Source organism: Notamacropus eugenii, chromosome 3, assembly GCF_028372415.1.
Source record: "Notamacropus eugenii isolate mMacEug1 chromosome 3, mMacEug1.pri_v2, whole genome shotgun sequence".
NCBI lineage: Eukaryota > Metazoa > Chordata > Mammalia > Diprotodontia > Macropodidae > Notamacropus > Notamacropus eugenii.
Genome location: NC_092874.1, coordinates 242,610,630 through 242,682,718, shown reverse-complemented (window position 1 = coordinate 242,682,718; position 72,089 = coordinate 242,610,630). Strand labels below are relative to the sequence as shown.

At 37.0% G+C, this 72,089-nt stretch overlaps 2 pseudogenes; one reads left to right on the top strand and one right to left on the bottom strand.

The window, feature by feature from the left end:
* Positions 1-37,922: 37,922 nt before the first annotated feature.
* Positions 37,923-39,058, bottom strand: LOC140531486 (5-aminolevulinate synthase, non-specific, mitochondrial pseudogene; annotated as a pseudogene).
* Positions 39,059-39,417: 359 nt separating this feature from the next.
* LOC140532017 (pyruvate kinase PKM pseudogene) lies at positions 39,418-54,365 on the top strand (annotated as a pseudogene).
* Positions 54,366-72,089: the final 17,724 nt, after the last annotated feature.

Genomic DNA, 72,089 nt, shown 5'->3' with positions numbered 1-72,089 from the left:
TCGTTCTGGAAGAGGACTATGACATCAGGGAGGTGAAGCCATGGCATGCAAGTGAATTGGATTTAAGTGAAGGAGGGCTGGGCAAGGTCACCAGCCTTACTTTCTCCTCAGGAGCCAGCTGGGTCCAGTGGCAAGATACAAATCAGGATGACTGGAGATGACCCTGCGTTCTTTGACACAGAGTAGGTACTTAATAAATACTTTTTTTAATGACTTCCCTAAAGGTTTTTGAATGAGGATGATTGCTCTGAGCTATCTGATGTGCAGGTGTTTGGCAATGCACCCCCTCCTGGCAATGGTGCCTTTGTTTCTTTTCTGGTTCTTTTCTCCTGATCTTGAATGAATAAGCATTCTGAGAGGAGTGGTGATTCTGTGACTGGCAGTGAGTTTGGGAGAGCTATCAAAGCCATTGGGGGTCCCACTAGAAACTAGAATGGACCATGGAAGATGCCAGAGTCGTAGTGACAAATAAAAGAGAAAACACCCTCGGATGGAGGAGAACAAAGTCCCCTAGGACAATGGCAGCTTCCAGAATTAATGTCCCTCGTGACAGAGAGGAATGTTGACTGTGAACTCTTAAAAAACACCCATTCTGAGAGCTTAATAAGGAGCCACACCAATTGGAACCTCTTGAAGACTCTAGGAATGGAGAAAAACACTCCTGGGCTGAGTCAGGAGGTATCCTTTGACCCTACATGCCTCACTAGAGCAGTATCTTAAATTCTGGAACATTTTGCAATGGGGACCATGTGTTTGTAAGGGGAAAGTATGCCCCTGGATAGGGGGAATGTTGTTATGTCACCTTAGGAAAAAATTCTTGATCTAATTAGTGTTATTGTTATTCAGTCATGTCCAACTCTTTATGGCTCCATTTGAGACTTTCTTAACAAAGATACTATAGTGGTTTGTCAATTCCTTCTCCAGCTCATTTTACAGATGAGGAAACTGAGGGCAAAAATACTGAGGTTAAGTGACTTGCCCAGGGTCACACAGTGAATAAGTGTCTGAGGCCAGATTTGAACTCATGAGGATGGATCTTCCTGACTCCAAGCCCAGCACTCTATCCACTGTACCCTCTAGCTGCCCTAATTTTATACCAGTCAGTCAACAAACAATTATTAAGCACTTAGTATGTCTGAGGCACTATGCTAGTGTTGGAGATGGAAATATAAATAAAAAGAAAGAAAATCTCTGCTCTCAAGAAGCTTACAATCTAATGAGGAAAGACAACACATAAAAGAAAGTTGAAAGGGGAGAGGGATAGAGAGAAAAAAAGTATATGAAATGGGGGAGGGTGCAGAGCATGACCAAGAAATTTAAAAAAATTCCAAAAGCAATGCAACTGGTAGGAAATGAGGAGTTGAATCCCCCTTAAAATGAGCTGTTAGAACTCATATCTCTTTCCTCCAATCAGATGGTCCAATCAGAGGACCCAGTTATCATTTGCTTAAGTAATAATGACGGGTAGCATATGGGACAAGGGGTTAGATGCCTTCAATATTATTAGAATGTTAGAATACACAATCTATCAGGTTTGTCTCCAGGAATAATATGCCTTCTGGCATCCTAACCTACCAGGGCAGTGTGACTTAAGCGAGGGGGCCCAGAGGGACTGCTACATAAGTATTAGAGGCAGAATCCAAATCTAGATTTATAGACAATGCCCTTCTTACTGAGTCATGCCACTTGTGCCTCTACCACTTACACAGGGCTTGATTAACCCAAAGATCTAACTTCGGAGACAAAAATCAACCATCTGACAAAAATTGCTGGAAAACTAGAAAACAGTTTGGCAGAAACTAGGTATAGAGCAATATCTCACACCATATACCAAGATAAGGTCAAAATGGATACATGATTTAAACATAAATGGTGATATAAGCAAATTAGGGGAGCAAGGAAATTGTTACCTGTCAGATCTACGGATAAGGGAAGAATTTATGACTGAACAAGGGATAGAGAGGAACATGGGATGTAAAATGGGTAAACATGATTAAATTAAATTTAAAATGTTTTGTGTATGGTACCTTTAAGCAAAATGTAGTTTCCCTGTATATCTCTTTTAATTATTTTTATTTTTGCTTTGACTTAGATAATGATTGCTATCTCTGCTTTTTTTTAAACTTTTGCTGAAGCATAATAGATTTTGCTCCACCCCAAATTTTTAACTTTGTTTTGAGTGCATTTCTTATAAATAACACATTGTTGGATTGTGGTTTCTAATTCATTCTGCTATCTGTTTCTGTTTTATCAGTGACTTCATCTCACTCATATTCACAGTTATGATTACTGTGTATTTCCCTCCATCCTATTTTTTTCTGTTTATCCTTCTCTCTTTGATTTATTCTATTTCTCCTTAAAAGTCTGTTTTACTTCTGACAATTGCCTCTCTTAATCTGCTTTTCCTTTTATCTCTCTCCTTTTTCTTATCTCCTTTCCCTCCTGCTTCTCTATTGGGTAAGATAGATTTCTATGCCCAACTGACTGTGTATGTTATTCTCTCTTTGAACCAATTCTTATGAAAGAATAAGGTTCAAGTGCTGCCTGCCCCACCCCATACCCTTCCATTCACATTTTCCCCTCAACTGTTAAAGCTCTTTTCGCATGCTTTTTTATGTGAAATACCTTTTCCCATTCTTCCTCTCCACATTGCATTTCTTTTTTTTCATACTTAATTTTTTTCTCTTTTTAGATATCATCCCACCATATTCAGCTTACACCCTTGGCTTCTGTCTATGCACACTCATTTTAACTGCCTTAATAATGATAAAATTCGTAGGAGTTACAAACATCATCTTCTCACATAAAAATGTAAACAGTTTAACCTTATTGAATCCCTTAAGGTTTCTCTTTAAAATTTACTTTTTTGTATTTCTCTTGTCTGGTCTTTGAATGTCAAAATTCCTATTCAGCTCTGATCTTTTCTTCTACTTGAAAACTCTCTTTTGTTAAATGTCCACCCCACCCCCTAAAGGATTATTCTCAGTTTGGAAAGTTATTCTTTGTTTTTGTGACCCAATTCCTTTATCTGCCACAATATCATATTCTGAACCTTCTTCTCCTTTAATGTGGGAGCTACTAAAACTTGTGTGATCTTGACTGTGGTGCCATGATATTTGAATTCTGTTTTTCTAGACGCTTGCAGTGTTCTTTTCTGAGGAGCTCTGGGATTCGACTATAAAATTTCTGGAAATTTTCATTTTAAGATCTCTTTTAGGAAATGATTGGTAAACTCTTTCAAGTTCTATTTTACCCTCTGGTTCTAGAATATTAGGGCAATTTTCCATGATAATTTCTTTTTTTTTTTTTTTTGAAATCAGGAAAAATTGGCCACAGGAAAACTGAAGCTTGTTCAGACCAATGCAAGCCCTTTATACTTTTCCAAGTTTGAATTTCCCACCACACTATCTATTGGTCAGGTGAAGCCTCCTGACCATGTGACTTCATGCTCTCCTCTCTGATAGGCTTTCCCTCAAATAGCTCATCCAGCCTGTTCACAAGCTCAGCCTGCTTGACTTTTTACCTGACCATGCCAGGTCACAACTCTGATTAACTGCTATCAGTTAAAACTGGGAGAAATTTTAATGCTGTAGAAACAGAACTCCTTCCTTTGTTTCCCATTCATTCCTCTCCCCTTTTTTATCCAAATTTGTTTCCACTCCTAAATCCAACAAATACCTCCTCACTTTATTTCCCATATTAATTCTTTCCTTCATCTACCTCCCCTTTAAGTAAACATGGGAAGAGAGTGAAATTGATTGAGACATTGACAAACTACATGGAAGAAGTTCCATTGTTATAAGTACAGATACAGAGACTCAAAAGAAGAAGGTAAATCAATTATTTGTCCATTTAGAAGTTTCATCTCATACAGCAATCTGGGGAGGAATACCAGGATAACTTCTTGAAAGATGATGCCTATATAGGCTCTGTTTTTATCATGACTTTTAGGTAGTCCAATAATTTTAAAATTATCTCTCCTTGATCTATTTCTCAGGTTAGCTGTTTTTCCAGTGAGATAGTTCACACTTTCTTTTATTTTTTTATTGTTTTGATTTTGTTTTATTGTTTCTTGATGACTCATGGAGTCATCAGATTCTACTCGACCCCTTCTAATTTTTAAGGATTTATTTTCTTCAGTGAGCTTTTGTATTGCTTTTTTATTTACATACATCTTGAGCATGTTTTAATATGAAAATTTCCTTTATAAATTATGGGGAGCTTAAATGTTTTTTAAAAAAGGTGTTTCAAAGCTGGAAAGACTATTTTTCCTGCATTTGTTACATTTTAAGAATCAATTACTTAAATGGGGGACAGGATAGGATGGAGGGAAATATAGTTAGTCCTATACAACACAATTAGTATGGAAATCATTTGCAAAACTACACAGATTTGGCCTATATTGAATTGCTTGTCTTCCAAGGGGAAGGGGTGGAGAGGGAGGGAGCTAAAGAAGTTGGAACTCAAAGTGTTAGGATCAACTGTAATGTTCTTACCACTAGGAAATAAGAAATACAGGTTAAGGGGTAAAGAAAGCTATCTGGCCCTACAGGACAAAAGAGAAGATGGAGACAAGGGCAGAGAGGGAGGATAGAAGAGAGAGCAGATTGGTCACAGGGGCAATTAGAATGCTTGGGTTTGGAGGGGGGAGGGGATAAAAGGGGAGAAAATTTGTAACCCAAAACTTTGTGAAAATAAATGTTAAAAGTTAAATAAATAAAAAAAAAAGAATCAATTACTTAATAGGATCTCAGATCTTTGATAAATCATTAAAATGATATCCCAAAATGACTGAACAAGTTGTGATCTATGAATGTAATGGGATAGTATTGTTCCATGAGAAATGATGAGCAGGTAGACTTCAGAAAAACCTGGAAAAATTTGCATAAATTGATGCTGAACCAGGAGAACATCATACACAGTAACAGCAACATTATGTGATAAGTAACTTTGATAGACTTCTCTCTTCTTAGCAATGTAAAGATCTAAGACAATTCCAAAAGACTCATGATGGAAAATGCTATCCATATCCAGAAAAGGAACTATGGAGTCTGAATGCAGATTAAAATATGCTATTTGCTCTTTTTTTTTTTTTAAAAAAAATCTTTCTCTTGGCTCCTCCCATTGGTTCGAATTCTTCTTTACAACATGATTAATGTAAAAATATGTTTAATATGAATGTATATGTAAAGTCTGTTTCAGATTGAGTTACTGTATTTGGGTGGGGTAGGGAAAACAGGAGGAGAAAAACTGAAACTCAAAATCTTACAGAAGAGAATGCTGAAAACTAAAAATTAATTAATTAATTGATTGATTTTAAAAAAATGATATCCCCATGCCAGCACAATTCAACCATTCAAAGTTATTTTTCTTTTCAGACAAGCTATTAAAATCTTATTGAAAAGTCATAGGCAAGAAGTAGAATGGACTTATGGTCCTCATTAAAAAAATAAATCTCTTAAGAAAATGTGATACTTCACCTTACTTTACTTTACTAAAACATGTCTCTGAGAATTGTACTCCTAGTACAGTAATGTATCTAACATCCACCGATATACTGATTGTCAATAAAGTCTATTAAATTGTAAAAGATACGCTGATTGGAAAGGTGATTAAGTGTAACTTTGGTTCAAGTCAAAACCACAACTCAAAATTTAGTGGGATCTTGATACATTTCATTAGTGTCAAAATTAATCTCCTTGACAATTCAACAGATCTAATCAATGTAGTTGCTTCCTTCTTTGATGCAAGTAGCAATCCATCCATGGCTTCTCATTCCATGTAACTCCTGTTTGTATCTTTCCATAAATTCTTAACAAAGGTCCACCCACTATGCTGAGGGTCTTCTATTTCCCATGACAATATGGACACCCACCAATGAGCTAGGAAAATCTATTTTTGAATCTCTTGTTCTCACTAAATATCTGGTCACCTTATTGTAATTAGTCAAAATTAAGCAAGCTAATTAACTTCTTTAAAATGACTATTAAGCATCTACTATGTGAGAGGACCCTGTAGTGCAAGCCTGTGATCTCTCCTAATAGGTAAGACTGAGGCTAGTGATTCCCTACAGTAGGCTAAGACTTCCTGGATGTTGCACGAAGTCCAACAACCAATATGATGAGACTTGTGTGCTAAGGAGGGAGGAACCAGTTCACATCTGAAACAGAATAGATGAGAGTCTCCTATGCCAGTGAGTAGTGAGGGCAGGCTCATGAGTGAGTGCTGTGTATCCAGCCTGGAGAGTAGTAGACCCCAATCCACACACACCGCCCCCCCCCCAGTGCCCCAAAAAAGACATGCCATGGTTCTTTGCTAAATTCCAGGGATACAAAGGGGGAAAAATCTACAGTTTACTTATGAAAACCTCAGAAATTAAAAAAAAAACCCCAAAAGAATAACAAAAAAGTTCCCAACTGATTGAAATGATTAATGGTAGGAAACCAGGACTATTAGATAGAGACCTGGTCTTGAATCCAGAAAGACCTGAATTCAAGTTCTAGCTCTGGTATTTACTGGCTATTAAGAGACCCTGAGCAACTCTCTTAATCTCTCAGTTCTTTAGACGAGGGGGGTCACATTTTTAGAAATAAAAGAAGATTAATAATTAAATAAGTATTCACTATTCTTGGCTGGGCTAAACTAAAATAATTTAAAATGACAATGTTACCTAAATAAATTTATAGAGTTACTATATAAATCAAACTTTGATTTATTTTCCTCTTCAGCAATAAGTGATGACAAAACTGGACAGCAGTTTGGCAGAAAATCAGTTTAGACTAATATTTACATTATATAATACACTAATCTACAAATTCATGGAAGACATAAACCTAAAAGAAGTACCTTCTTAAAAAACAGGGAAGAGTAGAAGGAAGTACTTTTCATAATTATGATTAAGGACAAAATTTACAAACAGACAGAGCATCAGACAAGACAAAATACATTTTTATTACATAAAATCAGGTCATAGGAACTATTGAAATCCCTTTGAATGGACTTATAGAGAGGAAGTGATATATACCTCTGACAGAATCTTGTAGGACACTTATGTTAGGAGGTGGAACATGGATAATGATTTAACAAAGGATACTCAAAAGTCATGATCAGATATTTAGGACTAGAACCCTGAAAGAAGTATAATGAAATGAGTAGGGAGAGGGCATCAAGAAAGAAGGGGTGGCCAATAATGCACACAACTACAGAGAGATCAAGAAGGATCATTTAGAAAAAGTATTTAGAAATGATCTAATCATACTAGAACTGAAATGACTGGTTTGCTGTTTTCTACTTGAATGCAAGTATATGTATTAAAACAAATGATTCTGGCTCTTGAACCAATTGATAAATTTTCAGTGTGAGTACTTACATCTTGGAAATTAACAAATGTTACAAATCAAGGCTTGATTAATTGTTTGGTTGATTTTTTTCTAGACTTAATAAAGTAATGAAGAACATGTTAATAATGAGGATTAAGTTTAAAAGTGTGTTGTGTGTACATTTTTTTTTGGAGGGGAGAGCTAATAGTTAAACATTTACCAGCACCACCTTCCTTGATGGTACGTGAACAGGGCTGTTCCCCTAACTGGTTTGATTGGATAGATGAACCACGACAAATCAAACTTGAACTGAATTTCAGTACATTTTAGATAGATCTAATGAATCATTTAGATGAAACTCCAACCTATTCAACATGGGCACACATTAAACTGTGACTCAGAGTATTGGAGTGTGTGGATACACCCTAGTGATGCTCTCTGCTTCTCTGTGGTGTTAAACAACAGCTTTGTGAGGCAAGAAGATATTATACTAATTTTACAGATAAGGAAACATATAATCATTTAAACTTCTTTTTTTAAATACCCTGCACCCAAATGACATTCCTAATTAATGGCAGATTCTCTTATCTAGAATATTTTTTTCTTTCATTAACAGAAGACAACCTGATTTTGCTTTAAATGTAAGGTTTAAAAATGCTTTCCATTTTTTTTTTTTACCATTTACATTTTAAAAGGTTTCTCCTTTTCAAGAAAGTTGAGAATCTATTTCATGCTTGAAAGGGGGAACAATTTTTCCTTAGGAAAAAAAAAACACCCTCTAATTTTTGGGAGGAGGCCACCAAGGAGAGTTTCACTTGGAAAAAAAGTTTTTGGGAAAAAAATATTCCAAGTGTCTTAAAAAGACAACTGTGATGAAAAAGATACTACAACTTTTTTTTTTCTGACAGGCTGAATATTCATCCTATGTAATTCCTTTTTTTAAAAAATGCTGACCTGAACAACATTACTTCTAAAGATTCTTTCCTTCTGAGCTTATGAAGATGTTATTGTGAACTCATGATTTAAGCATTGGAAAATGAGCAGGACTTTAGCTGTTGTGGTAGCTACAATAGCTAGAGGATCGGAAGGTATGCCAAATGCCTTTGACGGGAAGCCTTGTATGAAAACCTCTTTGGCATTTCTCTAAATATATGTCCATGAAAGCTCATGAATTCAGATTAGGATGTTTAAAGGACATTCTTGACAATTGGGAGATTTGATATTTAACAACTGGAAATACTGAGCAACAGGATGGACAGTTGTCTTTCATGCATTCAATAAATGTTTGAGCATTTGATACACTGTAAGGTGCTGTGGAGGATGATGTAGGGGGTTTGAAGTGAATAAACCATATGTCCAGATCTCAAGGAGTTTACAATCCAACAAGGGGATGAGAAGTCATTAAATAAGTGAAGTACAGGGTGTTATGTGAAACTATAGTAAGAAAAAGACAAAGTACTAAGTGGAATTCAGTAGAGGAAGATTATTTCCAGTTGCACTTTAGAATTCCCTATAATTTTAAAATGCAGATGCAGTACTGCATAATGGAAATGTTGCACATTATTGTGCTATTTTATTTTAACTTTGTAAAGCTGTAAAAATAAAAAACACTTAACATACAATCAACATAAGGTTATATTATTCACTTAATGACACTAACAGTCCAGTCAATTATCCCCAACTTTTGAGAAGGCTAGAATTGTGAATAATTTAAAACAGCTAATAATCTCCAAATCATTTCCATTTGGCTTTAAAATGTATTTGGTACTTAGATTTGAAAATGGGTGTGGCTGAGGTTCTGGAAAATTCACTTCTAATAAAATGATGAAACCATATTGTGGAAACTCAGCTCAGGAGGAGATGGGAAAACTGTCCAGTTTTCCTGCCTTTCAGTTCAACGCTTTCCTATACCACAGAGCATTACAGATCTGTTATGATCTATTTTAACTTGGACCTATATTACCTCAGAGGTTATCAAGTCCAACATCTACTTAAACTATGAATCCCCATCTACAGCATCTTTATAAGAAGAGACCCAATCACTAATTCATTTTTCTAGGAGTTCTGCTATATTGTCTGTTGCAGTAATATTTCCGACTGCCAAGTCTCAGATATTAAGCTTCTAAAAGTCTCTGATGAGTTTATTTTTCTAGAAACTAAGAATGGATAAAGTATACACATACAGAAGTTTCTAATTAGTTATGACAATTCCTTAATATTAATCTAATACATAGATGTATGTATGTATTTATGTATGTACACACACCCATACCCACAACCTAACTGATGAGCCAGTAGATTGTGAGTTTCTTTTGGGTAAGGACTGTTTTGTTTTTGATTTTGTCCCCAGTATCTATTGCAATGTCTTGTATAGAGCAGATACTAAATAAATCTTTATTGAATGAATTGAATCTTCATTATTATCATTTTATATTTGCATGGTACATATTGATTATTCAGTGTTCTACACCTACATGAAGGACAGAGTTGGTGGGAGTCTGAGAAGAGAGAGATCCTGGTCTTCTGGCTTCCAAACTTGAGAGAGAAGACACTAGTTTCCAGACTTTCTTGCAGTCCCTGAAAGGAAAGAAAGAATCTATGAATCATAGAAAAGAATTGACTCCTTGACCACATCCCTATCACCAGCTTACTACACTAGAGACCAGAAAATTTCCCCTTGGGTGAGATTGAGGAGTCTCTTAGTTGAGATCAGTTACCTCCCTCTCAATGGCTATGCTTGTTTACTCTGATTATTGTCTGGTATATATTCTCATCTCTATACCTTTTCTGATTTCTGCTTGATAGTGGCTTGGATGAATGGATTTATGTACTATTTTCTATGTGTGTTCATTGTGGCACTGACATTTGGTGGGAAGGGAATCAAGTTTAGGGAATTTTTTCCCCATTAAGGAGTAGCAATAGGAACTCAGAATGAACCTTTCCCAACATTGTGGAAGGAGGGGAAATATATATACGTGTGTGTGTGTGTGTGTGTGTGTGTGTGTGTGTGTGATTTTAGCCTGGGATCCCTCTCTCCAAAGAGAGCAGAGTTTGGTCAGTCAGACCAAACCTAATTTTTCTCCGGCCAGTAGCCAAAGTATCCCTTGGAGAAGGGTGGGTGGAGGAGACTGTAGAGATACCTATTCATGCCTCTCTTTAAGCCACATCTAGACAGACCCATGTGTCCACACCAACTTGCATTAGTAGAAAACACCATGTTCCCTTACACCTTGTTATAGCATGACCATTATGTGGACATGGTCTACTTGTGATGATCTTATTTATATATTGTGTTTATATGTGTGTATATACACAAAGTTTAGACTTTTGGACACAATTTATTCAACTGGTATAAAGGACTACCACTAAACAATCTATCAAGATGTGGCTTCTAATCCTGAATCCATCCTTTATTAACCATGTGTTCTTAGGAATGTCACTTATTCTCTTTATTAGTTTCTTCATTTTAAAAATGAGGATAACACATGCCTATAGTAAAGTTATTATGAAGCTCAAATGAGAAGATGGATGGTTAAGTGCTTTGTAAATTAGAAAATACACCGAATTATTATTCTATTAGCTATTCACGTTAATCAAAATGTATTCAGTGAATAAAGGACTGTCAGTCTCATGTTGATCTCTTCTGCTATCCTACTCCTATAATGAGCTACGAGTTTATATCTCAGCAGTGTGGTCTTTAAAGGTAAGCAAGGAAATATGGATTTTGCAACAATTTAACAAGCACTCCTGAATATTGAGGATATGTCATAAGCAGTATAAAAAGTCCTCAGAGAGTAGGTAGCAACTCTCTGAGATTAAGGTTATAGCTCTATAGTCAGACTTTCTTTGTAGTCAAGAAAAGTTTCTGAAACCTAATTGTGTGAATTCTAGGAATGGTAGTCCAAAACAGATATTAGTTCTCCCTACTAAGAAAGATCTCACTTCTGTTTGTGCACAAGATTGGAAGGACACAGAGCAAAAGCAGCTATGTGAATTCTGCATGGAGTAGAGAGAGCATGGTGATGGTGTAAATAGAGCAGCTAGGAAGACAGAAAAACTTCCAGAGTTTTAAAAAAGTGACTTCAAAAATTAGAGTCTGGGTGCTACAGGCTGGCCTCCAACGGCCTTCTCTTCAATTTGTTAGAAAAAAACAAACCAAAACCAAAATAACTGATGATCATTTCTAGAATGGACAGCAGCTAATGGTTACCAGTTCTTTGAGATCAGGAAAACGAAAGTAAAGTTTACCTTTCTTCTTTTTTTTCCCTTGTTTGCAGTTGGAGATATTATTGACAGAATTCCTTTATTTGTTTAAGTTGTTCATAATGCCTAATTTATTTTCAAATTAAATTATGATTGATCATAACTCAACTGTAATGCAAGTCTGTATACTAATTGTGTAGGAGAGGATCGCAATGGTGAAAGCTGGTGAATAGTAGATGGTATGGAGGTCAAGACAACACAGTGGACAAACTCTGTCACAGAGAGTAGGGAAAGGAGTTATTTCTCTGCCTTCCCTCCCCCATCCTGATTAGTGGCAGAGGTGAATGAAGGAAAATCTTATGGTTTTGATTTGATTAATAACTCTTACATTCTCCCAAACAGTAGGGCTGGACAAACCATGTAAGGTGGGATCATTTACTCTTGGGTCTCAGAGTCAGGAATAAGCAGGAATCAGGGGGCTTAGAGTGGTGGACTTTTGGGGGAAGTTTTAGCCTCTGGAAAAAGGGGGGTAGAACAGAAATATGGACCAAGTGAAGGTCATGCACCTTCCCAGCTCTCAGTGGGAGGAGAAGGTGAGGTGTACAAAGAATGATCATGTCCCAGAATCAAACCTAAAAGATTCTAAAGGGTGGGGTATTAGTCCCTCACATAACCATGCTAACTTTGCCAGATAACGCCACCTGGTGGGTACACTATGAAGGTGGGTATTTCTTTCCTCTAGAATAAAAATTTGAGCTGCTTTCCATCATAAAGAAATATACTATCTTTATGAATACCTACAAAATACCTATTTTTGCTAACTGGTTTGGGACAGGTACACAACGAACAACTAAGAAACCAAAACTGATAAAAAAAAATAAAGCCTCCTGTCAGTCATTATGACAGGAACTACCTTTTAATTAGAGTAACATTTCATTTTTTTTTGGTATGTCCAAGAATAATGAGGCACATCCATGGATATCACGTGTCTAAAATATTTCAAAGTGGCAAAAATATTTTATTTTAATAATGTTAAGTAGAAATCTTTTTAAAATATGTTAAGCATTTCCTCGTCTTATTAGAGAGTTTAGTTCTATAACCAATCCAACCAGTATACACTGAGTCACTACTGTGTGGTTGGCATTGTGTTAAACATATGGAAAATATCTAATTATATGACATGGTCCACATCTCCAAGGACTGAACAATCTAGTTGTGGCAACATAATGCATATGAAAATTAAATGGATCTGTACTCTCACCAATACATGGAGTTATTCCTATGAAGAAGATTACAGACCAGAATATTGTCTGTATCTTATCTGTGTCCTCCCAAAACACTCAAAAGGACATTCAACCAACATGTCAATTGCCTTCCTCTAGATTTTCTTGACATTGTGTTGATACCAATGGAAGATAGGAGCTGCTCATTGGTCATCTCTACATCCTTATGCTTTGCTGCTTACACATCTTTCTTGTGATATACCAGCAATATAGTTAAGTTCTAAACAATATTATATAGACCTTGTGGCTTGGAGATGAGAAAGCTAGAATGGGTGCTCAGGATGATTTCGTGGAAAAGGTAAGATTTCAGTTGGACTTCAAAGTTTATTAGGATTTGAATAAGCACAGAAATTCCCAAAGAGTATTCTAGCGACCAAGTGACAAGTTGAAATTATAGAGGTAAAAATAAGCCGTTATTCTCGGAATTATCGTATTTGTTGTACCTTTGTAGCATAGTAATATTGCATGGCTTCCATTAGCTACAATTTGTTTATTCCTCCAATTTTTGTTTCTAGGTTTTGTTGGTTTGCTATCACAAAGAGTTTTGCTGTAACTATTAAGGCAGATATGAGGGTTTTTTTTTCCTATCTTTGATACTAAGATAGTCTGGGCTATATACTCCACAGTGAGATCATTGAGTGAAAGGTTTGAGAATTTGTATTGGTTTTAGATCTGTTACATTTAAGAGGTCAGAGAGACATCTCCATGGAAATGAACAATAGGAAGTAAGAATTATGAGACTAGCACCCTTTGATTTATCATTATGAACATTAATTATAATCCTGCTTTGTGCTACAGGGCTCTCAGGAACCACTGGGCTGTTAAAATTCTTTGTAACTATACTAAATGGTCCCAGATTTCTGTGTTTTTAGAGCTATTTCCTTCCTCTGCTCTAAGCTATTACTTAATATTACTCTCAGGGTACCCTTACTGATTTTTTAAAAAAAAAATTTTTCATTTTGAACTTAACGAACATTGACAAACATGAATATTCTGATCAACAAGGAAAAGATAATTGTATGATAAGCTGTGAACTTGTTAAATACAGTTTGTTTTGTATATATTAAATTTAGCATAATAATAACCAAAACATGTCCTGCTTATACTCTGTTGAATTGCCTTCTACTTAATTTCATGTACCTTCAAAAATGTATTGATGCTCCTTTGTTTCTTTTCTTTTTTTTCTGCATCCATCTTGTTATCCAACTGCTCTCTGTCAGTACCTCTCTTTATAGTTAAAAATATAATTAAACAAACAAACGAAAAAACCAGATCAACTGTTTTCATAAAAATATAGCTTTGTGTACACCTTTGCCCCATCAACTCTCTGACGACAGGAGGGAATTTATTTCATCATTCCTCCTCTGAAATCATGATTTGTCATTGTTTTGGTTAGAGCCCAGCTATAAAGTCTTTCAAAGTTGTTTTCCTTCACCTTATTGTGATTATTGTATAAACTGGTCTCCTGGTTCTGCTCACTTAACTATTCATCAGTCCATATAAGACTTGTCAGGATTCTCTGACTCGGTAATATTTGCCATTTTGTATAATATGAAAATATTGTATTGCATTCTTAAAGCTAGATTTGCCCAATCATTTCCCAATTCATGTCTCTACTTCTTTGCTACAACAAAAATACTCCTATAAATATATTTGTTCCTATATATTTCTTCTTTGTCTTTGACACCTTTAGGGAAAATGCTTACTGAACATATTGCTGGTTCAAAGGAAATGCACAAATTTAATTAATACCTATTTTTTTCTTCTAATTCTAACCCAGACATCAGAGTTTGAATGAGAGCCGGACTCCGTAGATTTACCCTACTTCATCTAAGTCTAAATGTTTTGAAAAGTGAAGGATTATTATATATTGAATATGCATATATATATAATATTATTATATTATTTTGATCATCTTGTGAGGTTAAAAAGTAAGAAACAAATGAAGGATGGAAAGGAGTAAGAAGACAAGAGAGTTTTTTTTAGTAGAGAAAAGATTCTACATGATTTTCAAGTGTGACCATTTTGTAGTGAAGTCTGACCTTTAGGCAGGTGGGGACCAGAAAAGTTAGTCTAGGGATTCTGCCACTGTTCCCCTCTGAGATGCTAATAAATGACAAAATTCCTCTGGAGTTCCTATCTTCTTTGTGACCAATACCGTACTCTGTAATGGGGTTCATCAGCTCGAACTTTGAAGCAGTTTGATTCTGTGGTGTCATCTAGAAAATCTAATTGTGAAAATAATTACTTATAGGTTATGCCACAAGCCTTGATAATAACAAAGTGGATATGTCATGAACATTGCAGGAGTACAAGAATAATATATGTGGAGGACTTGGAGATTCTTGGGAATAGTAAATCACTAGCTCCACCAAGACATAATAGATACAGGGAATGGATGCAAAGATGCCTAAAGTAGTTTCTACCACATCTGTATAAAGTTAATCCATAGATTAAATCTGACTTCTTTACCTTCTCTGTCAATGAAACCAGTCTACGGGAACTTTCTGAGAAATCTTTGTGGATAAAAAACGGAACACTCGAACTTCCAGCAACAACAATAATAAGAGCCAGCATTTCAAAGGTTTGCAACACTCCTTACAAATATTTCTCTTGAACCTCCTAATGAGGAGGTGGGTGTCATTATTACCGCCTTTTACAGATGAAGAAACTGAGACAGATGGAGGTTAGTGACTTGCTCAAGGTCACATAGCCAGTAAGTATCTGAAGTTAGATTTGATTTCAGGTCTTCTTGATTCCAAGTCTAGCTCTCTAGCTCTTGTTCTACCAAACTTGCCTATTCCTTCCAAGAACAAAAGTTTTCCACCAAAGGAGACTAAGACATGCATGAAGAGGGATCTGTGTATTGTTCCAGTCATGGAAATGGCAAAACGCATAGAGTTTTTGAACAAGAACTTTAGGGCCTTTGATTTAAGACATGACCCTTGATAGAAATAATAGAGGCTTTTACATTCCTCAACCCCTCAACAACTCCAGGAAGGACCACATGGTATAAGCCAAGTTCCTTGAGAATCTTCAATCTGCAGATAGACTCCGTAATCAATGACTAATCAATAGCCTTTCATTTGTAAGGATCAGTCCACAAATAAGATGGTTAGAAGACCAGGATTTGAATGGTTGAGAGACAGAATGTTCCCGCAGCTCAAAAGGGACATTGTCAATTGCCCTCACCTTTAGCTAGTAAAATTTTTTATTTTATTGGTTTTTAGTATAACCAGTAAAAAGCAAATTTCATTTCTGGTTATTATTATTCTCATGGCCAGGTTATAGCATGAATAAAGTGATTTTATATTCAAGGCAAAAAAAAAAAAAGGAAATGCACAATTTAGTGACTTTTGAGGTATGATTCTAAATAACTGTTTTAAATGGCTGGACCAATTCACGGCTCCACCAACAATGGATCAGTGTGCCTATTCTCCTACAGCCCTTTCAACAATTGTCCTTTTCCTTTTTTTTTTTTTCATCTTTAGGAATCTGATCAGTGTGAAATGAAACCTCAGATTGTTTTAATTTGTACTACTTTTATTATCAATGATTTACCACATTTTTTTCATGCAGTTACTGATAGCTTCCTTTTGAGGACTCTTTTCATCTCTTTTGATCTATTAGGGAATGACTCTTGTTCCTATGTATTGCATAAATTCTCTATAGATTTTAGATATGTGTAATTGATAATTTCCATTTTGTCTCTTATGATCCTCTCCAACCTTTGTTTGGTTAAGAATTTTTCCTCTGTCTATAATCATAAAAGCTAACTTCTAACCTGCTCCTCTAACTTGCTTCCATTATGACCTTTCGTATTTAAATGATCTACCCATTTGTAGCTTCTTGTGGCATATAGTTTGAGATGATGATCTAAAGCAACTTTGTCACATTGTTTTATAGCCTTTCCTGGCATTTTTTTTGGATAGGGAATCCTTATCCCAGTGGTTGAAGTCCTTGAATTTATCCAACTTAATGCTATTGGGTTCCATTACTTTTGGGTTTGGGTGTACTTAATCTTTTCCACTGATCAATTTTACTAGTTTTCTAAAATTAGTCATTCATTATAATATAGTATGAAATCTGTACTACCAACCCATTTTGTTCCTAATTTTTATTATTTACCTTGAGGTTCATGACCAGTTGTTTCTGCAAAATTAATTTTGTTACCATTTAGCCCAATTCATACAATTATACTCTTAGAGATTCAAAGCTTCAAGTTATCTTAGAGACCATCTAATCCAAATTCCTCATTTTACAGATGAGAGAAGTGAGAGCTGTAGGGTTGCCCAAGGTCATCCATGTGACAGGGGTGAGATCTGATTCGTAATTCAATTAATATGATTTTCCTAACACTGCCCAAATAATTAATGACAGAGGTGAGATTCTAACCTTGATTCTCTGATTCCAAACCCAGTGTTCTTTCCCCTGTTCCAGATTTCATCATAGTTTTATAAAGTAATTCTTTGATCATTTGAATGACTTTGCGCTAGATCTATCAATTAATTTAAATAGATAGATAACCAAAACATAAGTAATTTGTGTCTCCACAATTATTTCTTTAATTTCTGCAAAGAGCATTTTATAGTTGTGTTTACATAAATTCTGTTTTATACATCTTATATATATACATATATATGTTTTATATATCTTTTATAGTTGTATTTATATAAATTCTGTGTTTTGGATATTTTATGTCCTAACTACTTCTTATCTTCTGTCTTATTTTTCCAATGTGATTTTCTGATTGAAGGCTCAAGGGTGACCCCACAATTGTCTCATGGAGAAAAGTATTTTGAGAAAGTCATAACTAGAATGAGAGAACCAGAACTTTAGTCCAGGGCATTAGACTTTAGTCAGTGCTTATGTCTTGAAGATCATCTGGTCTAGCTTCATTTTCAAGATGAGAAAGCTCAAGGCCAGAGAGGTTGTCAATTGTCTCAGACTGCACAGATGGTAAAAAGAAAAGAATTGAGATTCACAATCAGTTCCTCTGAGTACAAGCTTGGGATCCTTTGTTTTCATTTTTCATCATTAACATGCATTTTAAAATGAGTAATTCATCATTAAAAAACATTTATTAAGTGATAACCATATGCTGGCTCTATACTAAGTGCTAGGAATACAAATACAAGCCAAAAGAAAGTCTCTACCTTCAAGAAACTTACATTATAATAGGGACAATAGCACATACAAGGAAGCTAAAAACCAGAGGAAGAGAGAAAGGAAATATTGTAGCAGCAAGCACACTGACACACCCAGGATGTCCTGCTAGCACAGGTTCTTAGATCTGCTTTTCTAAAAGCAAAGCAGCTGTTGAGGGGTCAACAATCTTCTTTCATCAAATATACCAACAGAGAAAATACAAGCAGAGAAATAAAGACCAACAGACAGGGCTTCTCACTGTCTGACCATAAGCAACACATACATCAGAGATCAACAGACAGATCCAGCTGTCTGATCATTACATACATACATAGTTACATGAGAGAGAAACATCAGCATCTGGGTTTTCAAAGCCAAGGTTCCTTAGTGGTTACTCAGAGTCTCATTTGGCATAGGAACCTTCTTTCAAATAGTAAGCCCCCAAAGCAAAACCTCACCTCAGAGTATATATATACAGTTTTCAGAGCCATAGGACACCACAACCCTTGTGACCCAATGCCTTATTAGAAATTTTCAAAAGGTGTGGCCTTTCCTACAAAACAGGCCTCCTGTAATCATGCTTCCCTTAATTGGTTTCACCTGAGACCTGTTAAGGGGTGGGGTAGATTTTTAACTTTCATTAACATTACAGGTATGGAGAACATGATGGAAAAGTCTGGAGTGCAGTAGAATGGGAGAGATGGCAGATCTAAGCATCCTCCTTAAATAGAGATTCTGGGAGAAGCCATCTAATCACACAAAGGGAAAGAGGGAGGGGGGAGAGAGAGAAAGAAGGAGAGAGAGAGAGAGAGAGAGAGAGAGAGAGGAAGAAGAAGAAGGAGAGGAAGAAGAAGAAGGAAGAAGAAGAAGGAAGAAGAAGAAGGAAGAAGAAGAAGCAGAAGCAGAAGCATAAGAAGAAGAAGAAGAAGAAGGAGAAGAAGGAGAAGAAGAAGAAGGAGAAGAAGAAGAAGAAGAAGGAGAAGAAGAAGAAGGAGAAGAAGAAGAAGAAGGAGAAGAAGAAGAAGAAGAAGGGAGAGAATACTACTGAGGTATAAATTCCAGGGCTGAATTGATCTTCCAGAGTCAAGAGGTGTCTGGGCATGATAGAGAAGCCTAGAATGTAACCTGGTGGGAAATAAAGCATATAATTTCATTCCTTCCAAACATTCCCCCAAATTGGGAAAAAAAACCCCTCAAAACCCCCATAAAAATATGCATCATCAAGCAAAACAAATACCTGAATTGGCCATGTCAAAAAATATATGTCTCATTTTGTATCCATCATATCTTTGTCAAGACATGAGTGGCATGCTTAATCAGAGGAGCAATGGCTCTTCTGAAATTGTGGTTGGGTCATTGCATTGATCAGAATTAGCAGTCTTGTAAAGTTCTTTGTCATTACAATGTTGTTCATTATCATATACATCGTTCTGGACCTTCTTGCCTTGTCCTGAATCAGTTCCCACAAATAAAGGTACTCTTTTCACAGAATAGAAGTAACCAGTTTTAGCAACTAGATAGCAAAAATAATAATTTAAAATATAACATTACTATTAACACTTTCTCCTTCTAGGGCCATATCTTGAGCCAGTCTTTTCCTTCTTGCCTCCTGAGAAATAGCCACACAGTATCCTAATGTCTGTAACTGTTGTCATAAGGGTCTTAGGGTCTGGGTTCCAGGTCTTTCTTATTCAGCAGAAATCATCTTAAACACTTGATAAATACTCCTTTCTTTGTTGCTTGACCAAGGTGCTAGGATTGCTAGTGATAACTCTGAGTGTCTGTGAAAGTTCTTTTGTAAGGTAATCAGAGGTCTTTCTTGGAAGTATTATGGAGTTCTTCAATTTGAAAAGGCTAGAAGTCAAAACCAAAGTGGAGAGTGTTGGTGCATGATTTTCTGTTTGCAGAGGATTGCGCACTCAATGCAGCCTTTGAAGCTGAGATGCAACAAAGTATGGATCAATTCTGCCTGTGCTAATTTTGGCCTAATAATTAACACCAAGAAAACACAGGTGCTCCATCAGCCACCACCACACCATCCATACATGGAACCATTGATTACAACAAATGGAGAAGGTTTGAATGCTGTGGATAAGTTCACTTACCTTGGTAGTGTACTTTCCAGGGATGTACACATTGACAATGAGGTTGATACACACATTGCCAGAGCTAGCTCAGTGTTTGGGAGGCTCCGAAGAAAAGTTTGGGAGAAAAGAGGTATTAGACTGACTACCAGACTGAAGGTCTACAGAGCCGTTGTACTGACCTCATTGTTATATGCTTGTGAAACATGGACAGTCTACCAGTGCAATGCCAGGAAACTGCATTGCTTCCATCTGAACTGTCTTAGGAAGATTCTGAGGATCACCTGGCATGATAAGGTACCAGACACTGAAGTCCTTGCTTGAGCTGAACTGCCAAGTGTTCCAACTATGCTTCAGAGAGCACAACTCCAATGGGCTGGCCACATTTTTTGAATGCAAAATGTATGCTTGTCAAAAAGACTATTTTATGGAGAGCTTTCATGGGGCAGGCAATCACACGGTGGCCAGAAGAAGCGATACAAGGATACTCTCAAGGTCTCTCTCAAGAACTTTGGATTTGACTGTGCAACATGGGAGATACTGGCACAGGACTGCTCAGCATGGCATGCCCAAGTCAGAAAGGGTGCTGCACTCTTTGAGCAAAGCAGAAAGACAGTGCAAAGTAAATGCACCATGTGCAAATTTGGGATAATCACCCCATATGTTCACATGGACTATCTGTGCCCAATCTGGGGTAGAGCATTCTGAGCTTATATTGGTCTGATCAGCCACAGTCAGACACACTGAAATTTCATTTTATCATGGTGATGTCATTTTGGTCCTCTTTGAAGAGGAAGGACAACAACCAACCAACCTTGGGATAGTGAAAATAACCCTGGTTTGAGAGTTAGTAGAGACATGAATTGGAATCCTTGCTCTTATAAAACTTAAAGTGAAAAGATGTAAATAAATAAATGTAAGTTTTTTCTTTCTGTTCTTCTTGGCTCGAAGATTTTATTGATTGTTGCCAATCTGATCTTTAGGTAAATAGATAATGAGAGTCAGATGAAAAACTGGCTGGTAGATCCACATTAAGACCCTTTTAATTAGATCTAGGAAAGTTTCTATCAAAAATGAAAACAAAAACAGAACATCTTGAGGAAGCTGAATTAATTGATTTCTAAGGTCTCACTTCCAATACTCTGGTACTCTAATGGATCTTTGGCAAGTATTAGCTCCAGTGATGCAGCTCACACCCAATCTGTTTGTCTATCCTTTAGGACTCTTGCCTATGTCCTTCCATAGATTTGTCCCAGGTGATTCAGTCAGTGAGGCCTCTCCTTCAGATCTCTTGACATTTTGAGGATGCCAGTGTTTCATATAACCTACTGTGGCATCCTAGAATTTCTTCTACTTAAACATTATATTATTTATAGAACAGGTGACAATTTGCAGTCCCTTTGGGAAAGATTACATGGCTACATATTTTATCCAATATCAAAATAACCAAATGATTTCATTAACTCAGTGAGGAAAATCAGTTAACTTGACAGTAAATTGTTTGGTGTAATCATGGTATGTATGCTAGAGCAGTGGTCCAAGTGTCGGAAGACCTGGTCTCATATTCTGATTTCTGTCCTTTCTAGTTATGTGACTTTTGCCATCTCTATGAGTTCCAGTTTCTTCACCTCTAACCTGGAGATAATAATGTGCACTTTCCCCAGAGGGTTGTTAAGAGGAAAGTGTCCTGATAAGATAGGGACAGGGAGTGGACCAGTGATTTTCATTGGTGTTGGGGAATTCTCAGGTGAGGTAGTACCTCTACAAATTCAAGTTTCTACCTTCTCTAAAAATCATATAGTTAGTTATTTAGATTTATAGCACTTCTTAAACTGTGGGTCATGACTGACTCCATGGTTTAAGAAGTGCTGAAGGGGTCACTAGTGGAAAAAGTTGAAGAAGCCCTGGCTAGAACTGAGAGTGCAAAGGACTTGCCTAGAGTCGATCAATCCATAGTGAGACTTGAAGTCAAGGCCTTCCTGGCTTTCAGGCTGTCTGTTTGTTCTGTAATATTGAATGCCTCTCATAAATTCAACTCTATGGAAATGTGGGTTATTACTAAGTGGAGTTGTGTAGTTAAAGATAATTGTCTGAATTTTCCACTTTTCAATTATAGTTGTGATGGTGTTTTAAGCCATTTATAAGGGAAATTATTTTCAACTCTGGTTTTTATACACCAGTTATTATTTTAAGGGTTTATAATTTAGCTGTTAGAGGGTTTGGGGTTTGTTTTATTGATGTCCTTTGCTCATACCACCATCATTTCCTGATATGCTCTCCTCTCCAAATTCTCTCTCATAACAGAAAGCAGTTAAACAATATCAACCAACGGAGAGCCCACATCTGCACATAGGAAACATTCTGCAACCTTAGTCTTTCACTTCTCTACCAAGAGAAGGGACAATGTTTCTAGATCTATTCTTTTGATCATGACAAGAATTCTGAATTTGGTTTGGAGTTTCATTTGATGAGGACAATACAAATTCTCAATCATACATTTCTCAAAAGGACCCCATTCACTGTAACTAAATGGGATACTCTCATTTGAGAAGCCATGTTGTAGTGGAACAAGTACCAAATTAGTAATCAAAGATGACATGGGTTGGATTCCTAGCTCTGTCACTTGTGACCTTGGGCCACTCTCTGCCTCAGTTTCTTCCTATGTAAAATTAGATGGTTGGACAAGGTGATCTCTAAGGTCTTTCCGATTCTAAATCTAACATCGACTCATTTTTAATGAGATTCTACCCTCAAGTTCCGTGTTAACTAATGCAACTTCTCTCATTTTAAGGACATTTAGTTTGGGTTTTAGAAAGCTCATGAATTCAGGGAATGCTATACAGTTCTAGTTATGGTTAGCAATGCAACAAGTGCAACAGGAATAAAGGTGGATCCTTTTAATGTAAAAAAAGTTGATTCATAAGTACCAGATTTTCTTCATGTCAGCAGTTCAGAATATTTAAAACAAAAGGTCTCTATAAAAATCTGTTCACACCCAAACATTCAAAGTTCATTAGTAGAGGAAAATCATTCACTTTTTATGTTTATACAACCCTGATAATTTTTCAAGTAAAAGTCTGAGATTAGGTGGAAGGAACTCATCCATCTGTTCACTGTACATTCCCTGGCAGCCTATGTTACACTGTTAAATACTTTTGCAAAAATGCCTTATGCAGTTCTATTGAATGGGGCCATTTTAATAGTGGATTGAAATGATGACTTTTAAATATGCCACTTGCACTCCTAAACCACTACCATTGCTGAAATACTTTCAAAAACTGGAGTCCAAGGAATATTGCATTCCAGAGGAAAGTCAAGCAATAGGAAAAGATGAATTATCAGGACTTCAAAAGCTGTCTCCAGCCAGCAAAGAGGACAAATACCTGAGCAAATACATGATTTATATAATTTAATTTCCCCAAATAGTCCTTCCCTCTTCTCCCATATAAGTTTAAATTATCTGGATGATGGCTTTTACTTTATTTTTCTTTGCTTCTGTTGACTTAGGGAAATGGGGATCATCTCTACTTAGTTACTTTCCAAAAATATGACAGATTAATATGGGTATAAACAGATAGATTTGGTACTTGGTATGCTAATGGTATATCATCCATCTTATACTGTTATAGTTACATTTCTACTTCAAGGATCCATGATTTCATTACTGGGGGATGGGAGTGCAGTGGGGACTCTTCCTCAATGCAGAGTATGAACCTTCTGTGCTTGGTTTGTGAAATACAGTGGCACCTTGGAGTCAGTGACTGATTTTAATATTTGGAAGGGCTCTTCAAAGCCATCTGGGACAACTTGTAATGGAGGAGAGGTGGAACCAAGATAGCAGAGAGAAGTCAGGGGTTCACCCACGTTCTCCTACATTCCCCTCCAAACAACTTTAAAATAATGCCTCAAAATGAATTCTGGAGAGGCAGAATCCAAAAAATGGAGAGGGGAATACAATTTTCTAGCCCAAGACAACCTAGAAGAGCAGCAGGAGATGTCTGTCCCATCAAGGAGAGAGTGGAGCACAGTCCAACTCAAGCAATCCCTACCAAGCCAACAGCAGGCCCTTCCTTGGCAAATCAGCAGCAGATCATGCCTTAGCAAGCCAGTAGCAAACCTTGAGGGGCAACTGAATTGGCAGTAGAGGTTTTTGTGACTTTCCTCCTATATGGTAAAAGGGCTGAACAACTGGTCAGAAGGAGATTACAGGGGTCCCTTTGCTGCCACTGTGTGCAGGAATCTGCTGTATTGTTCACACTCTGATCAAGGTTGCAGTCTGGGGTTGCAATACTAGGATGAGGAGGAGCACTAGCATACCAGACCACAGGAAAGTGGAAACTCTGGTGACAGTTCTAGGGTATAAAAAAGGGCATATGGTCATTCATCAACCAGAGCATAGGCCAGGAGAACAGTAAATACAACTCTTCTTAGATTATATCACATTGAAAGCACTGAAAACTTACAGACCCTCAGAACTAGCTCTCAAGACAACTGCCCCAAAATCTTGAAGCTTGGAACAATGCCCCCTCCATCTTGGAAGCAGAGCTCAACTTTAACCTAAAGTTAAGTCAAAAATACACTAGAACAATGAGCAAGCAACAACAACAAAAAACAAAAACTGACCAGAGAAAGTTACTACGGTGATGTGGAACATCAAAACACAAATTCAGAGGAAGACAACAAAGTAAAAAGCTAAGGCCAAAGCCTCAAAGAAAAATGTGAATTATTTTCAGACCCTCAAAAGAATTCCTGGAAGAGCTCAAAAAAGACTTTTTAAAATAAAATAAGAGAAGTAGAGAAAAAATTAATAAAAGAAATGAGAGTGACACAAGAAAAGCATAAAAAAGAGTCAGCAGCTTGATAAAGGAGGCACACAAAAAACTAAAAAAAAACACCTTAAAAACCAGAGTAAGCCAAAGCATAAAAGGCACAAAAATCCATTGAAGAGAACTTCTTAAAAAACAAAATTGGACACATGGGAAAATATGCACAAAAAAATTCCCTAAAGAAAAGAACTCCTTAAAAAGTAGATGACTAAATGGAAAAGAACGTACAAAAGCTCACTGAAGAAAATAATTCCTTAAAAATTAGAATTGGACAATGGAAACTAATGACTACATGAGACATCAAGAAAAAAATGGAAGAAAATGTGAACTATCTTATTGGAAAAAGAACTAGAAGAGATAACTTAAGAATTATTGAACCACCTGAAAGTCATGCTCAAAAAAAGAGAGTAGACATCATCTTTTAAGAAATTATCAAGTAAAATTTCCCTGATATGTTAGGTCCAGAGGGTAAAATAGAAATTGAAATAATTTACTGTTCAACTCCTGGAAAACATCTCACAAATGAAACTCCCAGACTATTGTAGCTAAATTCCAGAGTTCCCAGTTCAAAGAGGAATCATTGCAAATAGCCAGAAGTAAATAATTAAAATATCATGTAGTCACAATCAGGATAACACAAGATTTATCAGGTGCTACATTAAAGAATTGGAGGGCTTGGAATATAATATTCCAGAGGGCAAAGGAGTTAGGATGACAACTAAGAATCACCTACCTAGCAAAAAGGGTTATAATCATTTGGGGAGAAAATGGACATTCTCTGAAATAGAGGACTTTCAAGTATTCTAATGAAAAGAGCACAGCTGAATAGAAAATTTGACTTTCAAATACAAAACTCAACATAAGAATAAAAATGTTAACAGGAGAGAGAAATCATAAAGGGTTCAATAAGGTTAAACTGGTTACATTTCTACATGGGAATATGATACTTGTAACTCCTAAGAACTTTTCTAATTTTTAGGTCAATTAAAAGGACAGACGAAGGGCATGGATGTGAGTTGAATATAATGGGATGATATCTAAAAAAAATAAAATTAGGAGATGAACAAAAAGAAAGTACTGGCAGAAAGGGAAAGGGAGAGGCAGAATTGGGGTAAATTATCCCATATAAAAGAGACACTCAAGGAAGGACTTTAACAGTGGAGGGAAAGATAGGGGAACACTTGAATCTTACTCTCATTGGAATTGCCTCAAAGAAGGAATAACATACCCAGCTGGGTATAGAAATCTATTTTACCCAAAAGGGAAGTTGGAGGGTAAGGGGATAAGAGAAGGGAGAGGCTAGTAGAGTGGAGAGTGGATTGGGAGAGGCAGTAGTCAAAGCAAAGCATTTTTGATGTTGGACTAGGTGAAAGGAGAAAGGGAGTAGGACAAATGGGGAGAGGAATAGGATGGAGGGAAATACACAGTTAGTAATCAGAACTATGAAAAAAATTTACAATAAGTTTCTCTGACAAAGGCCTCACTTCTCAAATGTAGAGAGAATTGATTTAAATTTATAGGAATGCAAATCATTCCCTAATTGATAAATGGTCAAAGGATATGAACAGGAAGTTTTCAGATGAAGTAATCAAAGATATCTATAGTCATATGAAAAAATTCTCTGAATTACTATTGATTAGAGAAATGCAAATTAAAACAACACTGAGGTAGCACCCCATATCTATTAGATTGGTTAATGTGACAAAAAAAGGAAAATGTTGGATGTTGAAAGGGATACGGAAAAATTAAGCATGGTTGGTGGAGTTGTGAACTGGTCCAATCATTCTGGAGAGCAATTTGGAACTATTCCCAAAGGGAGACAAAGTAGTACATAATCTTTGATCCAGCAATACCACTGCTAGGTCTATATCCTAAAGATATAAAAAACAGTGTGGGAGAAAGGATTATCTGTACAAAAATATTTATAACTGCTCTTTTTTTTTTTTTTGCAGTGGTTAATAATTAGAAATTAAAAGGTTGCTCATCAATTAGTAATGAAATAAATATGACTTTTTCATCCAAGTTCATGGACCCCTTGAAATGTATCTGCAAACATGGGTATCCCAGGTTAGTTATCCCTCTTTTAATAGATAACAGTAATAGATTACAATATTTGCAAATATTATCTTATTTTATCTTCACAACAATCCTGAGAGGCACACACTATTACTACACTCCTACCACGAATGAAGAAATTGAAGCAGTGAGGGATGAATTGGCTTTTCCAGGATTACATAGCTAGTAAATATCTGGGATTGAATTTTAACTCAGGGTCTTTGACTCCAGGTCCAGTGCTCAGTCCACTATGTGGTGCTATGCCCTATAGGACTAGCTACATAGAATCAAATGAATATGCTTCAGAAACTTTTAAAATCTTATTGATGCCTAAAATACTACAGATGGGGAACCTTTATTGCACATATCAAAACCTTATCTTTGCCTGAATTTTATCTTTCCAGGGCTAGGTTTTCTAGAATTAAATAAATACTCAACGACTGCCTCTACCCCTTAGCATAAAAATGAATATATGACCATGTGACAAATTTGTGTGCAAATTTGAAAATGGTAAAGTCCTAACATCTCTGACAAGCTATGGAATGACGGTGTTCCTAGGGTTTCAGCTTTGGTGTCAGGACTAAGAAAAGTGGTGGCAATGGCATGGATACATTGGCTAGGAGGGATGTAACCACTGCTGAAAGCTAAGATAATTAGAAATGGACTAGGAGAAAAGTAGAATCAACATAGGAAGGAGCTATAGTATAAGCAATGAAATGGGAAGAACCTTGGCTGTAAAAGTTTAGAAGAATAAAAACTTGGAGAGGAGTTATATGAAATAAGAAGAAAGCAGTAATTGAGATTGAACAGGGTGACTTCAGAGGGAACTTCATGGAAGGTATGTGCTGATCTGTTCTTTGCTGGCTTTTCAACTTCACTGAATCGACATGACTCCTCCTTGCTCCTCCCTTATTTACCTTTTTCTTTCTCTTTTCTTTTTCCTTTCCTATTCCCCTCTTCTTGCTTTTCCCTCTTTCTTATTTGTCCATTATATAGAACTCTTCCTTATCCATTATGTGGAATTGAGCTATATATTTTAATCAAATGAAGATTTGCCCCCATTTTAGATTTTAAAAGTCAACTGAACTTTAACAACACAAACTAAAGCATGTTGTTTTTAGCTTTGTTTCTAGCTTCCAAGGAAAAAGTTTTCCCCATCTGTGGTCCAATGACTAATGATAGAAAAAAATATGCCTCATTTTTCTCTCTTGTTGTAGAGCAGGATTTAGTAAAAAATCCCCACGTATATGGTGATGATAAACGCATTTGCATTTTACCAGCAAAGAAAGTGAAGCACAGTGAAGTTAGGAATATGTGAGGTCAGCCCTAGACGAAATTAGACAGGAGGTAAAGCTAGGCTTCAGTCACCTTGCCTTCCTCTTCTATAGCCTTTTTTGAAAAATCCAGTGCCCTCCTTATCGAGAGCTACCTTTCCAACCCCCCTGATGCATTCCACTATATGGACCACCATCTTTTTTTCTTACTAGTGAGGCCTTGAGCACAAGTTCAGGTCACCTAAATTTGAAATCTAGTATATCTTCCATTGAACCAAGGGCCTCTTGTCTCATCTGCTTCATCAGTTTTTTACTTTTAGATGTTTAACAGCAGACAATGATTTATAAGTTCCCTTTCCTTGAGTTCTAAAAAGTGAGCTTCCTGCTTTGATTTAAAAAAAAATTCCCCATAGTGGTAGTTTTTCTAAGAAAAAAAAAGAAAGTGGTAAAATTCACAAGCTAAGTCTTGTCAATGATAACTTGTCTGGGATAACAGTTTACACCAAGAGAGTTGAAAAGAATGCTGATTTTATTGACTTTATTACCTGTGTACTTCTTGGAAGGAGGACGGGTTAGTAAAATATCATCGTGATCTGGTCTGTTCGCACTGCTTTATTTTAAGGCTACATTAGCTAATTCCCTCCAGACCTTAGCATGCATATCATCTGGGCTTGCTGATTTGTGTATGTTCAGATTCTGTGAGTATTCCTTGACCTGCTTTGACAGAGTGTATATTTGACAGAAGAATATTAAAAAATATAAGATGGCAAGCAGATGGTTGTAGCAATGGCTAGAAAGAGACCTTATTGAAAATAGTTTGTGAATGCAGGCCATGCATTTGTTTATGGGCATGTCCTTTTAAATATCTGACTTGATCGCCAGTGGAGGTCTTAAAAGATTCCAGTGCCTACAGGAATGTTAATTGATATTCTCTACCTGAAGATATGATGAAAGAAGTAGAAGAAGAAGAAGAAGAAGAAGAAGAAGAAGAAGAAGAAGAAGAAGAAGAAGAAGAAGAAGAGGAGGAGGAAGAAGAAGAAGAAGAAGAAGAAGAAGAAGAAGAAGAAGGAGGAGGAGGAAGAAGAAGAAGAAGAAGAAGAAGAAGAAGAAGAAGAAGAAGAAGAAGAAGAAGAAGAAGAAGAAGAAGGAGGAGGAGGAGGAGGAGGAGGAGGAGGAGGAGAAGAAGGAGAAGAAGGAGGAGAGAGAGAGAGAGAGAGAGAGAGAGAGAGAGAGAGAGAGAGAGAAACAGAGCTGAAGAAAAAAAACCAGGACTAGAGGGGAAAAGAGGAAGAAAGTGAAAAAAGAATGGGGAGAGGAAGAAGGGAAGGAAAAGAAAGAAAGAAAAAAGGAAGAAACGAAAGAAGAGAGAATAAGAACAAAAAGAAAGAGGGAAGAATGAATGAAAGGAAGAAAAAAGAAAGAAAAAAAGAAAGGGTTTGCTATACTTCTTGCTGCCAGATGGTTTTACTGCTGCCTCATCCAGGGATGTTAAGAAACTTCTCCATAATTCTCTGTACTTGGTGTAAGCTTCTTTCTTAGTGAAAACAGATCTGGAACTGAATTTAGTGAAATGAAAAGGAAAACAAAGGAAAAAAATAATGAGAAGACTAAGGATTACAGCTAGTAGTATTTCATAAGAACTCAGGTTTTGCTCTTTATTATTGCAATGGTGGTGGAGAAAATGGGCTATCATCTAGCCTGGAGGGTGGGAGACCCAATACTCACTTTAAAAAAAATGTAAATCTCTGTTACAGGCAGGAAATTGTCTGAACTCTCCTAAATTCATCTCTAAAATCTATATAATAATTTCTCAAAATAAATCTTGGAATGGCAGAACGAATAAAAAAATGGGATGAAACAATTCTCCAGCACAAGACTTTTAGAAGTTCAGAAGGAGAGTTCTGTCTTAGGTAAAAGGGGAGGACAGTTCAGAGCAGGTGGTGTTCAGGCAAGCTAGCATCATGCTGTGCTCCTGTAACCTAGCAGGAGGCCCTGAGCCCCAGCACAAAGCAATGACTGAGGTCTCACAGTCTGGTGCAGCAACAGGAGAGCAACCAAGCCCCACCATGGCCCCTGCACAGCTTCAGGACCTCAGTGGCACTGGCACAGTTCCAGGTGAGAGGTCAGGTTACCCACAGTCCCTCCACTGCATCAGGCCATTCCCCTCTCCAATGGCCCCAATACTGCACCAGGAAAGTGGCCAAGGTCGATAGCCCCAAGACAAGAAGTTTGAGAAAGTGCCTCTCCACCTCAGGAACAGAGCTCACCCTTAATAGTCACAAAATCAGCTGGCAAAACAAGCAAATAAAAACAACAAAAAAGAATTTGACCATAGAAAGTTATGATGGTGACAAGGAAGATCAAAATACAAATTCAGAAAAGGACAACAGTGTTCTAACAACTGCATGCAACATCTCAGAAAAACATGAACTGGTTTCAGGCCCAAAAACCACTCCTGGGAAAGCACAGAATTGGCACAAAGAGAGAATAATATACACAGTCACTTGGATATAAAAATCTTTCTCATCCTATAGAGAAGTGGGGGAGATAAGAAAAGGGGAAGACTGAGAGAAAGTAGGGGAGACTGGGAGAGGCAGTATTCAGAAGCAAAACACTGGTGAGGAGTGACAGGGCAAAAGTGGAGGAGAGACAGAGACAGAGAGAGACACACAGAGAGACAGAGAGGCAGAGACAGACAGACAGACAGAGACAGAAGAGAGAGAGAGAGAGAGAGAGAGAGAGAGAGAGAGAGAGAGAGAGAGAGAGAGAGAGAGAGAGAGAGAGAGAGAGATAAGCAAGGTGAGGGAAAATACACAGTAATCATAACTGTGAATGTGAATGGGATGAACTCACCCATAAAATGGAAGTGGATAGCAGAATGGATTAAAAACCAGAATCTTACAATATACTGTTTACAAGAAACACTGTTGAAGCAGAGACATACACAGAGTAAAAGTAAGGGTCTGAAGCAGAATTTATTATGCTTCAACTGAAGTAAAAAAAATGGGTGGCAATCTTTTCTCAGACAAAGCAATAGCAAAAATAGATCTAATTAAAAGAGATAAGTAAGGAAACTACATCTTCCTAAAAAGTACCACAGACAATGAAGAAATAGCAATACTAAACATATATGAACCAAATGGTATAGAATTCAAGTTCTTAAAGAAGGTTAATAAGTGACAGGAATAAATAATCAGTGGGGACCTCAACTTTCCCATTTCAAAACTAAATACATGTAACTACAAAGTAAATAATAAAAATGTTAAGGAGGTGAAGAGAATATTAGGAAAGTTAGATATGACAGCCTTGTGGAGAAAAATGAATGAGGATTAATCTCTTTTATTATTATTATACCCTTTTCTCAGTGGCACATGGCACCAATATGAAAATTGACCATGTATAAAATTGACAAGGCATAAAAATCTCACAATCAAATGTAGAAAGGTATAAATTTTAAATGCATTCCCCTTAGATCACATTACAAGGAAAATTGCATTCAATAAGGTCAGTGGAAAGATAAATTAACAACTAATTGGAAACTAAACAATCTAGTTCTAAAGAATGAGTAAAGAACAAATCATCCAATCAATCAATCATTTCATTAAAGAGAATGACAATAATGAGGCAACATGGCAGAATCTGCAGGATGCAGCCAAAGTGGTACTTAGGGAATATTTTATATCTCTAAAATCTTGCATCAATAAAATAGAGAAAGAGCACGTTAAAAAATTGGGCATGCAGCTAACAAAACTAGAAAAGAACAAATTAAAGATCTCTGATTAAACACCAAGTTGGATATCCTGAAAACCAAAGAAGATATTAATAAAATTGAGGGTAAGAAACTATTGGACCATACATAAAACTAAGAACTAGTTTTTATTAAAAAAAATAAAATAGACAAAACATTTGTTAATTTCTTTTTTTTAAAAAAAGAAGAAAATGAAATTACCAGTATCAAAAATGAAAAGGGTGATTTGCTACCAATGAAGTGGAAAATAAAGCAATTGTTAGGGAATATTTTACCCATTTATATGCCAACAAGTCCGACAATCTGAGCAAAATTCATAGATATTTATAAAAACAAAAATTGTTCAGATTAACAGAACAGGAAACAGAATGCTTAAATAATCCTATGTTAGAAAAAATTGAACAATCCATCAATAAAATTCCTAAGAAAAATTCCCTAAGGTTAGATGAGTTCACAAGCAAATTCTACCAAACATTTGAAGAACAATTAATCCTAATACTATATAAAGTATTTGGAAAAATAGGCAAAAAAAGAGTCCTACCAAATACCCTTCATGACACAAATATGGTGCTGATACTTAAACCAGAAAGAACTAAAGCAGAAAGAAAAATATAGATGTAAAATTTTTAAAGAGAATACTAGCAAGGAGATTACAACAATATATCACCAGGATCATACATTATGACCAGGTGTGATTTGCACCAGGAATGCAGGGCTAGTTCAATATTAAGAAAATTATCAGCATAATTGACCCTAATTAATATCAAAACCAAGAGAAATCATATGATTATCTCAGGAGATACAGAAAAGGCTTTTAACAAAGTACAGTACCCATTCACTGGAGAGCATAGGAACAAATGGAGCTTTCTTTAAAATGATTAGTATCAAGCTTTATACATAAGAAGCCTTATCACTAATATTAGTTATGAAACAAAAATGCCATTATTACTCCTTTTATTCAGTATTGTGCTAGAAATGTTAGCCATAGCAATAAGAGAAGAAAAAATAATTGAAGGAATTAGAATAGACAATGAGGAAATAAAACCTTCACTCCTTGCAGATATGATGGTATACTTAGAGAAGTATAGAGAATCAGTTAAAAAGCTAATTGAATAATTAAGAACTTTAGTAAAATTGCAGGGTATAAAATAAACTGACACAACATAAATCATCAATATTTCTATTTATTACCAATGAAGTCCATCAACAAAAGATAAAAAAGAGAAATTCCAATTAAACTAACTGCAGACAATATAAAATATTGTCTTGGGAGCCTACCTGCCAAAACAAACCCAGGGACTATATGAACACCATGACAAAACACTTTTCACATAAATAAAATCAGATCTAAACGCTTGAAAAAAATCAATTGCACATGAGTAGGCTGAGTCAATATAACAACATGACAATTTTTCCCCCTAAATTTATCTTTTTTTCAGTGCCATACCAATAAAAGTACCAAAAAATTATCTCATAGAGCTAAAAGAAAATATCAAAAATCACCTGGAAGAACAAAATATCAAGGGAAATAATGAAAAAATGCAAAGGAAGGTGGCTTAGATGTACCAGATCTGAAACTATATTACAAAGCAGTATTTATTGAAACTATCTGGTACTGTCTAAGAAATGGAATGGTAGATCAGTGGAATAGATTCAATACAAAAGACACGGTAGAAAATCACCACAGTAATCAAATGTTTGAGAAGCCCAAAGACCCTAGTTTCTTGATAAGAACTCACTATTTGACAAAAACTACTGGAAAAACTGGAAAATAGGAAGGCAGGAACTAGGCATAGACCAACATCTTATACTGTATACCAAGATAAGGTCAAAATGAGTACATGATTTAGATATAAAGGGTGATACCATAAGCAAACGAAGAGAGCGAGGAATAATTTACCTGTCAGATCTCTGGAGATGGTAAGAGTTTATGACCAAACAAGAGAAAGAGAACATTACAAAATGTGAAATGGATAATTTTGATTACATTAAATTAAAAAGATTTTGTACAAATAAAGCCAACACAATCAAGATCAGAAGGCAATCAGAAAGCTGGGAAACAATTTTTTACAACCAGTGTCTCTTATAAAGGCTTTATTTCTAAAATATATGGAGAACTGAGTCAAATTTATAAGACTATAAGTTATTCCCCAATTGATAAATGGTCAAAGGATATGAACAGGCAGTTTTCATATGAAGAAATTAAAGCTATCTATAGTCATATAAAAATGCCTAAATCATTATTGATTAGAGAAATGCAAATTCAAACAATTGTGAAGTACCATGTCATACCTATCAGATTGGCCAATATGATAAAAGTGAAAAATGATAAATGTTGGAGCAGATGTGAGAAAATTGGAATACTAACACATTGTTGGTGGATTTGTGAACTGATCCAACCATTCTGGAGAACAATTTGATCCTATGCCCAAAGGGCTATAAAACTGTGTATATCCTTCAATCCAGCAATATCATCACTAGGTCTGTATCCCAAAGAGATCATAAAAAAGGCAAAAGGACTTGCAAGTACAAAAATATTTACAGCAGCTCTTTTTTTGTGGTGGCAAAGAATTGGAAATTGAGAGGATGCCTACGAATTGAGGAATGGCTGAACAAGTTGTTGTATATGAATGCAATGGATTACTATTGTCCTATAAGAAATGATATGCAGGCAGATTTCAGAAAAACCCGTGAAGATGGATGCTGAGTGAAGTGAGCAGAACCAGGAGAACACTGGACACAGTAATTGCAACATTACGCAATGATCTATGAATGACTTAGTTATTCTCACCAATACAATGATCCAAGATAATTCCAAAGGACTTATGATTAAAAAATGCTACCCATATCTTGAGAAAGAACTGAGGGCATCTGAATGCAGATCAAAGCATACTATTTTTTACTTTATTTTTGCCTGTGTTTTTTTCTTGTCTGTTATTTCTTTCACAACATGACTAATATGGAAATGTTTTACATGATTGCAGATATATAACATATATCAAATTGTTCGTTGTGTTAGGGAGGGGGAAGACAAAATAGGGAGGAAGAAAATTTGGAATTCAACATATTTAGGAAATGAATATTCAAAATTTACATGCAATTGAGAAAAACAAAGTACAATAAAAATATAAAGCTCCGCTGAAGAAGAACATAGTGCATAAATAATTGGAGATCAATCTTTATTCAATGTATATGTACATATATGTAAATGCAGTATGCAAATCAAAGGAACCAACTGTTAGTTGGATAGGACTCTGTCATTAGAACCAATTGCCTTTCGTCTCTGAATAATCATATTTCATAAATCCAATGACAAAAATGACCCAAAGCTGTTACTATGGAACAGAGAGAGTGTTTCAAAAGTCTCATTAGCAACCCATTCTTGGAGACTGTTCTTTAGAGATCTGAGAATGAGAAAACTATTTGTTTTCCAAAGAATGACAGAATAGAACCTATAGAAGTTATCAATTTTGTTCAGGAATGCCAACGCAGTTATTTCTGGGTCCTTGACCCACAGGAGAATGCCCTAAAGCAAGACTCAGCCACCATTTCCCACTCATGTCACCCTTTCAGTCTTCATTCCTTAGGAATTCTGGAGCCAGCTCAACTGGCCTACTTCATGCACCTGAACTGGACACTCAACTCTAGGCTTCTATAAGCTTTCAGAGACTTCTCTAGCCAGGTCCAGACCCTAAGACAAGACGTAATCACCCACTTCCCAATTTCGGTTTAAACCACTGAGCACTCCTGCAATGCACCCTGTTTTATATGGCAACTTCTACCTCCTGACAGATCTCCTGTACTCCTGAGTCCTTACAGAATGCATCATCACCACCTGCCATTGAGTTGGACCACATGGAAGGATCTTGAACAATCTAATCATCTTTCTCTCTGAGCTTTTAGTCAGTCACTGAGATATAAATATTGATGCTCCTGCATATATCATAACTTCCCAGGCCTCTAATCTACTCCATTTCCATGACCTTCTCCTCCACTTAATCTCATCTATACACAGAGATGATCACATCTTTAATTGTACATCTACAAATGTTCTGCTTGGAGCTCATGAACTCCAAAATTCCTTCATCTGATCATAATATCATATCATTCCACCTTCTCCTGTTTCTTACGAACCCTCATTATTCTTCCATCCTTCATTTCTTTCCTAGGCCATCACTCCTCCGCTGGCTATAAACTATCTTCATTGTCCTATATCGTCTCTGCTGAATCACATCAGCTCCACACTGTCATCTATTCTCAAATCTCTTGTCCTCTTTTTAATTGTTGATCACATTTTGCCAAATTCCAACCCTGGATTACTCCCACTACCCACTTTTTTTTTTTTTTACTCCTATCCACATGCTGCTGAACAGGACTGGGAATAAAATCACAAAACTGCACTGATTAGGTGCAATAAATTTATGTCTCTAATGAAAATGAGCTAGCAGTATAGCAAGATAATCATTTTTCTCCTCCCTAATTGATTTGCTATCCTATCCTCCACAAAGGCTGTTCCAAGCTTTCTTATCTCCTCTACAACACATCCTCCCCTTACCCTCTTTGCTGAGGACCTTACAACATATTTCACTGAAAAAAAATGAGGTCATTAGCCAAGAGCTACTTTTTTTCCTCTTCATCTCACATCACTCAGACATCTTACCCCACTATATCCTCCCCCACTCTAAAACAGATGAAAAAGATGACATTCTTGCCAAGGCCAACTCCTCTACATGTACCCTTTATTCTATCCCATATCATTTTTTCCCAGCAGATTGCCTTCCTTATCACCCACACTCTCTTTCTAACCCTCACTTCCCACTATCTAATAGCTCCTTCCCTGCTGTATAAAATTATGCCCATGGCTCCCTTATCCTTAAAAAAATTCTTACTTATCCAATTAGCCCCACTAACTATTGTTCTATATCTCTCCCCCCTTTCTGGGCTAAAGTACTTGAGAAAGCCATCTAAACTAGGCGTTTCCATTTCCTCTTTTCTCACTCTCCTTAACCCACTGCAATCTGAAGTCTAATCTCTTCATTCATCTGAAACCACTCTCTCCAAAGTTATTTTTAAATTTTCAAACCAATGACCTTTATTTAATCCTCATTCTTCTTGACTTCTCAAGAGAATTTAATACTGTTGATCACCTTCTCTTACTACATAATCTTTCCTCTATGGGTGTCACAGCTCTCTCCTAGTTCTTTTCCTACCTATCATCCCATATTTTCTGTCTTTGCAAGTTTTCCATCCAGATCACACTCACTAAGCATAAAGGTTCCTAATAGCTCTGTTCTGAACTCTCTTCTATATTCTTTCACTCATATCTCATCCACTCTGCTGGGTTCAAGTATCACTTCTATGCAGATAATTTCTAGATCTAAATATCTAGGCTCTTGTCTTTTCAACTGCAGATGCATATCACTAGTTGCCTATTAGACAGTTTGAACGAGATGATGCCTAAGTATCACAAATTCAGTGCATCCAAAACAGAACCCGTTAGCTTTCCCTCCAAATCCTGCCCTCTCCTAAACTTTCCTATGACTGTTAAAAGTATCATCCTCCTCCCATTCATTCTGACTCTAAATCTCAGTGTTAATTAATCAATCACCCCCAAAATTCTATCAGTTGCCAAATATTAATTTCTACCTTTGAAACATATTTTGGATACATTCCATTTGCTCCACTTATACACTTGTCCTATCTCAGGCTTTCTTTACCTCTCACCTGAATTATTGTCATTATTGTTATTTTTGGAATCAGACCATGCTGTTTTTATAGGAATTTGTTTTCAGAACTATGTTTCTACCGTGGATAAAAATTTATATATGTACACACACACACACACACACACACACACACACACTAATATATAGTGTGTGTGTGTCTGTGTGTGTATGAATGACATGGTTAGGAGACTGGATGACACCAGGTAGCATTGTGGAGGTCAGATCAGGCAGTGATAGAAACCAGTTTTCTTGTGCCCTAGAAGTAGACTTTTTCTTTCTCATTCATGACTTCAATGTTTAAGGGTCTTCTACAGAAGTTACACTCTGCTGAGGATTGAGACTTCAGGTACAGTCCAAGAAGTTTCCAAGTATTCAGCAAGTTCTCTGTGACTGTAATGAGGTCAGAGGAATATGAAGTTCTTCTCCCCAAGGGACTGTTGGGTAGTGGATGGCTTGGATATGGATATTATGTTTACTCATCAGTTCATCACAGGCCTCTGAAATTTTAGTATCATCTGCCATTGAAACTGGAATTATATGACTGGGGCAGTGAACCACAGGGAGCCTGAAATCTATTAGTATCTCTCTCATAAGTTTGACATTGCACTGGTACTGCCAGCAAAGGACTGGACCTTTTGTACTCTTTAAAATGTGGACTGATTCAAGAACACCAGGCAGAAGCATGTGGAGCAGGGGGAAGGAAGTTATGAAAATGAAGCCACCAGTGTAGAATCATATAGTGCCTATTAAAGAACTTCTACTGGCAATGTAGCCCACACAACCAAAGGCTTTGACAAGGGTTCCAGAAACGTTGTCCATTTTGTGCATTTTTCCATCTTGGTCACCTATGTCCCAACTTCTCAAACACCATACAATCCTTTGGCATAGACTTCATCCACAAAGGTAATTGCCCTTTATTCATGAGCTACATTGTACAGTTCTTCTAATGAATGTACTACTCCATACATACTACTAACATATTCAAATGCAACAATCTTAGGGACTGATAGGTTTGGTTTCTTCAGCAATTCTCTGAAATAATTTATATCATTCTGGTGAAATGTATACTTTGGCATTCTACAATTATGAATTTCTTGGATCATGGAGGCATGGTTCCCAGAATCAGAAAAAAATTCACACCCTGTCATCATATTGGCTAAAGTAAGGAGGGTGGAGTCATTAGCAACAAAGCAAATGAAAGAGTAATGCTACATCTTTCCCATGGAGGTCAGCCAATTCTCATTATAGATCAACATGAAACTTACTAGTTCCAGAAATATTTCTTGTACCACATGCTCCAGAATCATGTTGTTTTAATGTTTCCATGATTGCCCCACACACCTGAGGATGATGACTCATCTTTAGATAGTCATTGCTACACCAGACAGACATCTGTCTTTTTTGTATTTTTTTAGTAACAAGAGAATCCATATAGTCATCTGCCATTTAGTGTATGTGTGGCCTTTGGTTCATGATTTCAGTACGTATAATCACTCTTTTTTTCTCATTAATTTTTCAAAGAAATGATCATACTTAAAAGTGAAAACAGATTTTGACAAGGTGTCCTGAAGGAAGTGGGATATACTTTGTGGTCTTTGCTTTTGCATGAGATCCTCAAAATTCTTTAGCAAATCATTCTGATCTCTGCCGGTCTTGAGATGAATCATGGTGAGATTAATTGGAGTTTGAGCAACTTCTTTCCCTATAACCTACATTTACTGTACATCCTCTTGAAGCTCTAAACTTGTCTTATGGAAGACATTGCTGCTTCCTTGGCTTCATCTGAGCTTCTAGGAAGGGGCATTTACTGGTTGGGGAAAGTTAGGATCCATCAGTGGTCTGCTGAGAATCTTCAGCATGCTGGGCCACCGTTTTTGGAAGTTTTGTCCTTTTCATTGACTGGAGGTATTTCTTTTACTGCTGGAAGTGAGCTAGTGAAATGACCAAGAAGCAGGTTTGGATCCAACTTCCATCATTTTAGGGGTAATTCTGGGTACACAAAAGAAGAGATTTTCCAGACTTCTGGAGAAAAGCTTGTAATATTCTTGACAAAATGGGCACATTCATACAATAATCTCTTTTGGGGAAAAGGACAGGATACTGAGCAGTGTCCAAGGAGGAGGCAATGGTGGCAGTGAGGTAAGGACCTGCTAGCCCAAGGGACTAAGGTCACTATTCTGGTTTCTGGTTCAAGAAGGCTCTCACCTAGATTATTGCAACAGGCTTCTAGGTTGGTTTCCCTAACTTGCTTTTATTCTTACTCCAACCGATATTTCACTATTATGTTCCATAAAGCCTACCCTCCTAAACAGTAGGCTTGACCATGGCATTCTCTTGCTTAATAACCTCTAGTGGCTTTCTATTACCCCCAGGGTGGAATATAAAGTCATCTCTATCACTTCTAAGCCAAGTGATAAACAACATAGCAGACTAGACTAGTTCCCTGATATCTTCAACCTCTCCAAACTCTTCAAAATGGAAAGCATGTACCAAAGACAAAGAACTTTCAGCTGTCTCTATGATTTAAGACACTCAGGATGCAAAAGTTTTTAAAATAATAAAAACAAACAAAACTCCCACAAGCTAATGTCTACACTGAACTCACTCAGCATCCCTTTCCATATTCCACATTATTGTCAATGAAGTTCAAAACAAGACCTAACCTCATATCCTGATGCCCTGCTTCTTCTTTTCAGTGTCCTTGAGATCCCTACTCCATGCTGGGAAAGTTCGTTTAGGCCAGAAAAAATAGCCAGTGAAACTCTACAGTGCTCTAAATCATAAAAGGTTGTGAGGGTCATACAGTCAGCATCATGGCAAACAATATTCTGTACTATAAAATTATCTTCAGAAGAACCTGGACTAGAGGAAATGGGACAGGATAAGGCATATGAAGAGCTTTGCTGAGCTCCACTGAGCCTGATGGAAAGTATTCAACATCTAAGTGGAGTCAGTTATGTTCACCCAAAAGTTATTTGGGGAAGAGACTTAGATTGGTGTACCATGAATTGTCCAGTGTGGATGGAGATAGAGATGCTTTGAGATTGAACTCCAAAAGAGGGGGAAGGAGGAAATGAGTCAAAAAGTGAACAATAAGGGAAAATTAAAGCGGGAATGGGGAGGGAGACAGAAATTGCCAGTAATCTCAGCAAGAAGAAAACTTAAAGTCCTCTGATTGGCATCTGAAGCTTTTCACAACTTCCTTCCTTCTTTATTCTGTGCCTTCTAATATTCAACCATGCTGGCCTATTTACTGTTCCACACATATGACACATTTCATTTCCATGCCTTTGCATTTCTGGTCCCACATACCTCTTCACTTCTGATTCTTGCATACTTGGTTCCTTTGAGACTCAGCTCAAATCCTACTAGGAGGTCTTTTCTGGTCTTCACAGTTGCCACTACCTTTCTTTCTGAGCTTATCTTCAATCTATTCTGTATATTTCTAATATGTACCTATTTATTTTCTTATTTTAAATACTTAATTGTTTATTTTTAGTTTTGAACATTCATTTCCATAAGATTTTGATTTCCAAATTTTCTCCCCATCTCTCCCTTCCACCCACCCCGATGCAGTGGGTATTCTGATTACCCCTTCCCCTAATCTGTCCTCCCTTCTATCACACCCCTTCCTTCCTTTATCCCCATCTACTATTTTCTTGTAGGGCAAGATAGATTTCTATATCCCATTACCTGTATATCTCATTTTCCAGGTGCATGGAAAAGAAATTTAACATTTTTTTTTAAATTTTGAGTTCAAACTTCTCTCCTTCCCTTCCTCGCTCCCCACCCACCCCTACTGAGAAGGCAAGCAATTCGATATATGCATACATATGTAGTTATACAAAGGACTTCCCCTACGGGCTACAAAAATGTGCATACCCTTTGACTCAGCAATACCCCTTCTAGGACTGTATCCTCATGAGACAATAAAAATGAGAAAGTGTCTCACATGTACAAAAATATTTATAACAGCTCTCTTTGTTGTAGCCAAAAACTAGAAATCAAGGGGATACACATCAATTAGGGGATGGCTGAATAAATTGTGGTATATGAATGTAATGGAATATTATTATACTATAAGAAGTGATGAACAGGAAGAATTCAGAGAAGCCTGGAAGTTATATGAACTGGTGTTGTGTGAAAGGAGCAAAACCAGGAGAACTCTGTACACAGAAACAACCACAGTATGTGAGGAATTTTTCTGGTAGACTTAGAACTTCATTGCAATGCAAGGACTTAAAAAATTCCCAATGAATTCTTGAGGCAAAATGTCTTTGACATTCAGAGAAAGAACTATGGAATTTGATCACAGAATGAAGCAGATAATTTTATTTTGTATTATGTTTTGTTTTATGACTTCTCCCATTCATTTTAATTCTTCTATACAACACGACTAAGGTGAAAATGTATTTAATAGGAATGTATGTGTAGAACCTATATAAAATTGTATGCCATATCAGGGAGGGAATGGAGAAGGAGGGGGGAAGGAAAGGGATGAAGCGGAAAAAACTAAGATATATAGAAATGATTGTAGAACATTGAAAACAAATAAAATAATTTTCAAAAAGACTTCCATAAAAGTCATGTTGTGAAAGAATAACTATATTTTCTTCCATCCTATCCTGCCTCCCCATTTATTCCATTCACTCTTTTGACCCTATCCCTACTCAAAAGTGTTTATTTCTAATTACCCTCTCCTCCCATTTGTCTTCCCTTCTATCCTCCCCCCACACCCCACTTATCTCCTTCTCCCCTACTTTCCTGTAGTATAAGACAGATTTCATAGCAAACACAGCATGCATGTTTATTACCTCTTTTAGCCAAATGTGATGAGAGTAAGATTCACTTCTTCTATCTCACCTAGCCCCTCTCCCTCTCCATTGAAAAACCATTTTCTTGCCTTTTTTTTATGTGAGAGATCTTTTACGCTATTCTATTTCTACCTTCCTCCTCCCAATATATTTCTCTCTCATCCCCTAATTTTATTTTTTTTAGATATCATCCCTTCCTATTCAACTCACCCTGTGCCCTCTGTCTTAATGTATATAATCCCTCCAACTGCCCAAATACTGAGGAAAGTCTCAAGAATTACAAATATCTTTCCATGTAGAGATGTAAACAGTTCAATTTTAGTAACTCCCTTATGATTTCTCTTTCTTGTTTACTTTTTCATGCTTCTCTTGATTCTTGTGTTTGAAAGTCACATTTTGTATTCAGCTCTGGTCTTTTTATCAAGAATGCTTGAAAGTCCTCTATTTCATTGAATGACCATTTTCCCCCCTGAAGTATTATACTCAGTTTTGCTGGATAGGTGATTCTTGATTTTAATCCTAGCTTCTTTGACCTCTGGAATATCATATTCCAAGCCATTTTTGAGCTCTTTCATGGTCTGATATCAATTCTTATTTTTCTTGAGGCTTTGGATGGAGGAGTTTTGACTTTGTTGTCTTCTGTTTGTATATTTTGGTCTTCCTTGTCACCAAACTAAGATTCTATAATCTGATTCTTTTTCCAGTTTTTGCTCATTTCTCAGTTTTTTTTAAAATATAAATCCCCCATCAGATACTATAAAACCAAGTTTCTTAACATTATTTTAATGGACTCCTTTGGTAGCCTGGTGAAACTTATAGACCCTTTTGAAGATGGATACAAAAAACAAAATATACAAGAATACAAGAGAAACTAATTATATTGAAATACATTTATCAATTTTTTTTCTAAAAAAAAAGCCAAGTTCATAGGCCCTAGGTTAAAAAGCTTTGCTATAGAGAATAGCCACTAGAAAGGAAGAAGAACTGCAACTGAGTCAACCAGAAATGAGAAGAAAAGCAAAACACAGGGAGTTAAACATCGCTATAGTTTTGCTCAAAGTTGCTCAAAGATTTGGGAACACACAAGATGAATTAGAAGTCCTATTATGAAGAAACAAATCAGAACTTCTAGTTATATCTGTGACTTAGTGGGGAAAATCCATGACTGAACCATGATTCTGAAGGGAGAAAGAAAAATAGTTTGTAGTATACTCCAATAGTTTTTGGAGTATACTACAGGACACCTGCACAGATAAAGGAAATAGGTGAGGAGTTCGATGAACAGAATTCATTCCTGGCCCTGAGGAATGATATAGTAATAATGGGGGATTTCAATTATCTAAATATCTTTTGGAGCAATCTATGATAAAAGTAGAGTAGTTGACAAATTCTTGATTTGTCTTATCTATAATTTCATCCATCAAAAAGCAGAGAAGTGAACAAAAGGAAATTCTATTTTGGATCTGATTCTTACTAATAAGAAAGAGCAACTTACTGGGATATAAATGATGGGAACTTGATGTGCGAGGAGGGAATTATTCCATACTAGAGTTCATTGTTGAGTACGAGGAATGATCTATCCATAGTCAAATGTACACCTTAGATTTGGGGAAAGCAGATCTCAAAGGTTCATAGGATAGAAAGAATCCTATAAAGTAAAGTGCTTTAGGGAAAGAAAGCCCAAGAGAAATTGGAGATGCTCTAGAATAACATTCTGAAGGCAATGAAGGAAACAATTTCAATAAAGAGGAAAAATGGAATTTGTGTGAAGAGATCAATGGAAAGATCATGGATAACAGATTCCAGAAGATTTGAGAAGGGCAAATTTCCCCAGTTACAAAAAAAAGAAAGAAAAGAACATCTATATACTATAGGCCAGTGAGTTTGACCTCTATTCCTGAGAAAATTCTATTACCTCATTATAGGAATGGTTGGTGAACTTCTAGAAGGAGAATTGGTAATTACATATAGCCAACATGGTTTCATTAAGAAAAAGCAAAGCTAGACTAGCCTCATTTCCTTTTTTTGTAAGAAATACTAAACCACAGTCATATCGTATTGAAGAAATAAAATGAAGGGGAAAAATCATATAACAAATCAAAACATAATACAAAAGAAAATGATCTACTACAATCTGTGATTGAATTCCATACTTCTTTCTCCGGATGTGGAAGGCATTTTGCCTTAAAAGACCATTGGGAATTTTTTAAATCCTTGCATTGCAATGAAGTTCTAAATCTACCAAAAAAAGCCCTCAGACACTGGTTGTTGCTGTGTACAAAGTTCTCCTGGTTCTGCTCCTTTCCCTCAGTATCAGATCATATAAGTCTTTCCAGGCCTCTCTGAAGTCTTCCCTCTTGACAAAGGATTCAAAAGGCAAGTAACTGGCTGGGAAAATGCCCAAGAAAGGGAAAAAAGTAAGACTACAGAGGATTACTTTCTTGGTGAAGAGGTATTTTCTTCCATCCTTTCTGATGAGGAAGAACAATGCATACCATCACAGGAAGACAAAAAAGTCAAGACTTCTGCAACCAAAACCTCCAAAATAAATATGAAGTGGTCTCAGGCTATGGAAGAGTTAAAAAACATTTTTGAAAATCAAGTAAGAGAGGTGGAGGAAAAATTGGGAAGAGAAATGAGAGAGATGCAAGAAAATCATGAAAAGCAAGTCAACACCTTGCTAAAGGAGACCCAAAAAATGATGAAGAAAATAACACCTTTAAAAATAGGCTAACTCAATTGGCAAAAGAAGTCCAAAAAGCCAGTGAGGAGAAGGACACTTTAAAAAGCAGAATTAGCCAAATGGAAAAGGAGGTTCAAAAGCTCACTGTAGAAAATAGTTCTTTAAAAATTTCAGTGGAACAGATAGAAGTTAATGACTTTATGAGAAACCAAGAAATTGCAAAACAAAACCAAAAGAATGAAAATATTGAAGATAATGTGAAATATCATATTCGAAAAACAACTAATCTGGAAAATAGATCCAGGAGAGACAATTTTAAAATTATGGAACTACCTGAAAGCCATGATCAAAAAAAAGAGCCTAGACATCATCTTTCATGAAATTATCAAGGAAAACTTTCTTGATATTCTAGAACCAGAGGGCAAAATAAATGTTGAAAGAAACCACTGATCACCTACTGAAAGAGATGCAAATAGAAAAACTCCCAGGAATATTGTAGCCAAATTTCAAAGTTCCCAGGTCAAGGAGAAAATATTGCAAGCAGCCAGAAAGAAACAATTCAAGTATTGTGGAAATACAATCAGGATAACACAAGATCTAGGAGCTTCTACATTAAGGGATCAAAGGATTTGGAATATGATATTCCAGAAGTCAAAGGAACTAGGACTAAAACTAAGAATCACCTACCCAGCAAAACTGAGTATACTATTTCAGGAGAAAAATCAAGCATTCTTGATCAAAAGACCAGAGCTGAATAGAAAATTTGACTTTCAAACACAAGAATCAAGAGAAGTATGAAAAGGTAAACAGGAAAGAGAAATCATAATGACTTACTAAAGTTGAATTGTTTACATTTCTGCATGGAAAGATAATATTTGTTGTTCTTGAGACTTTTTTTTTATTTTTTATTTTTTTTTTATTTAACTTTTAACATTTATTTTCACAACATTTTGGGTTACAAATTTTCTCCCCTTTTATCCCCTCCCCCCCCAGACCCAAGCATTCTAATTGCCCCTGTGACCAATCTGCTCTCTCTTCTATTATCCCTCTCTGACCTTGTCTCCGTCTTCTCTTTTGTCCTGTAGGGCCAGATAGCTTTCTTTACCCCTTAACCTGTATTTCTTATTTCGTAGTAGTAAGAACATTACAGTTGATCCTAACACTTTGAGTTCCAACTTCTTTAGCTCCCTCCCTCTCCACCCCTTCCCTTTGGAAAGCAAGCAATTCAATATAGGCCAAATCTGTGTAGTTTTGCAAATGATTTCCATAATAGTTGTGTTGTATTGGACTAACTATATTTCCCTCCATCCTATCCTGTCCCCTATTACTTCTATTCTCTTATGATCCTTTCCCTCCCCATGAATGTCGACCTCAGATTGCATTCTCCTCCCCATGCCCTCCCCTCTATCATCCCCCCCACCCTGCTTGTGCCCTTGTCCCCCACTCTCCTGTATTGTGAGATAGGTTTTCCTATCAAAATGAGTGTGTATTTTATTCTTTCCTTTAGTGGAATGTGATGAGAGTAGACCTCATGTTTTTCTCTCACCTCCCCTCTTTATCCCTCCACTAATGAGTCTTTTGCTTGCCTCTTTTATGAGAGATAATTTGCCCCATTCAATTTCTCCCTTTCTCCTCCCAATATTTCTCTCTCACTGCTTGATTTCATTTTTTTTTAAGATATGATCCCATCCTCTTCAATTCACTCTGTGTACTCTGTCTCTATGTATGTGTGCGTGTGTGTGCATGTGTGTGTGTGTACTCCCACCCAGTACCCAGATACTGAAATATTTCAAGAGTTACAAATATTGTCTTTCCATGTAGGAATGTAAACAGTTCAACTTTAGTAAGTCCCTTATGACTTCTCTTTGCTGTTCACCTTTTCATGCTTCTCTTCATTCTTGTGTTTGAAAGTCAAATTTTCTTTTCAGCTCTGGTCTTTTCATCAAGAAAATTTGAAAATCCTCTATTTCGTTGAAAGACCATTTTTTCTCCTGAAGTATTATACTCAGTTTTGCTGGGTAGGTGATTCTTAGTTTTAGTCCTAGTTCCTTTGACTTCTGGAATATCCTATTCCATGCCCTTCGATCCCTTAATGTAGAGGCTGCTAGATCTTGTGTTATCCTGATTGTATTTCCACAAAACTTGAATTGTTTCTTTCTAGCTGCTTGCAATATTTTCTCCTTCACCTGGGAATTCTGGAATTTGGCCACAATGTTCCTAGGAGTTTCTCTTTTTGGATCTCTTTCAGGTGGTGTTCTGCAGATTCCTTGAATATTTATTTTGCCCTCTGGTTCTAGAATCTCAGGGCAGTTTTCCTTGATAATTTCATGGAAGATGATGTCTAGGCTCTTCTTTTGATCATGGTTTTCAGGTAGTCCCAAAATTTTTACATTGTCTCTCCTGAATCTATTTTCCATGTCAGTTGTTTTTCCAATGAGATATTTCACATTATCTTCCATTTTTCCAATCTTCTCGCTATGTTCTGTGATATCTTGCTTTCTCACAAAGTCCTTAGCGTCCATCTGTGCCATTCTAGTTTTGAGAGAACTATTTTCTTCAGTGAGCTTTTGAATCTCCTTTTCGATTTGGCTAATTCTGCTTTTGAAAGCATTCTTCTCCTCATTGGCTTTTTGAACCTCTTTTGCCAATTGAGTTAGGCTAGTTTTCAAGGTGTTAATTTCTTCAACATTTTTTTGGTTCTCCTTTAGCAGGGAGCTGATCTGCTTTTCATGCTTTTCTTTCATCTCTCTCATTTCTCTTCCCAGTTTTTCCTCCACCTCTCTAACTTGATTTTCAAAATTCTTTTTGAGCTCTTCCATGGCCTGAGCCCATTGGGTGGGCTGGGACACAGAAGCCTTGATTTCTGTGTCTTTGCCTGATGGTAAGCATTGTTCTTCCTCATCAGAAAGGAAGGGAGGAAATGCCTGTTTTCCAAGAAAATAGCCTTCAATAGTCTTATTTCTTTTCCCTTTTCTGGGCATTTTCCCCAGCCAGTGACTTGACCTCTGAATATTCTCCTCACACCCACCTCGCCTCCTGGTCCTCCCAGCCAGCGTTTGGGGACTGAGATTCAAATGCTGCTTCCCGCCTTAGGGCTTTTGGTGGGGGCAGGGCTGCTATTCAGTGTGAGAATTAAGTTCAGGTGGTCAGGTCGGGGCAGGGCCACCTCTCAGGCTCAGTTCCCTCAGGGGGTTTATGCACAGACCTTCCACAATGGATCCAGGCTCCCGCCCACTTGTGGAGCCCCTGTCTGCAGCCGCCTCTCAGCTTCTACCTCCCGGGGGGGCCCAAATCATGGGGACACCCCACTCCTGTCTCGACCCGCCAAAGAGACTCTCTCACCGACCCCCGTCACCTGTGGGTGGAGGGACCTGCACGGCCGCTGGAGATCCCGTCCCTGAAGCCTGCTCGGGTCTGTTTCTCTTGGTGCTGTGGCCTCAGCAGGTCTGGGCTGGGCTGGGCTCCGCGTCTGCAGCACAACGGACCTTTTGCCTAGACTTTTCTCAGTATTTGGGTAGTTGAAGGGATTATACATACACACACAAACACACACACATATAGGCAGAGAGCACAAGACGAGTTGAATAGGAAGGGATGGTATCTAAAAAAATAACATTAAGGGATGAGAGAGGAATATATTGGGAGGAGAAAGGGAGAAATGGAATGGGGGAAGGTGAGAGGGACAAAGTAAAGCTTGCTCTTATCACATTTGGCTTAAGGAAGGAATAATATGCACACTGTATTTGGTATAAAAATGTACCTTACGCTACAGAAAAGTAGGGGAGCAGGGAGTAAGTGGGGTGGAGAGGATGATGGAAGGGAGGGCAAATGGGAAGAGGGAGCAATTAGAAGTAAACACTTTTGGGGAGAGACAAGGTCAAAAGAGGGAATAGAATAAACGGGGGGGGCAGTATAGGATGGAGGGAAACATAGTTAGTCTTACACAACATGACTATTATGAAAGCTGTTTGCAAAACTACACATATATAGCCTGTATTGAATTGGTTGCCTTCTCAGTGTTGATGGGTGCGGAGGGAGGAAGGGAGAGAAGTTGGAACTCAAAGTTTTAGGAATGAATGTTGAGAATTGTTTTTGCGTACAATAAGAAATAAGGAAATAAGAAATACAGGTAATGGGGTATAGAAATTTATCTTGCCCTACAAGACAAGAGAGAAGATGGGGATAAGGGAAAGGAGGGGAGTGATGGAAGAGAAGGCAAATTGGGGGAAGGGGTAATCAGAATGCAGGATGTTTTGAGGTGAGATTAGGGGAGGGATGGGGAGAAAATGTGGAAGTCAAAATTTTGTGGAATGAATGTTGAAAATTAAAATAAATAAATAAACATTAAAAAAAAGAGGAACCCTCCTTAGCTATTTTCCTAGCCTCACTGGCTTCTATTGCTCCTATCGTTCCAGGGTTTTTCCTGGAGAGATCTTCTCCAGGCTCTTCAAGGTCAACAAGAGGAAGGAGATAGAAATTACTGATCATTCTGACATCTTGGCTCCCAGGACTGGAAATTCATTTATTTTTATTTTAAAAAATTATTTTTATTTCGTTTGGTGTTTACCAATTGCATGTAAGAATATTAGCACTATTAAAAGAATTATTTCCAAATCCTCTCCCTCCTTCCTACCCCTCCCCCCCTTTGAGAAGGCAAATAATTTTATATAATTTTTACATATGAAGTCACACAAAACATATTTCAATATTAGCTATATCATAAAAGAAAACACAAATAAAATAAAACAATAAAAATAAAATGAAAAAATGTTTCACTCTATATTCAGAATTTATCAGTTCTCTCTTTGGAGGTAGATAGCATCTTTTATCATGGGTTCTTTGGAATTGTCTTGGATAACTGTCTTGATCAGAGTAGCTAAGTTTTTCACAGTTGATCAGTCTCATAATATTGCTGTTATTGTGTACAATGTTCTCCCAGCTTTGTTCACTTTATTTTGCATGAGTTAACATAAATCTTCCCAGGTTTTTCTGAAAGCATTCTTCTCATCAGTTATTATAGCATCACAGTATTCCATCACAATCACATACTTGTTCACATAAGTTTAGCCATTCCCCAACTGATGGGCATCCACTCAATTTCCAATTCCTTGCCACCACAAAAAGAGCTGCTATAAATATTTTTGTACAGATAGATCTTTTTCCCTTTTTAAAAAATATCTTTGAGATATAGACCTAGTAGTGGTACTGTCAGGCCAAAGGGTACACACAGTCTTATAGCTCTTTGGGCTTTGGAATGGATGGGCTAATTCACAACTCCACCAGCAGGGGACTACTGTTCTAATATTTCCATATCCCCTTAGGCATTTGTCATTTTCCATTTGTGTCATGTTAGTCAATCTGATAGGTATGAGGTGGTATCTCAGAGTTGCTTTAACTTGCAATTCTCTAATTCAAAGTGATTTAGAGCATTTTCCATGTGACTAAATAATTTTGATTTCTTCATCTGAAAAGTTCCTGTTCGTATCCCTTGACCATTTATCAACTGGGGAATGACTCTTTGTAAATTTGGCTCAGTTCTCTATATATTTGAGAAATGAGACTTTTATCAAGAAACTTGCTGTAAATTTTTTCACAGTTTTCTGTTTTTCTTCTAATTTTGAGTGCATTAATTTTGTTTGCACAAAAGTTTTTTAATTTCATATAATCAAAATTGTCCATTTTCATCTCATAATGCTCTCTACCTTGTTTGGTCATAAATTCTTCCCTCCTTCATAGATCTGACAGGCAAACTCTTCTTTTCCTCTCCTGATATGCTTATTATATGACCTTTTATATCTAGATCATTATCTTGGTGATGTGATTGTGTGAAATGTTGGCCTATGCATTTCTTCTTTCAAACAACTTTCCAGTTTTCTCACCAACTTTTGTCAAATGGTGAGATCTTGCCTGAAAGGTTTGAATCTTTGAGTTTTTCAAACACTAGACTACTCTGATCATTTAATACTGTGTATTGTGTACCTAACCTAGTCCAATGATTCACCACTCTATTTCTTAGTCAGTACCAGATTATTTTGATGATTACCACTTTGTAATGCAATTTGAAATCTGGAACTGCTAGCCTGCCTTCCTTAATCTTTTTTTCATTGATTCTCTTGAAATTCTTGAACTTTTGTTCTTCCAGATAAATTTTAATTTATGTAAAATAAATCTTCAGTAGTTGATTGATTATGGCATGAATAAATAAATTTACTTAGGTAGAACTGTCATTTTTACTAGATAGGCTTAGCCTACCCACGAGCAGTTAATATTTCTCCAATTGTTTGGACTCATCTCTATTTGTGTAAAAAGGGGTTTGTATTTCTGTTCACATAATCCCTGGGTTTGTTTTGATGGGTAGGTTACCAAGTATTGTATGTGGTCTACAGTTATTTTAAATGGAATTTCTCTTTCTATCTCTTGCTGCTGGGTTTTGTTGGTAGTATATAAAAATACTGATGATTTACATGGGTTCGTTTTATATCTTGCAATTTTATTGAAGATGCTAATTGTTTCAATTAGTTTCTCAGTTGATTTTCTAGGGTTTTCTAAGTATAACTATTATATCTTCTGCAGAGAGGGATAGCTGTGTTTCCTCATTGCCTATTTTTATTCTTTCTTTTAATTTTTCTTGTCTTATTACTATAGTTAGCAATTATAGTAAAATGTTGAAAAACAGTGGTGATAATGGACATCTGATTTGTTTCATTCTTGAACTTATGGAGAAGACGTCAAATTTATCCCCATTACAGATAATGCTTGTTCGTGGCTTAGAGTGATGCTGCTTATCATTTCAAGAAAGGCACCATTGATTCCTATGCTTTCTGGTGTTTTTAATAGGAATGGGTATTGCATTTTTTGCCTTTGTTGTATCTCTTGATATAATCATACAATTTTGTTTTATATTGAAAATGTCAATTATACTAATAGTTTTCCTAATACTGAACCAGCCCTGCAATCCTGGTATAAATCTCACTTAGTCATGTATGAACTTTGTGATATATTACTGTAATCTCCTTGCTAGTATTTTATTTAATTTTTTGCCTTTCTATTCATTAAGGAAATTGGCCTATAATTTTCTTTTTCTGTTTTTGTTCTGCCTGGTTTAGGTGTCAAAACAATATTTGTGTGATTAAAAAAATGATAGGACTTTGTCTTTACCTATTTTTTTCAAATAATTTAGATGGTATTTAGATTAATTGTCCCTTAAATATTTGGTGGAATTCACTTGCAAATTCATCTGGTCCTGGGAGATCGTTGGTGGCTTTTTCAATTCCTTTTTATAAGATAAGATAATTTAAGTATTCTACTTCTTCTCTTGCTAATCTGGAAGGTTTATTTTTTGTAAATATTCATCAAGTTCACTTAGATAATCAGTTTTACTGGCATAAAATTGGGCAAAATAATTCCTAATAATTGTTTTAATTGGGCAGAAAGAACTTTGCTTTGGAGCAGGAGACATCGTATTTACAGCTCTTTAGAAGGAGATGCCTGCACCGTGAGCTCTTCAAGACACAGCTCATTCTATTCAGCAGGGTATACTTTACAGTTTGGGTCACAGAGTTTAAGCAGAATCAGTAAGAAAAATCCAGAAGATCACAGCAACATGGAGGTCAGCAAAGTAGGCAATGAAGTGACCTTCAAAACTCCTCAAAACCAGCAGCTGTTTGCTGCCATGGCTGACACCTTCCTGGAATATATGTGTCATCTGGACATTGACTCAGAGCTCATCATGGCCTGAAACACTGATATCATCTGCACCATTGGCCCAGCCTCCCGATCTGTGGACAAGTTAAAAGAGATGATTCAAGCTGGAATGAATGTGGCTTGTCTAAACTTCTCTCATGTAACTCACGAGTATCATGCAGAGACCATCAAAAATATTCGAACAGCCACAGAGAGCTTTGCTTCTAGCCCTGTCCATTACCGACCTATTGCTATAGTCTTGGACACCAAAGGACCAGAGATCCAAACTGGACTCATCAAAGGCAGTGGCACAGCCAAATTAGAGCTAAAGAAGGGCAACACTCTGAAAGTCACCTTGGATGAAGCCTATAAGGAGAAATGTGATGAAAATGTCCTGTGGTTAGACTATAAAAATATTTGCAAGGTGGTAGATGTTGGTAGCAAAATCTTTGTGGATGATGGGTTCATTTCTCTTCTTGTGAAGGATAAAGGTGCCAATTTCCTTATAAATGAGGTGGAAAATGGAGGCATGCTGGGGAGCAAGAAGGGTATCAGCCTTCCTAGGGCAGCTGTAGACTTGCCTGCTATGTCTCAGAAGGATATCCAAGATCTTCACTTTGGATTAGAACAAGGGGTGGATATGGTGTTCGCATCTTTCATCCAAAAGGCAGATGATGTCTATTCAGTCAGAAAGGTCCTGGGAGAGAAAGACAAAAACATCAAGATCATCAGCAAGATTGAAAACCACAAAAGAGTCCAAAGATTTGATGAGATCCTGGAAACCAGTGATGGCATGGTGGTTGCTCGGGCGGACCTAGATACTGAGATCCCTGCAGAAAAAGTCTTTGTTGCTCAGAAGATGATGATTGGAAGGTGTAATAGAGCTGGGAAACCTGTTATTTGCGCCACTCAGATGCTTGAGAACATGATTAAGAAGCCACACCCCACAGAGGCTGAAGGCAGTGATGTAGTCAATGCTGTCCTGGATGGAGCTGATTGTATCATGCTATCTGGGGAGACTGCCAAAGGGGACTATTCAGTAGAAGCTGTGCGGATGCAACACTTGATAGCTCGAGGGGCTGAAGCAGCCATATACCACTGACCTCTTTTTGAATCACTTCTCCTATGTTCATCATGCACAGATACAGCAGGTGCCATGGCAGTGGGTACTGTAGAGGCCTCTTATAAGTGTTTATCCCCAGTTTTGATAGTTCTGATGGAGAGTGGCAGGTCTGCTTATCAGGTAGCTGGGTACTGTCCATGTGCCCCCATCATAGCTGTTACTCGTTTTGCTCAGGCTGCATGCCAAGCTCATCTCCACTGGGGCATCTTTCCTGTGCTGTGCAAGGACTCTGTTCATGAATCATGAGCTGAAGATGTGGACCTCAGGGTTAACCTTGCCGTGGAAGTTGGCAAAGCTCGTGGCTTTTTCTAGAAAGATAATGTGGTCATTGTACTGAATGGTTGGCACCCAGGTCCGGGTTTCACCAACACTATGTGTGTGTGGCCAGTTCCATAAAAGGGCATTTGAACATCTTCTTGTGAGTGACTTCAGCACCCTCCCTTCCCTGCCCCTGCCTGCATCCACTAAATCTGCAGCTATTATTGGTGTTGTCCATTCCTAGCTATTAGAGGCTTTATACTGCTAAAACATCCCCCCGCCACCCCAAAAAGATTAACGTCTCTTCTTAAAGAAACTTTGTTTTTCCTCCCCACTTAAAGATATCAGAATCAATTTAGCACACCTTTGGTGGTGTGTAAAGATAGAGCAGCTGTGGCTTAGCTTGGGGTACTGCAGATCATCTTTGATGTAGGGGATTAAAAAGTAACATATATCAGTATTGTGTTTTAAATTGATCCAGATATCCTTCATGCACAAAGTAGGCACTAGCCATAGTCCCTCTAAGTACAAGTCCTCAATGTATATGGGCCTCTACATCTTTCCTGACCAGAGGAACCACCCTCCCTTTCCCCACCTCCATCCTGTAAAGGAAAGTGTCTTTGTTTCACACACTTATTAAATTAAAAATTAAATAGAAGCTGAATCCAGCTGCTGAAAACCAATACATTTTAGTGAATAAGCAATGGTGTCCTCTGGTAAGGCACTCTTATCTTGGGGGGAAGAAGAAGCTTCCAGTCATAAGCCAGTTTTTTCCCTCCATTTTGAGGAGGGAGCCTAGGATGGAAAGGAAATTCTTCATAGAGTAGTCCCCACTGTCCCAAGCCTCAGGCCTTACTTATATTCCTTGCCCCTCAGCCTTCTCACATTGTGAGTGTCTGTGTTTGTCCAATATTTCTCTTCCATTTTTAATCTGGAACAAACCCACACTCGTATTGTACTGTATTTGGCTGTAGAGTACATCATTTGTCAATAAACATAAGCTAAAGCACTGGTAAGAAAAAAAATAATTGCTTTAATTTCATCCTTAGTGGCTATGCATTCACTCTTTCCATTTTTGATACTAATAATATGATTTTATTTTCTTTTTTAAAAAGAATCAAATTAACCAATGGTTCATCTATTTTACTGTTTTTCCCATAAAACCAGGCCCTAGTTTTATTTATTAGTTCAATAGTTTTCTCACTTTCAGTTGTATTAATCTCTCCTTTGATTTCAGAATTTCCATTTTGGTGTTTAATTGGGAATTTTTAATTTGTTCTTTTTCTAGTTTTTCAAATTTCATTTCTAATTCATTAATCTATTCTCTTTTTTATATGTTTTTAGAGGTATCAATTTCCCCTTAAGTACTGCTTTGGCTGAAATCCACAAATTTTGATATATTGTTTTCATTCTTTTTAATGAAATGACTGATTGTTTTGTGATTAATTCTTTGACCCACTCATTATTTAGGGTTAGATTATTTAGTTTCCAATTAACTTTTAATCTATGCTTCCATGACAGTTTATTAAAAATATATTTTATTGCATTATGGTATGAAAAAGATGTACCAAATATTTCTGCTTTTCTGCCTTTGGTTGTGAGGTTTTTATGCCCTAATACATGGCCAATTTTTATGAAGGTGCCATGCACAGCTGAGAAAAATGTATACTCCTTTCTATTTCCATTCAAGTTTTCCTAATGTCTGTCATATCTAACTTTTCTAAGATTCTATTTTTCTCCTTGACTTCTTATTTTTTTATTTTCTTGTTAGATTTATCTGGCTCTGAGGTCCCCCATTCGTGTAGTTTTGCTATTTTCTCTTGTAGTTCATTTAACTTTTCCTTTAAGAATTTGGATTCAATGCCATTTGGTGCATATATATTTAGAATAGATATTACTTCATTTTCTGTGTTTCCTTTTAGCAAGATTTGGCTCCCCTATTCATCCCTTTTAAATAAATCTATTTTTGCTTTATCTGAGATTTTAGATCCCTGCCTTTTTAACTTCAGCTGAAGCATAAGAAATTCTGCCCAATCCTTCTTTTAACTGCATGTGTGTCTGTTTCAAGTGTGCTTCTTGCAAACAACATGCAGTCATCCCTTCCACTTGTTGACTTTGTCCATTGCAATTTTGAAACATTGAAGGTTGGCCTAAGAAACTAAATGAAAATTTTGGGGGAGCTTTCTGGAAGCTGTGGGCAGCATGTGAAGGCCAGCAGATGACACAGAAAAAAAGTTTAGACACATAGAAATGAATAAAATATATGTAGAGTTTTGTATAATAGCAACATATTTTCTCTTTTAATATTATAAACACCCCATAAAAGAAAAAAGAAAAAAAATCAGGTTTCTTCTCTGATACAAATAGAAGGCCAAATAAATTTCCAGATTGTGGGAGTGCCATGCCCCTAACCCCTGCAATGTGGAAAGTATAATGGTATTGTTGGATTTTGGTTTCTAATCCATTCTGCTATCTGCTTCTATTTTATGGGTGAGTTCATCCCATTTACATTCACAGTTATGATTATTAACTGTCCACTTCTCTCTGTACTGTTTTCTTCCATTTATCCCTTCCCCCTCTTTTCATCCTTTCCCTCCTGTAAAGTCTGTTTGGCTTCTGACAACTGCTTTCTTTTATCTCCCCTCTCTTTCCCCTTCCCCTTCTACTCCTCTGTTGATTAAGATAGATTTCTATGACCAATTGACTGTGTGTGTGTGTGTGTATGTGTGTATGTGTTCCCAGATTTCACATAGTTCTGTGCTTTTAGCCCATTCTCTTGCTGTGGAGCAATAAGGTAAATCTTTCCATCTCAGGACATTCATTTCCTTCCCTAAAGCCTTCCTCTTTCTAGATGGAGGTTTTATATTTTGTGATCCCATCCTTGTTGCCAAAAGTAATGCCAATGTGATACCCATAGCAGTTGCTATGAATATGTATACCTATTCCCAGGGTTTGTTTGCAAAATATAATCAACTCTCCTCCTCCAAGACAAAACCAAAATATTTATTTGGAACATTTCTATTAGGATACCAGAAGGCAAGATTTAGTAAGATACTCATTACCAATCAAGGGAGCACTGACGTTGCAAGCAAGTTCCCCTAGGCAAGTTCTTCTGTCTCTGCCTGCTTTTCTCTCCACTTACACCTTTCCCTCCAAGCAATACAATATATACTGTTTTCAAACAAAGATGGTGCACTTGATTGGCTTAGAGAAGCTTGGAAATCAGCACTTAATTGGGAAGGTGTGAGAATCCCTGTGGCCCAGAGACTAATTGATTCTGTACCACGGCTTCATGTGAGGTCTATTAATGGGTGGGGAAGATCTTATATCCCATTAAGATTACATATGGTCACTGCTCTTTTGATCTGCACCCTGGTCCTTATCTAGGAAGGGTTTGGGATTGTAAGCAATACTGTTCCTCAGGGTCCCTAGTATGTTGGAATTGTAAATAATACTATGCCTCAAGGTTTCCACTCACCCTTGACCAAAAGTGCTCCTTTCTGCCCTTGTACTATAACTCAGAAGTGGCCATAGAGAATAGAGTTGTCAAATAGTGTCTGGTCCTGTGTTCACTGCTGACATAGGGGTCCCCTATAGTCTCTCTCTAACCAATTTCCAGATTTCCTGACTGTATTTGGCTTTAGATATCCTGAAGCTGCTGCTGCTTCTGTCACCACCACCTAGTCCCTCCACTGGGGTTTCATCTACTTGGGCTCCATGCCAGCCTGCACCCCTGTTTCACAGATCTCTCTCCCCAAGCTCCTAAGTTGTCTTGCATTAGAAGAATGTCTCACTCTGGTTTTTTGTTGGTTCTGCCACTCCAGCATTTGATCTAAGGTGTTATTTTAAGGTTGTTTGAAAGAAAATATTGGGAGGCCCCAAGTGAGTGCTTTCTTTATTCCACTATGCCTTTTAATTTTTTTAGAGCATCTTAATTACTCAGTAATGCTTAGGGAAATAACAGAAACATTACAATGGAACCCAAGGCATGGGAAGAGGTTCCTGGAAAAAATGCAGGGCAGTTCTCTAGGGTGGTGACCAGGTTTCCTCTATTTTCTCAAATACCATGGAGTGCATTGTTGATGTTTGATAAATAATTAATGAAACATTCTGATAATTACTAGCGTCTGTGACTAGAGGGATTTTTCAGAGAAGATGGGAATAAGGTTTTATGAATTTTGACAAGTGAAATGGTACAATTATGTATATAGATTTCTCTCAACTCTAGGTTGATGATAATACAATCAGACATGTCCTACTTCCATGTGTCCAGCCTTAGTTCTCTTTAGAGACAAGTTGTGGTTTAACTAGTCTGTTGAATATTTCATTTACTATGCTTGAGAACTGGTACCATAAAAAATCACCAACAAAACAGAAAATGTCTGTTTTTAACTTAATCATTGCAGTCCCAAGAGCATATCCTCCACAAAATTTACCGACCACATATACTTTACTCAAAAGAAAAATACATTAATGATTTTATGTATTCATAACACATTTAAGTAACTACAATCACCATGTTAAACAGTCATACAGTACTGATCTTTAAATCCAGATGACAAAAACTTTTCCCAAAAGCTAAACTCATTTTGGGAAGTCCTTAACTGGGGAATGACTGATCAAACTGAACTATATGAGAATACAGGGTATTCCAAAATTCTTAGTACACCTTACACTTTAAACTTAGAAGCATAAAACTACAGCAAGTATTTTGGGATTTTTTTTGTGTAATAGATATATTTGTGTAATAGAATATTATTGCATTGTAGACAGGATAAATTCAGAGAAACATGGAAAGATATATGAATTGATGCAGAGTGAAGCAATCAGAACATAGAAAATGACTAAAATAATATAAATGAAAAGAACACTAAAACAAATCTAAATACCATTTAATTATCTAGATCAAAATTTTCCTAGAGAAAATAAAAGAGAAAATGTCTCTCCTTCCTTTCCTTGGTGAAGTGACTACAGGCACCTATGTCTTGCCACTGGACAAGGTCGGGGTGACAGTGGGGCTGGTAACTTTGCACAGCCGTGCCTCACTTAAATCCAATTCATTTGCAAATCAAGACATTATGCTCCTGATGTCATTGGTCCTCTTCAAGAACAAAGGATGAATATAACTACATGCACCAAATATCATATATATATATATATACATATGTATGCATGTATGTATATACATATATTCTCACCACTGTTTTGATTGATTTTGCTGAACAATTTTTCTATTGCATTTTAGTAAGCAGGAAATGTGATATGAAAACAAAAGACATTAAGGAGAAAAAGGAAAATGGATAGATTTTTTTTCCTACATATTCTTATTCTATGCTTTCATCTTAAAGATAGCTCCAGGATGACTGAAGTAAGGAGAAGGGAAAAGTGCCCAGAGAATCAAATACATAAAATAGTGTACCATGTCCATTGTTGTTCAGTTGTTTTCAGTCATTTCTCACTCCTCATGACACCATTTGGGGTTTTCTTAGCAAAGATACTAGAGTGGTTTGCCATTACCGTCTCAAGCTCTTTTTACAGATGAGGAAACTGAGTCAAACAGAGTTAAATGTCTTGCCCAAGATCACATAGCTAGTAAGTGTCTGACCCAAAATTTGATTTCATGCACCTAGCTGTCCAGTATATTCATAAGTGTAATATTATTTCAAATCAAGATCAGATGGGCTTTGACAATGGAAACAAGCAGGAACATCCCTACCTCCAATTTTACCTGCTTAATACAAGCTTACTGATTGGTTGATACTGCTTCTCTACATTTTAGCACTAAGAGGTGACCTGAAGAGGTATCAGGACAATGAAATGCCCAGAACTGATTCAAGGCAAAGTAGTTAAATGCCAGATAAAAGAGCACTTGTAAGACCAATTTAAGAATGTAATGTTAGTGTACTGCTGAGAATCATTCATTTTAAATTTAGCTTAATGATAGAGTTTTAGAAAATATTTAATGAAATTTCAATTAAAAGCACATGAAACAAGGAACGAAATGTCATGAAAAAAGACTTGCTCATATGTTTTAGTTGCTTCTATTTTTCTAGGTAGCAATGATGACCAATAGCATATATAAAGACGTATCATAGCTTACCATGAATGAATGAAAAAGTACTTAATAAGTGCTAGCACTACTGAACTATCATTAAGTGCTTTTTCATTCATCCAGTCATTTATTCAGACATACTAAATCAGAGCATAGTCTCTGGTCAGGGTAACAAAGCATCTGGAAAGAAGATGGCTGCTGAGTTAAGTAAAGCATAATGGGAGATTATCCAGATACACTGGGCCGTATGAAGTATTCCCCAATAAGCATATCAAGGTTTCCAGAGTGGAAATTCCAAGGCTAAAAGGGTTAAGTATTTCAGGGCATGTCTGCTTCCACAGGCAAAATAGCTAGTAAGAAGATGACTATGGAGCAAAGAAGTACTTAATGGTGACTGTAACTGATCAGGAAAGGCTTTATGTAGGAGGTGGTATTTGCCTTGAGTTTTACAGGATGGATAAAATATAATAGGTTTGGGGAACGTATAGAAAATAAGCAAAGACTTGGAGGTGAGGTATTATGCACTATAAATGGAAAATGGAAAGTAGTTATAGTGTCATAGGAACATAATATTTAGATTTGGAAAGCATCTGTTATAGTCTGACAGGAACAAATGAAAAACAATGGCATGAGGTAAGGCCAGTACTAGGCTATGGAGGGCTTTAAATATCATATTCAGAAGTTTGAACCTACTCAGTAGGCAAAAGGGAGCCATTCAAAATTTTGACTGGAGGGGTGAAATGATTAGATCTATTTCTTTGTTTTACAAAGGAAAATGAGTTATGATGGGGGAAAAGAAAGACATGGAAGCAGAGGCTGGAGGTCTAAGTGAAATGTTGAGACAATAGTGACTGTAGGGGCAGTTAAGTTTAAATTGCTTAGGAATCCTCTTTGAAAAGCATTCACAGAATTCATGATTTGGGGAGCCAATGTTACGCAATAGAGTTGTATGATGACCAGGCTTCCAAATGACCAAGTCTCAGAGAAAAAATTCTAACTTGTTTCCTTTGATAGCAGACCTGAAATTATCGAGAAGCTTGCATTGCTGAAACAAAGGATGGGGCATTTAGTTAAGATTTGGAACTGCCCAGAGCATGGAGCACTTAAGGTCTGTAGTCTTCAATGTTACTAGATAACATCTGGGAAGAAAATAATGTGTTAGGTCTAGGATATTAGGTTGTAAATTGATGTCCAAGAAAATAAATCATTTCTGGGCAATGTAAAGTCAATTTTTCACCTTGCTCTACATATATCTATAGTTATAGGTAGTATAGGTAGTATCTAGAAAGCCAAAGTAGAAGAAGGAAGTGGAAAAGAAAAGATTTAAAAGGCTGATATATGTAATGCAGGAATGAAAAATCATTTATTAAATTCTTATACTGTAAGTATTGTGTCATATACTGGGAATATAGATATGCATGTATATGTGTATGTAAGAGAGAGACATTTCCTCAAGGAGCTCATATTCTAATTGGAGGAGACAACATATATTCACAGATTGAGTGACAGGGAAGTTGTCCAGCAATCTCTTGGAAACATTTGCTTGAAGACACAACAGAGAAGATATTATCAAGAAGCAGGGTAATTCAAATACTGCAGAGAATTCAAGGAAGATGAGGGCTAAGAAAATACTATTTGATTCATTGATAGGATAGTATATGTAAAGGACTTTGCAAAACTTAGGACACTATGTAAATGTTAGGTATTATCATTAATTAATAGGACATTGAGGATCTTTGAAAGATTAATTTCAGTACTGATAATGAAAAGAAAGGGATTATAGGTTATTCTCTTTAGGAAGAAAGTGAAAGAGATGGAAGAGATGATATGTTATCTCATGAAAGTAGATGAATTAAATGATTTTTTTTCTTTTAGGATGGGAAAATTTTAGTATGCCAAGAGGGAAGAATTAAAGCAGGTAGAGTAAACATAGATATCATATAATAAGTCTAATATTAGTAATCAATTTTACCATTTCTTATTCCACCTCATCTCTTTTCTTTTAGACTTTAAAATAGTCCTTTTCTTATTAATCCTTATTTTCATTTCCAGCAGTTTGGGTACCACTACTATAGAATAAATATTATTTTCCTATATCTGAATCTAGGGCAACTAGGTGATGCAATGGATAGAGCAGTGGGAAGGAAGATCTGAGTTCACATTTGGACTCCAACATTTACTATCTGTGTGACCTTGGGCAAGTCACTTCACCTTGTTTTCCTCAGTCTCCCCATCTGTAAAATGAGCTGGAGAAGGAAATGGCAGACCACTCCAGTATCTTTGCAAAGAAACCCTGACTGGGATCGTGAAGAGTTGGGCACAACTAAAATGACTGAATAACAACAACAAAAAAAATCAGAGTCTACCCAACCTCAGTCCTGAGCCTACTTTAAATTGGTTAGTCACGTGATCATGTCTAAGTTTAAATCAACACAAAGTAATATCTTCATAGCTGTATCTCTGACAGGAAAAGAAAAGTAATCTGGAATTTTGGGTGACAAGTAAAGGACAATGTAGAGTAGGGATGTGGCTAACTCATCTGCATCGAAATTTTTAGTTTGATTCAAGGACTGTAAGTAAACCCAGGGTCAATTTTTCTTTTCTTTCATGGAACTACCTCATATATTTATTGAAGAATAAGAAGTTCGTTAGATTTCCTTTAAGAAATCATTGTGGTGGTAAAGATCAAAATTTGGCTGCCTGGAGGTTTAAGTAAAAATACTAGAAATTATTACCAATCGTTTCAATATGAATGGCCATCAAAGTACCAGGAAAGGGGAGAGTTTCTGTTCAGAAAGCACAGAATAAAAACATGAGAGGAATAAATGAATAAAACAGGAAAACTGGTAAAAGCTGGCCCTCATACTTAGTGCCAGACAGCCAAGGTTGCCACTTTCACTGATCAGCTTTCACCATGTGTTAGATGATAGCAAGTCAAGTCAAATCAAGCCAATGAGCATTTATTAATTGCTTACTAAATGCTCAATGCTGAGGATATAAAGAAAGGCCAAAAAAACCTGGCGCTCCACATGGAACTCACAGTCTAATGAGGGAAACAGCATGCAAATAACTATGTAAAAGCAAGACATATACAAGATAAATTGAAGATAATCTTAGAGAGAAGGTGCTAGCATTAAGAGAGATCAAGAAAGGCTTTTTGGAGAAGGTGAGCTCTTAGCTAAGATTTGAAGGTAATCAAGAAAGCCAGCAGGAGGTTGACATGAGGAGGGAGAGAATTCCAGGCATGAGAGACAACCAGTGAAAATGAATGGAGTTAGGTATCTTGTGTGAAGAAAAGCAAGGTCAGTGTCATTAACTTGTGGAGTAGGTGCAAGGAATAAGGTATAAGATTAGAAAGGCAGAGAGGGCCAAATTACAAAAGGGTTTACAAGCTGAACGGAGGATTCTATATTTGATGCTAATGGTAATAGGAAATCATTGGAGTTTATTGATAGGGGTGTGACATGGTCATACCTGATCATTGCTTAGGAGCTAAGTAGCAGATGGATAAGAATAAGGAGAGACTTAAGGTAGACGTAAAACTTAAGACTTAAACCAATGTGTTTTCATTGGTATGTCTCTCAGGTGAAGAAACTCCATCTAGTTATAATATAAGTTGGCACTTTCTCTGCATTTTAGAGAGCCATCTAGACCATTGAGAGATTAAGTGATTTGCATGTGGTTAAATAGCCAGTGTGTATCAGAGACCAGACTTGAAGGCAGGCCTCCTTGTCTTCAAGGTCAATTCTCTATCCATTATGCAATACTTCCTCTCACATAAAGGAAATATCAGGTAAATTACCATTTTGATACTCAATGCAATCCTTAGTTTGATTCAACAAAGTTTTAAAAATCATATACTATATATTAGGCACTCTCTAAGGCACTTGCAATAAAGAGATAGATATGATACAGTCCTTGTCCTCAAAAACTCAGACTTTTTAAAAAATATTTTATTTTTCCCAATGGCCTATAAAAACAATTTTAACATTCTTTTTTTTTAAAAAAAATCTTTGAATTCCAAATTTTCTTCCTCTCCCTGGTAAGCAAATTGATATAGATCATATGTGTTCAATCATGCAAAACATATTTTCTTATTAGTCATGTTGTGAATGAAAACATAGACTAAAACCCCAAGAAAAACATGAAAAAATAAAAAGAAAAATGGTATTCTTCAATCTTCATTCAAACTCCATTACTTCTTTCTCTGGAGGTGGGTGGCATTTTTTATCATAAGTCCTTTGAAACTGTCTTAGATCATTGTATTGCTGAGAATAGCTGTCATTCACAGTTGATCATCCTACAATGTTGCCATTAATGCATATAATGTTCTTCTGGTTCTGCCCATTTCACCCTGAATCAGTTCATGTAAGTCTTTCCAGGCTCTTCTGAAATCAACCTACTCATCATTTCTTATAGGAATATAGCATTCTATTGCAATCATATACCAAAACTTAAGAACTCATAATCTAACTAAGAGAAAGAAATTTACACATGAAAAATTATTGTGTTGAACAAAAGAAGGGGATAAAGTAAAGTGCTATATTACAGCCAGGGGGTGCTATGGACCAATACCTAGAAATATTCAGCCATCTGAATGACAAATCAATTAGTCAGACAACAAATATTTTTTAAGTACATACAACATGGCAAGCACTGTGCTAATTTTAGAGATTTGAAAATGCCATTGTTGTTCAGTCATGTCTGAACCCTCTCGATTCCATTTGGGGTTTTCTTGGCAAAGACACTGAAGTGGTTTGCCATTTCCTTCTCCAGCTCATTTTTAAGATGACTAAACTGAAGCAAACAGGGTTAAATGACTTGCTCAGGGTCACACAACTAGCTAGTAAGTGTCTGAGACCAGCACGCTATCTACTGCACCATCTGGCTGCCCCAAACAACAAAGTATGCCAGGTACCATGCTAAATTTGGGATTTGGAAAGAAGAAAAAAAGATGATTCATATTTTTGAGGAGCACACTTAGCCCCAGGATATTTTCCAAAACTAAAATACCTTCTGAAATATCAGTCACAGTTAAGATTTCGCTTAGGCTCTATAGCTGCTATTGAAGGTCACTTTCTTTTATTAGTAGCAGTGTCTAAAATTTGGATATAGAGTTATCCAATGAGATCATAACTCAACTCTCATCTTACTTAAGCTTCTACCTACTTAAGTCCTTGATACATTTCAGTGAAGGTCTTTTACAGTATGTAGCTCTTTAGAATCAGAATCTCAGAAATAAATACAAAACCAAAACACCCAGCATGGCTATTTTCTCCCAATCCATGCCTGATCTTTCTCAGGTTTAGGCACAATTTCCTGAAATTCTGCCAAGCAAGCCAAAAGCCCAGGAACTTGGTTCCCTTTGTTGGTACTCCCACGGAGCTCTAGTCAGACAACCATCCCTAGTATTACTTTTATAAAAATTTGTTTATTTTTCGTTTTCAACATTCATTTCCACAAGATTTTAGTTCTAAATTTTCTCCCCATCTCTCCCCTCTTCCCACCCCCAAGACACCATGCATTCTAATTACCCCTTCCCTCAATGTGCCTTTGCTTCTTTCACTCCCCTCCCTTCCCTTATCCCCATCTTGTCTTGTAGGGCAAGATAGATTTCTATACCCCATTGCCTGTATTTCTTATTTCCCAGTTGCATGCAAAAACAATTCTCAATATTTGTTCCTAAAACTTTGAGTTCCAACTTCTCACCTTTCTTCCCTCCCCACCCATCGCCAATGAGAAGCCATTCAATATAGGCTATACATGTGTAGTTATGTAAAAGACTTTCATAATTGTCATGTTGTGGTGGACTATATTTCACTCCATCCTATCCTACCCGCTATTTATTCTATTCTCTCTTTTGATCTTCTTGCTCATGAAAAGTGTGTACTTCTAATTATTCCCTCCTCCCATTTGCCCTCCCTTCTATCTACCCCACTTATCCCCTTCTCCCCTACTTTCCTGAGGTGTAAGATAGATTTTCATACCAAATTGAGTGTGCATGTTATTCCCTCCTTAAGCCAAATGTGATGAGAGTAAGCTTCACTTCCCCTCTCACCTCCCTTCTTTTCCCCTCCATTGAAAAAGTTTTTCCTTGCCTTTTTTTGTGAGAGATAATTTACCCCATTCCATTTCTTCCTTTCTCCCTCCAATATATTTTTCTCTCACCCCTTAATTTTATATTTTTAGATATCATCCCTTCCTATTCAACTCACCCTATGCCCTCTATCTATCTATCCACCTATCTACCTATCTATCATCTATCTATGTGTCTATCTATCTATCTATCTATCTATCTATCTATCTATCTATCTATCTATGTGCATGTATGTGTGTGTGTGTGTGTGTGTGTGTGTGTGTGTAATCCCTCCAGCTACCCAAATATTGAGAAAAGTTTCAAGAGTTATAAATATGATCTTTCCATGTAGGAATATAAATAGTTCAACTTTACTAAGTTCCTTATGATTTCTCTTTCCCCTTCATCTTTTTTACTTCTTTTGATTCTTGTGCTTGAAAGTCAAATTTTCTATTCAGCTCTGTTTTTTTCATCAAGAATTCTTGATAATCCTCTATTCCATTGAAAGACCAATTTTTCCCCTGAAGTACTATACCCAGTTTTGCTGGGGAGGTGATTCTTGGTTTTAATTCTAGTTCCTTTGACTTCTGGAATATTATATTCCAAACCCTTTGATCCCTTAATATAGAAGCTGCCAAATCTTGTGTTATCCTGATTGTGTTTCCACAATACTTGAATTGTTTCTTTCTGGCTACTTGCAATATTTTCTCCTTAATCTGGGAACTCTGGAATTTGGTTACATTGTAGGAGTTGTTCTTTTCAGATCTCTTTCAGGAGGTGATTGGTGGATTCTTTCAATATTTATTTTACTCTCTGGCTCTAGAATATCAGGGCAGTTTTCCTTGAAAATTTCATGAAAGATGATGTCTAGGTTCTTTTTTTGATCATGGCTTTCAGGCAGCCCCATAATTTTTAAACTGTCTCTCCTGGATCTATTTTCCAGGTCAGTTGTTTTTCCAATGAGATATTTCACATTATCTTCAATTTTTTCATTCTTTTGGTTTTGTTTTGTAACTTCTTGGTTTCTCATAAAGTCATTACCTTCTATCTGCTCCATTCTAAATTTTAAAGAACCATTTTCTTCAGTGAGCTTTTGAACCTCCTTTTCCATTTGGCAAATTCTGCTTTTTACAACATTCTTCTCCTCACTGAATTTTTGGACATCTTTTGCCATTTGAATTTGTCTGTTTTTAAAGGTGTGATTTTCTTCAGCATTTTTTGCACCTCCTTTAGCAAGATGTTGACTTACTTTTCATGATTTTCTTGCATTGCTCTCATTTCTCTTCCCAATTTTTCCTCCACCTCTCTTAATTTTCAAAATCCTTGTTGAGCTCTTCCGTGGCCTAAGACCATTACATATTTATTTTGTAGGTTTGGGATGCAGTAACATTGACTTTTATGTCTTCCTGTGATGTTATGCATTGTTCTCCCTCATCCAAAAGGATGGAAGAAAATACTTGTTCACCAAGAAGGCAACCTTTTATAGTTCTATTTTTTCACTTTTTTTTGGCAATTTCCCAGCTAGTTATTTGACTTTTGAGTCCTTTGTCAGGTGGAGGATATACTTTAGGCACCTATAAATTCTCAGTTCCTCCAAGGTGGCATAATCAAGGAAGAGGAGTTTACTCCTCTCCTGGCTTGTGCTCTGGTCTGGAACCAACCACAAGTTTTTCTGCCGAGGATCCTCTCCAAAGCCTCCACCAGCTCCACCAGTCAACCAGCACTCCTCCTCACCCCAGGACTGCCACTCAGGGCTGAGACCCATATCAGCAGCTTGATTCCCCCAGGGGCTTTAGGCTGAGGGCTCCTAAAATGGATGGTATGGGACAGCAACTGTTGCAGCCCTGGGGCTTCTGGGGTTGGACTGTGTTCCCTTCTCACCCAGATGAAAGTACTTTCTCACTGATCTTTGAAGCTGTCTTTGGCATTTGTGGGTTGAGTAATCTGGGAACTGCAGCTGCTGCCAGGAATTCTGCCCCTCAGGCCTGCTCTAGTCCTGTCTAAGCTGGTCACATGGCCAATGTGTGATGGACCTTTCCTGTCTGCCTTCCAGGATGTCTTGGGCTGGAAATTTCTTTCACTATGTTGTTTTGTGACTTTTGCTCTAGAATTTGTTTAGGGTCATTTTTTCAGGTATTTTATGGGCTATGGAGAGAGAGCTAGAGTAGGAGCATCTTTCTACTCCACCATCTTGGCTCTACCCCACCCTCCCCAGTATTTGTTACTCATCAAATAACCTCTGGACTGTCATTGACCCAGTGACAATAAGGTAGGAATCCACAGTTCTTCCATTGGTCTGTTTCTCTCAAGGCATCAGGACTTGGTGTGACAAGCTGAGCACTGATTCTCTTCTTATTGGAACTTTACTCTTTAGTCCTTGGGTTCTTTGTTCATGTCTTATTTAGATGAATGCCTGCTCCACCTTATGCACACTGGCAAGGATGAGGGGTGGGGATATTTTTTTACAGTAAGTAAATGGTCTGTATATCTCAGTTCCCTTGAATCAGACAGAAGGAAAGAACATGATGATTTACTTTAATGGAATACAATTTTCAGGAGTCTTATTCAATTGAACACCTTTTAAATGGAACAGCCTTTGGCTTCTACTGTACTTGTCTTGGCTCCAGAGTTTTGTAATTAGGCCACCAGGATCGGTTATAACATGGATGAACTATAGCTATAAGAAATTTTTAGAGGTTAAGATTACACTCAACTTGGTGGTGGGAATAGGGTTTAAGAGTTCAAGAAATGGTGAAGAGAAACTACTAGCAGAGTCATCCATTACTGAACAGTGAAGTCTGCAGAAGTGCTATAAGTCAGGGAGAAAGATATTTGTGAAATCCAGCATGCTGGTAGAGGATATGGTATTATAACCAGGTGACAAAAATTTCAAAGAATAAGTTGATAAGTAATAATGGTAGAACCTGGGAATGGAATTTTATAGTGAGACTCAGATGCAGCTTCTAGAGACACTTTCCAAATAGATCAATTCCTCTCAAAACTATACCTCATGAACTCCAGTTGATGTGTTTACTTTTTCTTGGCAATCAGATGATCCAATTCATAGTAAAGGTATTTCATGAAATGACAAAGTAAGAAAAGTAACAATATAGTATTTTTTTCCATTACTGTCTCCCAGAAGCATATACACTCACTGTGGAACAAGTAGAAAACTAGGTGTAACTTAAGACTCAGTGTCTTCCAAAGGCTGAAGGGTAATATTCACCATGACTTTGGGTACCTAAGGGTCAGTTTCTCTCTTTGCTCTTTGCCCCAATCTGGAATTACTCTAAGTATAGCTAACACAATTATATCTATTGTAGTTGAGCTATTTCAGTCACATCCAACTCTTTCATGACCCCATTTGGGGTTTTCTTGGTAAAGATACTGGAGTGGTTTGTCATTTTCTTCTCCAGCTCATTTTACAGATAAGAAACTGAGGCAAACAGGATAAAGTCAGTTACCCAAGGTCACACATCTACTAAATGTCAGAGGCCAGATTTGAACTCAGGAAGATGAATCTTCCTGACTCTAGGCTCTCTGTTCTATGTACCATAGTGCCACCTAGCTGCCCACATTCATGTCATTCCCATATAGAGGTAAAAGGTTTCCTATATAAACTAAAGGTACACGTCTATGCAATTGTGGATAACCCCACTGTCCAGGCTCTCAATCTTGGTCTAAAAGTGCTCAAAGTTGGATAAGGCATAATTAATAAAAGATTCAAGGGAAATGGGGCGGGGTGTGTGTGTGTGTGTGTGTGTGTGTGTGTGTGTGTGTGCCAAATCTTCATTCATTGTTTTCTGTCAGTACTTATGCTTGGTTTCAACTTCACAAACATCATGCTTCCTCCAGGAGAAACTGATCCCCTGAAATCTCATCAACATGCTTATTGGCTTAGTTTTTTGATACACAGCACTCTCAGTTGTCTCTCCCCACTGTTTGGAAGATTGGAGAAGGAGCAATAAGCTCCTCTCAAAGCCTTCCTTTATGGAGCATTCAGAACTTTTCTGATAACTTTATTCTCTATCAGCTACTCTACTTGGTTTTGACTCTACAAATGTGTTCCCTGGGTACTCCCTGGTGCCCACTCCCTTTTCAGCTCCCTTTTGTGTATTGTCTTTCCCTATTACATCGCAAGCTCCTTGAGGGTGGATACTGTCTTTCTTTTTCTTAGTTGTATCTCTAGCATGTAGCACCTTCAGTAGTACTCAGTAATTAGATACTTAATAACTGTTTGTTGAATTGTATTGAAATCTAAAGTTATTTTTTCCTGAGAGACCAAGTTAAAAAAGAGTACAAAAAGAATTACAATCACTGAAAAACTCTTACAGGCTCAGAATGGACCAGTTTTGATGTAGAAAGGAGGTAGCATGAGAGAGGAAGTGGTCATCAAACAGTTCAGGTTGTATGAGGCCTTTAGAGTCTAAATACCATATGGTACAAGTCAAAGTCCAATGACATAGTAGAACTTTGCATGTTTTGTTGCTATTATTCAATTGTTTCAGTCCTGTATGACTCATTATGACCCCATTTTGGGTTTTCTTGTGCAAAGATCTGAGAGTTGTTTCCCATTTCCTCCTCCAGCTCCTTTTTACAGATGAGAGAACAGAGACAAATAGGGTTAAGTGACTTGCCCAGGGTCACATAGTTATTAAGTGTCTGAGGTCAGATTTAAACTCAGGTTTTTCTGACTCCAGGCCTGGTGCTCTATCCACTGTGCCATCTAGCTGCCCTAGAGGCAAACATGTGTTTCATATTTACTATTCAACTCTTTTATTTTGAGGACGAATGTAACTAGGGAAAGGCCCTCTGAGCTTTGGTTGGATTCTTAGAGATTATCATAACCAGGTACTATGGTGAATCAAGGTAGAGTGAGTGACATTCCAAAGGCTTAGTGAAATCTCCTTTGGTCTTGTACTGGAACTTTTGGGTCCTGACAATGAGACTGACAGGGATGTCCCATAACCAATGGGTAGTGACAATTAGAACCACTCCTGGTCCACAAAAAGGAGATGTCATCAATAGTAAGGTTGTTATTGGAAAAAAAAAAAAAGGATGGGACCTGAAGGAATGGAAGTCCAGGCTGGGGCCCAGAGATGTTTTTCTTTGTTTGTTGTGTTCCTCTTACATTTTCGAAGAAGGCTATGATGTTAGAGAAATGATGACATGACTTGCACCAGACTTTGTTTTGAGTGAGGAAAGACTGTATAAGGTCACCAGCCTCACTTCCTCCTGAGCCCTCTGGATCCCATGACCAGATGTTCAATGGGGGAACTTGGCCTTTTCAGGTATTCACTTAGAGGGAGCTAATGCCCACTGAATGAACAGCCCTCTTTAAGAAGTACTCAGGGAATGGCCCTTTAATGAGCAAAAGAAAAGAATAAATCAAGCTAGGAGGGAAAGAGAAACCATTACTATTGATAATCACTCTAAGTCACTATCATCTTTATAAATAGCTGATTCCTAGATCAATGTATCCACGTATATTCTGTGTGTTCAATATTATATGAATAACAAAATTAACAGAAATCATGATTATCTCAACAGATGCAGAAAAAGCTTGACAAAATACAACACCCATTCCTATTAAACGCTAAAGAGCATATGACTAAATGGAGTGTTCCTTAAAATAAATAACATCTCTCTAGGTAGCACGGTAGATTGAGCACCAGATCTAGAGTTAGGAGGACACTGAGTTCAAATCTGACCTCAGACACTTAATGACTGTGGG